This window comes from Aythya marila, assembly GCF_965140915.1.
Source record: "Aythya marila genome assembly, chromosome: 15".
NCBI classification, from domain to species: Eukaryota; Metazoa; Chordata; class Aves; order Anseriformes; family Anatidae; genus Aythya; species Aythya marila.
The window spans coordinates 17,543,110-17,604,057 of NC_139056.1; the positions used below are offsets into that span (position 1 = coordinate 17,543,110).

The 60,948-nt window shown below is 41.8% G+C and overlaps 3 protein-coding genes across 6 annotated transcripts; 2 read left to right on the top strand and 1 right to left on the bottom strand.

Annotated features, from left to right (window-relative positions):
- The first annotated feature begins 23,747 nt into the window (after positions 1 to 23,747).
- KDM8 (lysine demethylase 8) lies at positions 23,748 to 29,795 on the top strand. Of its 2 annotated transcripts, XM_082772262.1 has the most exons (7): positions 23,748 to 24,255; positions 24,352 to 24,518; positions 26,025 to 26,157; positions 26,592 to 26,633; positions 27,429 to 27,578; positions 29,188 to 29,280; positions 29,367 to 29,795. In XM_082772262.1, the coding sequence occupies exons 1-7, from the start codon at positions 23,788 to 23,790 to the stop codon at positions 29,529 to 29,531; spliced, it is 1,218 nt and encodes a 405-aa protein (XP_082628388.1). In that variant the 5' UTR covers positions 23,748 to 23,787; the 3' UTR covers positions 29,532 to 29,795. The 2 variants fall into 2 exon arrangements, with proteins under 2 accessions (XP_082628388.1, XP_082628389.1); XM_082772263.1 differs by lacking the exon at positions 26,592 to 26,633.
- Positions 29,796 to 30,698: 903 nt separating this feature from the next.
- NSMCE1 (NSE1 homolog, SMC5-SMC6 complex component) lies at positions 30,699 to 38,774 on the bottom strand. 2 transcript variants are annotated; one of them, XM_082772265.1, is made up of 8 exons: positions 38,504 to 38,774; positions 37,938 to 38,081; positions 36,262 to 36,383; positions 34,889 to 34,966; positions 33,375 to 33,521; positions 32,322 to 32,438; positions 31,385 to 31,505; positions 30,699 to 30,932 (listed from the first exon to the last, which is right to left on the bottom strand). In XM_082772265.1, exons 2-8 carry the CDS (start codon positions 38,053 to 38,055, stop codon positions 30,868 to 30,870), a joined length of 768 nt encoding a protein of 255 aa, XP_082628391.1. In that variant the 5' UTR covers positions 38,056 to 38,081; positions 38,504 to 38,774; the 3' UTR covers positions 30,699 to 30,867. The 2 variants fall into 2 exon arrangements, with proteins under 2 accessions (XP_082628391.1, XP_082628390.1); XM_082772264.1 differs by having other exon boundaries at positions 38,424 to 38,564.
- Positions 38,775 to 38,892: 118 nt separating this feature from the next.
- On the top strand, positions 38,893 to 53,698 carry IL4R (interleukin 4 receptor). 2 transcript variants are annotated; one of them, XM_082772487.1, is made up of 10 exons: positions 38,893 to 39,173; positions 42,834 to 42,947; positions 46,094 to 46,229; positions 47,127 to 47,278; positions 48,314 to 48,468; positions 48,865 to 49,021; positions 49,813 to 49,912; positions 50,517 to 50,586; positions 50,724 to 50,800; positions 50,917 to 53,698. In XM_082772487.1, exons 2-10 carry the CDS (start codon positions 42,875 to 42,877, stop codon positions 53,120 to 53,122), a joined length of 3,126 nt encoding a protein of 1,041 aa, XP_082628613.1. In that variant the 5' UTR covers positions 38,893 to 39,173; positions 42,834 to 42,874; the 3' UTR covers positions 53,123 to 53,698. The 2 variants fall into 2 exon arrangements, with proteins under 2 accessions (XP_082628613.1, XP_082628614.1); XM_082772488.1 differs by lacking the exon at positions 47,127 to 47,278.
- Positions 53,699 to 60,948: the final 7,250 nt, after the last annotated feature.

Consider the following 60,948-nt stretch of genomic DNA (forward strand, 5'->3'; position numbering starts at 1 on the left):
CCCACCTGTTGCCTTCTTAATTGAAGAGAGAGCTCTAGCCTTATGCTGTCTCCCAGGAGGGCAGTGAACCAGCAGGAAGGCAAGACACAGAAAGGCAGAGAATTCTCCCCAGCCTCAGTCCCTACACCGAACTAGGACATGAAGTTCTGTTGCTGTGCTCACCTGCATCAGACTTTCTCAAGATGGCAGATAAGGTCGACATTTCTATTCAAATTGCTAATTTGGGCAGAATTAATATACTGAGAAGCATCATTTTGCAATTTCAGTGTGAAGATTATTTTTTTCATTTAGAAATATCCCTTGGTATTGTGGCTTTAATTACCCTCTGTGTGCCTTGTGTTTGTATTGCCTTATTATTTATTCTGAGTTCACAGGTGATATTCACACTGTTCTTGTCATTGATAACTTTGTTTCAGCCTGAGCATTCCCATGGTTGTAATCTTTTGCAGAAGGAAGGTCAGGTTCTGTGAAGGAGAAAGAAGCATGGCGGTGAGCATGACAGACAGCCACCCTGGGCACCACAGCCAGTAGGTGTTGGCTCCCCTGAGCCTGGGCAGGGGGTTCCCTGCACCCCTGCTGAGGGCAGCATGCGTGCACCTTGCATCAAGACACACAGGCAGACTATTGCACTGTGTGAACTGGACAGACTGCCAGGGAAGCACTAAGAGACCTCCACTGGCAATCAGGATTTCTGGCTTTCTTTCTCAAGCTTTCCAGCAGGCCCTCCTTCTGCCTCCTTGAATTTTATGGTTGGGACAAAGGTGAGATCCCATGAGGCTTACCTGGGCTTAACCCATGATGGTAATAAATCAGGCCTTATCAGAATATTATGTAGATGAAACTGACAACTCATGGCTGCCTTTTTTTGCCTTTTTTTTTTTTTTTTTCCTATTTATCAGGTAGTTCAATTTTAGGGCTTTCAAAGCATATGGATTTAACAAATATCAGTACTTCAGGGCACATGGGCAGACAAATTACTTTCTCCAGTTCAGAAGATGAATCTGAAGAGGCTGGGTCACTAAACTGTTGCAACAAATGTTCCATTCCAGACCTGTGTTTAAACAGGCTGGCAGCTGTTGTGGAGGTTGCTGGTTTGATTTGTTTGCTGCTGAGAGATTCATTTTCCTTTTTTATTTTTCTGCCTTTCATGAAGGAAGTCCAGAGACACATTACAGCTTAGAACACCCCATTAGCAACAGCTGTTCCACTTGCTGCTTTGGTCTAAAAGCAAACAGGACACTCAGTCTGTGGGAGCAGGTGGCTGAGCTGTGAGCACTACAGTATTTGCCATCCCTCCTCCTGAGGCAGCATTTTAGATGACAAAAAGAAATTTGGAAGAGCTGAGAATAGCAAGTGCTCTGATTTTGACATACAACCCTTCTCCTTCCCCTCTCCCCAGATTATCCATCTCTAATACAAAGATCTGTTCTTGTTGTTTGACAATGGAGCAGTTCTGAATGTTAATCAATTCTCCTTTCAACCATTAAGCTGCCCTTGAACCCAGAAGTCCTGTAGAATGAGAACAGACCTGAGGGTGCTATCCAGCTTGCATTCCCTGAGCCCCCCTGGAAGACAATTCTACAGCAGCACTGTGTGCATCCCAGTTTGCCCTTTGCACATGTGTATTGAATTGAAGTGCATCTACATGAGAATATTACTGCTGAAGCACTCCCCAGTTGTGGAGACACAACAGAGCCTCATAGCTGGCATCGAATGGGTTACACCCTTCTCACCACAGACATCTTCCCTTCACCCCAGCCTGTAAACTTGAGGCTATCTTCACATCTTCCATAAAAAGATTGACTTTTCCTTCACAGCTTTACCACGCTTATCCTTCTTCTCTCCTGTCCCTCTCCTGAGCAGATGAGCTGCCCATGGACTGGCTACTAGCAGTGCTCAGTTCACCGTGACAGTAACCTGGAGCTTTGCTCATCTGGCCAGGATTGTACAGCAGCTCAGCTTCGCATATATCAAGTTCAACTAGGTGATCTTGGAGGTCTCTTCCAATCTAAATGATTCTGTGATTCTGTGAAGTTTTGGCAGCCAGTTCTAGAGGACAGTGTTGAAGAGATGGAAACTGAGTAGCCAGCAGCTGTTGTACCACCAGCTGCTGAGTAAGTGGGTTTTGATGAAGTTCACCTGATTAGCTTTGGGTGCACAAACAGGAACTGTGTATGCAGCACTGAGCACATACAGCCATATGGGTTAGCACTTCATATCCCTGTCACCAGCACCCATTTGTCCTCCAGCTAGCAGAGGACATGAAAACTGCCCACCATGCTCTGTCAAAGTAATGTTTAAAATGGAATTCTAACAATATCTTTTCCCTTCAAACAAGCTACAAATTAACAGTCAGCAGCATTTGAAAAATGGCCCTAAGCCCTGTCTGCATTGGGAGTTTGTTCCCAGTGCAATGTGCCATATTATGACAACAATATATTCTTCAAGTGAATGAAAACTAATGAATAACTAACCTCCTGACAGTCTTGCTATTACTGAGTGCTTAGGAGTTGGGTAAAACTGACAGAGCAAGATGAATACAGCACTAAGATGAGATGTTACTTTGCATGACTGGTCAGGGGAATCCAGATTTAATGGACATTACAGATGGGTTAATTCTAAAGGCTGAATTTGATTCCAAGCTGTAGCTGCTCTTTGAGCAAGAGCTCATCTTGCAAATAGGAAGGCTTAATTACTTGGACAACTGAGTCACAAGGACTGTAGCCCCATTTATGAAGGAAACAGTGGGGGCATGGTCCTGGGAAGAAAGAACTTGACCTGTTGTCTCCATCTCCCAGGGAGCAGGCAGAGCCCTTCACCCTCCTTGTCAGAGTCCAACAAAACTCAGGCAGATGCCTCATCTACAAATGCAGCCAGAAAGGTTGGACTGTCCCTAGGAGCGATCACCAGAGCACAATGACTCTGTGCTAGCCTGTGTTCACAACACAGGAATCACAAGGCACCGGTGAAATTGTCAGGTATCAGACTGAAGGAGGAAGGGCGGTATGACCCCAGAACCAAATGTAGTGATTTGCCCAGAATGCTGTGGAGCCCAGATGTCTTCATGGGTTTTAAAAGGCTTCAGGTACACTCCCGGAGCATAGGCATAGCACATGATGGTAGGACACAACCACTACTCCGGAACTGTGAGAACAATCTCTGAGGACCACATGCAAATAATCATGTAATCCATGCCCTGCCTGTTATATGCTTTTCACAAGCATCTGCCAATGGTTATGGCCAAGGAGAGGCCCTGAGCTGGCCGACCACCACACTGAGCTTTCTCTGAGATTGCCTCCATAGTGGTGCTAGAGACCTTTCAGCAAAGGATCACCTCTCCTGATCCTCAGCAGAGGACCACCACCTCCTGTGTCTCAGTGAGCTCTTGTCCCTCCCCAGGCTAAGACAAACAAGTGCAAGGCTTGCAGCAGTAAGCAAATAACATACATTCCTGGAGTCATGACATGGCTGCACCTTGTTTCCACCCTCTTTCCCCACAGTTTAAATGCAACCAAAGTCAAATCTCCTCTCTCCTCTGGAGATGTGGAACAGGCCCCAGTCGGTACCTCTTTTTTCAGGTGATGATAACCTCATACTGCATCATCCCAGTAAAACTGTGATCACAGTCGTGTTGGGACATTAGGCACAAACCAGGAGGAGCCAGTTCCTGTAATTACAAAGTTGAACCATATCAGAGGAAAAATAATCAGCTTGCTGGATGCCAGCAAATTAAATATTAATCTAACTATTACGAACACAAAAATGTTTAACTTCAGATATTTTCTGACACGAGTGTCAAAATCAGAGCAGAACTAAGGCTTTGTTCATTTTTCATTATCAGTTTAAATAAAAACACTCAGAAAAAGTGGGCAATGATGTACAGAAGCCACTCAGCACAGATAATTAGAATGTAAGTTTAGGCAGCTAATCACTCCTAGAATATGCTTCTGATCGAGATAACTCGGACTGGCTTGTTTCCGTACTTTGTTAAATCAGCTCAGACAGTCTCTCAGCTTTGCCTGATGGGGATGAAGTTCCCAGAGGCAGCATCTTTAAATAACAAGACGGCTGTCTGGGAGGCTTGAAGGTTCACCCCGCCAGCCTCTACAACAGGAAAGCAAAGCAGGAAGAGGGAGGAACACAGCAGCCACCATGCTGGGAGGTGGGGCAGGGAGAGCCAGCAGGAGCTCTCTTGATGGTGCTCAGACAGGACAAGCTCCACAGGTTGCCCATGTAGCAGCCAGCTGCACAATCCTCATGCCTTGTCATGACCACACAGTGGTTGCACAGGACTCTCACCTGCTGCTGTGCTCCAACTATCACAGCAACCATTTTCCCCACTGAGCCCTAACAGGCTGGAGCAGCAATACTGAGAGAGAGGTCAGGAAATGCAGCCAAGAGGAAATACTTGCACTGAAAGCAAAGGATTCTTCTCCAAGAAAATTCATTTATTTGGACTGTGGGCAGGAGGTAATTTTTTACAACCCTTTCACTGGCTTCTCCCAGTCCCAGCTTCCCATCGGGTGCCAGTGTGACTGCTGCCTGCAGTCACAGCGAGCACACACATCACAGTGGCAAGCAGGACTGGTGAACTCCCACTCAGCATGGGGCAGATGCCATGAATATGGTCCGTGTACTGAGAGATGGTGCAAGGAGCACCTGCATGAGACACAGAGTACACTCAGCTGCAATATGAATAATTTTGCATTCACCAGTATGTTGAAGCAATGTCTGACCATTGTATTTACTCTATCCAGAATGGAAAAAAAAAAAAAAAGAACTCCTCTTTATAGTTCCAGTTTCAATTTTTATGTTCTCAATCACCAATTTACATTGGCTTTTTGCTTGGAACTAGGGCAAGAAATATTTTATAACAGCAATCATGGATATTCTCTCCTCTGCTTAATTATTAATTTTGTTGTAGTAAATAAAGGGTGTTTATGAATTCCATCAATCTCTACAAACCTTTTGCATGTCAGGCACTCCAAGACATTTGTAATGAAGAAACAGCTTTCACTTTTCCTTTATTTAAAGGAATGAAATGATAAATATAGTTCTGTGGATGCTCTTGTGCAGTTCCTTAAATTAGAATGCCTGCCAGCAATTATGCCTGACTTACTAGCTGTATGGTTATAACAACCTAAAAGATAGGAGTGGACTGGAATAAATTGGGACTTTAAGAGCTTATATGCCCTTCAGCAACACAGGTTTTCAGAGGCAGCAGAAGCTCTGTTAGTTACCACAGTGCTCGGTATTCTGTTTTGAAACTACGGTATCTCTCCATGTCAGGAAATGTGCATCAGTTGAACTCTTCAGACATGTCTCTGAACTCTGCTTCTCACAGACTCTGATCACTGTGGTGGTAGAGAGCTGCTTTGGAGGGAAGTGCAGAAATTCCATATTTGTTTCCTTTAGCACATTTTATGTCCAGCCTTTCTTTAGTCATTGTGATGGGCTTGTATTTTGAGGAGTGCTGCATTGCGCTATTTATTGTCCTCAAGACAACTGGCCTCACCATTGCAAATGCATCTCTCTAGAGACAAAAACTAAAGCAGACATTGTTCCTGGGTGTTACTCATCCCAAGACATTTCTTTCATCTACTTATACCCCATATTGCTAAACAGGCATTGACAGGGTTTCTTCTAATCGAGTCTGACCTAGACAAACAGTTGTTCCCCTGAAACAGACACTGGAGAATGTTCACTTCTGCCTTCTAAATAGCTATTCATCTTTTCCCCCCCTCTTGATTTCAGAAAGCCATAATCTTCAGGTGCTTAGCTGTGCTACTTAGGATGCTAAGGGCTCAATGCAAGCAACTGATACAGAAACCAGCAAATGATTTCAGCTGAGCAACATAAACAACTAGAGCTTTTGTCGATATAAAATGAAAATGACCATGCTCTCATTCGGGAAGAAACTGTGGTATTAGAAAACACGGGTTTGACAAGAAAAACTAAAATCTACAGTCTTCGGATTCCAATAGGCCTACACCATATTAATTATTTATCAAGATGTTTTCTTAAAGTAGTGTCTTTGTGCCTTTAATTTTCAATTCCCTTAATGCTATGAGGATCTCTGCTGGCAACTCATCAATTATTAACAGAGTTAAAACAATATTTGTTTTCCCCTGAATACATTTTTGAATGCTGTCCTCATACCAGTTAGGTTTTTCTGAAACTTTAATGAGGGTCTCTGATTTTCTCCAGACTCAGCTGAGGCACAGACTTGGCTGGGTCTTTGATTTGGCTGTCGGAGCATGCATAGCACTGCATCTTTCACACTGTCTCACTGGAGTTGGGGGAGTGATCAAGCTAAACATCTGTGATGAGGGAGGAGATGCAGCAGCATGTCTGTATTTGGGAATTTCATTTGCTGAGTTCAGAGGTTCTATTGTTCTAGGGACTGTTTTGCATTTTCTTATTCTAGCAGGTGTCCCCAGCCTCAGTAAAGAAAGTCTGTGCTTTTCCCACTTTGGAATACTTTTCTCCTAACAAAAAAAAAAACAACAGCATGGTTCCTTTAATCTACAAGAAAGCCATTTCAATTCAGCAAAAGGACATTTGAAATATCACAGTTTTAAGAATTTTATGCTATCTCAGCCACTTTTCTCTCTGCCAGGGCAGATATAAAAAATTAAAATCCCAAATACTGCATCGTGCTTTTTTATGCCCTAATTATAAATACATTTTCACAAGGAGGAGTCAACTTAAGCCTAATATTGTGTGAAATCTTATAATTTCAATAGTCTTCACTTGATGTGGATTGGTAATTGGAGCTGTGGAATCAATTTTTCCCCTACTTGAAACACCCAAATGAGTATAAAATGTGTTGCATTTGTTCCATGCACGTCTATAGTTCTGCACTTTTCTTGGAGTGGGATGATCATTCTGATGTATTTTTTATAACAGAGCAATGTTTCCTCAGACTTTGATGTTCTACGTATGGAGCTATTATAACCATTTGCTATTTAGATGCATGATCTGTGGCTAATCTAGAAAGCTTTGATGCATGCAGTAATTATTACTATTGATGTCATTTGACCATATTTTAAAATATGAACATGTTTTTGTAAGTCCTCCACTCATAAAAAAGGGAGGCAACTTGTTCACCCTAAGGCTGGAGATTTCCTGTTGGTAAAGAGAAAACCTCTGAAACAGTGTAAGATGACATCCTATAACCTTCAGCGAGGCAATGGTGATGATGAATGCAAGGGCTCAGAGGGCAGGAAGGTGATGTAATGTCTGCTTTGGTCTCTGAACACAGAGAACTGCTCCAGGAAATTAAGCCCTGGGGTCTCCAGACGCTGCATTTTGACAATCCACTCTTGACACTTGACCTCAACTCTGCCTTGAGGCATGTTTCAGCTAACTCCCAAATCTAGGACTCTGAGTAGTTTTATCTGTGCAGTGTGTCACTGGTATTCTGGAGCCTGGTGTTCACTCAACCCTTGGTGTTCAGATCTGGCTAAACAAAACACCTGGAATTTCCCTGAAACTCTCCACTGCCCTATCATGAAAGCTGGGGCTGGACAGGTTGTTGCTTGGGTTGTTGTCATGACATTTTTTTATGAGAGCTGCAAAACACTGTGAGTCAAATATCCCTCTTGGACTAGCCAAGACAATGCCTTTCAGATATTGACATTTAATCAGAACTACTTGTCCTATACACATGCACAGGAACATGAGGAGAAAGTGATAGTCCCCAGAGAAGTTTGCTACTTGGGCATAAATCTTGGGGGCAGGTTTAGAACTGGAGGAACAAATGTGCTTGTAAAATTGAAGATGCTGTGATGTGGCTTTGTTATGCTGTAGTGAAGTCAAGGTTGCTCATGAACTTCATCAAAAAGCTAATTTCTATTCTCCTGCAAAGCGTCCTTACTCATTGATTGCTTCTTCAGCTTTGAAACAACAAAAGCCCAAATGTTCAATAGCAGCACCTTGTGATGAACTGGGAACCAGTGAGGAGGAAAAAGCTGCCATTTTTTTATGGCAAAGTAAACAGACCCTGGAGAGTCTTTCTGGTGTTGGAGGCAGAGGGAGAAAGTTGGGGTTCCTCTAAAATTGTCCCTCTATTCAAAGTTTTTTAAAAAGAGATTAATTCAAGAATCAAACAGATTAAGTTCAGAACACAGGTAGTTGTTAATCAAGCCTGGCCTGCATTCTGGACCAGGCCAAGAAACTCTCAGAGATGCACATGAAGATGACACAATCACCTCAACAAAGCTGCACAAGAACCTCTGGGGTATTTAACCATTCATCGGGCAATGTAGCACACTAGAGGGTTGCTTTAATGTAGATTACCAGCTGCCCTTCATGATTTATTTAAAATAAAACAGAAGTAGTGATGGGGGGCATTTCTCATAAAAATATGTTTGTATATCTAGATGGCATGGAATAAAGCTCTCTGATATAAAACTGATAACACATTAACCCTAGGTGTAAATGCCTAGGGTTACCTACATTTCCAAACTAGTATTTCCAAACCAACACTTCATCTAGATTGCTCTGAATTCACAGAAATAAGAAACTCAGCCAGCACAAGGGCACTTCTGTCCCATCCCCTTGTGCTCAGTTCTTCTGCATCTGTCATCAGTTCCTGGATGGAGATGTGGCTGAGCGAGCACCATTGGCTGAGGATAGTACCACTCTGTCAGATTACAATCTGAGCACAGCATTTTTTTCTGGACAGAGCTCTAGCATGCCTGCATTGTCACCCAAGGACTCAGGATTATGGTGACAGGAAAGGAATGATGATATTTCCACAGGAGGGAAAAAAAAAAAAAAAAAAAAGGTTAACCTGCTGTAGAGCACAGTGCTCTTTCCCATGGCACAGGAATTTTTTGGGCTGTGTTTTATCGTTTTATCTGACAACTTGTTCCAAACTCATTTCTCAATGTGAAAACAGACACACAGGACTTCATCGCCAGAAAGAAGTTGCCTTGGATGTTATTGTACCCCCAAACAAGTACAGTTGAAATACATGGCACTTCATTTTTAGGCAGTAATGTCAGCTTTGGCTTTTTAACTCACTATTCAACCTTAACCTGCCACAGGAATCAGTATGAACAAGGCTTGCTCAGCTTCTGTAGCATTCTCTCATTTATTAGCTGCCCAGGTCTTAGCATGCAAAGCACATAGCAGTTGGAACAAATGAACAGTCCTGTCTGAGAGAGAAGCAGCTGAAATATCCATAATGAAATGTTCTGAACTTATTTTCATTTTTTCTGTCTCATACTAAAAATCATTATTATTATTACCAAACATTTGATTTCATTTTTAAAAGTGATTATAGAACTGAGAATAACAGTAATATTGAGTTAGCCTTCTCAAGGTAGGCATCAAAGGTAGAGACTTGTTTAGGTAACTACTGAGCCTGTAGATGGAATGCAGACACCACATAGCTTCTAAGATACAAAATGGGAGTCTGGAAAGGATCCAGATATGACTCAGCTGGAGAGCAGAAAGGAGAAAAAATGAATTTTAGCAGTTGCTGGTCTGGTCACTCTGTCAACAAACCAGTAAAAGAGCCTCAATATTTACCATGAGAACTTCAAATGCTGCATCATTGTTGCATCCTCAACACGCTACTGAGTAGTTTCCCTGTTCTCTGATGTCAGTTCCAAAGAAGAAAGTTCTTATGAACAATTTGATAACACATTGGCTGAATAGGCTTTGCATAAGAACACCAGAACTCCTTATCTCTCGTCAGCCTATAAAGACAGTGGAAAATCTATGGGGAAGTGACCAGGCATCATATGCAGCAAGTTACACTCAGTGCTTAGCAAAGACCAAAAAAAAAATAGCAAAGAATGAAATGCCACGCACAGAGAATTTCGACTATTTTTTCTTACTAAGTTCCTTATTTTTTCTGTACAATCTCTATCACACAGGACAATGACTCCTAGCACAGTCAGATGATGGCCTTCTGTGGCCAAATTCTGTATACATATACAATGTGGGAAACTGTTTTTACCACTGGAAGTTTTTCTTCTGAATCCCAGAACAGAAAAAAGCTGTGGATGCCTTTATAGCAGAGAGATAGGGCTTGGCAACAAAACAACAGTCACTTCAGTACCTTACTGCCTGTGAGAAATTTGGTTCTTGTCCCTACATCACCTCTCCAGAGAGTTCTCCTCATTTTTCCCAGTGAGGCTGGAAAACTTCTCAAGGCTAGGTTCACTACAGCTCTCTCCAAGCAGTTAAGGAATGAAAAAATGGCATACTTTTCTTTACTCAGCCCTCTCTCTCTTCCTGTCCCATATCTTTTTGGATAGCCAACTAGTCAAAGAGTCACATTCTGGGCAACTTCAGGAATAACAAAAAGACCCCAATTCTTTCAGCAAGGAGCCAGAGCTGCTTATCATCTGGATACACTGAAGAAATACCTGTATAGTATATAAATCACCTGTCATTACCCTCCCCAGAAAACTCATTATAATAATAGCCTAATCATTGTGATATCCACTGGTATTACTCACACTAACATTAATCCTGATTAGTTCATCTGGTATTAATGTGGATGTCACAAATACTTCCACAGGATTTTCCAGACTTCTTGCATGCTGTAGCCCATCCTGGTTTCTCCTTTGTGGAAAGAAAAATATTAAAAAAAAAAAAAAAATGCTGCTCATTCATCACTTGTAGACTGTCAGGCACCAAAGTCCCAGGATTTGTTAACTATAAGCTGATCCTTTCCCTTGCATCTCAAAATGTCTTCCTTTTAGTGAAAAGCACTTCATATGCTGTCATTGTACAAGCTCCTTGGTTTAGGGGCTTTGTGTTTTCATTCTGTTATTTTGTGTATATTCCACAGGATGGAGTACAACATCAGTGCTCAATAGTTAATTCTAGAATCATCAAATCCATCTGATATGTGGGGTCAGTCTTTTAAACTGGGGGGAGTATTTGGGGTTTCCTAAATGTTCTCTTTTCTGTCTGTGCATTCCACTGGACAACAGAGAGGGACCAGTCTGTAGACAGGTCACACAGGCACCACTTATTTTCATGTCAGACAGTCCGTGGCAAGGTAGCACAACTGCTGGTGAAACACATATTCTCCCACAGTAACAGGAAGAGGGATAACTCTGTCTGCTCAGTCCAGGCATCTTATCACAGAAACAAGAGTTTTACTACCAATTCCTTCAATGCTCTTCTAGATTTTACTAGCCCTGCCTTAGACATGTCTGGAATATAAAGTATAAATCCATGGGAAGGAACATGAGCTAACCCATGCTGCCCTCTTCAGGAGCTGTCATTAATTCATTTTCAGAGTGCTGCAGCAGCCTGCCAGGTAGAGAATAATTTGGGCTTGGTTTTCATAACCAGGCACATAAAGAACTTCTTTTTAGCAAAGAAGAAAAATGTTACCTCTATGTGAAGAGAAAAAGAGGATTAAGAGCATCTACCCTTAGCAACAAGCTCCTGAAATCACTTTCCCAATGTCACTCCAGTGTGCAAAGTGCAGCAGGGGGTCCCAGAGGCACACTTGGCAGAGGCAGAGCACCCGTTCTCTGGAAGCCGCGTGGTGAGCAGAGCAAAACCACTCGTGTTGCAGAGCCCTGCAGAGGTTTTTAGGTCACTGGGCTGAGTGGCACAAGGTAAAGACAGTGCCCCTCAAAAGGAAGAACTTTTTGTAAGGTACCAAATACTCATATTGGCCCAGGCTCATAGAAGCAAGAATCAGCTTTTCTTCAGGAAGAACATGCACCCAGGAGATGCAAAGGAAGATAAAGGGTAACCGTGGAAGTAGCTACAGCCTTTGTGTGTAACTGGGGGTGGGGTATATAACGGATAGAAGGAGAACAGCAAAAGCAATGCTTCCTGTTTCATCTCTGACAAGGGGTCTTATAAAAAGGGTGGAGAAGGACTCTTTACTCAAGTAGATAATGACAGGACAAGGGGGAGTAGTCAAACTAAAGGAGGATAAATGTAGATTAGACATTAGGAGGAAATTCTTCACTGTAAGGGTAGTAGGGCACTGGAACAGGTTTTGAAGAGAAGTTGTGGATGCTCCATCCCTGGAGGTGTTCAAGCCCAGGCTGGATGGGGTCTTGGCCAACCTGCTCTAGTGGGTGGCATCCCTGTCTATGGCACGGGGGTTGGACTTAGATGATCTTTAAGGTCCCCTCCAACCCAAGCCGTTCTATGATTCTATGATGCAGAGTATACCATTGAATCATTCAGGTTGGAAAAGACCTCTAAGATCATCTAGTCCAACCCTTAACTTTTAATATGGCATATATGGGCATTCCCTGATGGCATACACCATCACACTTAGATCATAGTGAGCTCAATGGTTTGATCACAGTCACAGACTTGAAACACTGGAAGATTCTATTTTGACAGAGGACTTCGTTGTTCAGGAAGCACCAAAGCAAGCTAGTTGGTGCACCCAGTGATAGGAATATGTTTTCTCAGAACTGGAAGGAAGGACATCTCATGCAAAGGAGAGGAAGAAACACCAGGAGCAGATGAACATGCTTGTCTGGGGTTTGTCCTGTCATAAACACTTGAAGTAGGTGTGGAGAGGGGGTGAGTATCAAACAACACACACAACAGAGACATAACAATCAAAATGCAAACATGAATGGATCACATGGAGTGGGAACAAGGGAATATTTTAGCATTACATCAGTATGAGGGGAGACTTGAAAGAAATTCAGAGAATTTCAACTATTTATGTTTCATTAAAGAGATAAGAACTCAGCATAAGTCTGTGTTTGAAAGGTGCAACTCTGTCTGGGAAGATCATAGTCTAGCATGTGCTGCAAAGGACTGACAGTAATGCTGTCTCAGTGAAGGGCTTTAAGCTTCTTCCCATTACACAAGAGAAAAAGCTAGTCCTATCATATCCAAAGCAGATATCTGGAGGCAAACTAAGGCACATTTCAGAGCTAGTGTGCTTATAGTGCAATGATATTTAAATCTTTTACTTCCATCTGCCACCCAGGGACATCTTTGCATTTTGCTTTTATTTATCACCAGTCTATTCTCATTCCAGCCCACAGAGGCTGGGGAACAACATTTCTTTATTTTTCATTCCAGGGGGGTATTACTTATGTTGAACCCATTTGTCCCTAACAGAGATGTAAGATGTAGCTCCCTAGGAATTCAGATGTTATTTAAAGTTCTTTTACAATATCTAATTTGCCTTTTGTTTATATAGGGAGTTATTTCAGCAGGAACCTTGCTGTTGAGAGACACCATGACTTGTTTACAGTGCTGGTCCTGAAGGCAGCCAGGAGCTGCGGGAGTCAGGCAGGCAGCAACATTACAGATTAAAGAAGTAATTACAAGATAGAATATAACACCTTAAAAAAAAAAAAAAAAAAAAAAAAAAAAGAAGACAAGGGAGGAAAAGGAAACATAAACTGGGAAGAATACACTAGTGCTTAGAATAATCACAGTGAGGGGACTGGACTGTGCTCTTGTGCAAGCACTTCTCAGCCAGACATTACCTCTTTTTGGAGCAGTTCTCCATACACATGTTGTGACGTGGTATGTGACTGCTAAATCACCCTGGCAGAAACACACCAGAAACACGCCTGGCCTACACCTTTCCGAAAGCTGTAGGCCAGGACTACAGCTGTTGGTTGCCGGGCTACTTCAGTAAAAAGACTCATCTTGCTGCAGCGTGAGCAAAGGGATGCTAACTCCCAGCAACAGATACAAGAATCCCTGTCCATGCCCAGCCCTGCCCCAGTGCAGAAATACTGTGCAGCCCTGAGCAAGTCTTTTCACTTTCTCTTCTGTCAGAGGTGCTAGTTGATAATGGCACTCCTTGCTCTCTCACAAGAAAGTGATATACTTGTGACTGTTCACAGCTGCTCTGAGCTTGCCTGGTAGGAGAGGAGGGGCTGAAGAAAATCTTGCAGGCATTCCCAGGCCCCCTCATGGCACAGCTTACAGCCAGACGCAGCAAGAAAGGGGGCTTGACTCGGTCAGGGACCAGAGGCTGAGAAACCTCATCCATGTGGAACCTCCTTGGGAGTAAGCCTCCTAGTATTGAGAGTGAGCTCAGATCCCTGTGCATGGCTCCACACTGCCAGACAGACACTCCCTCCACAGCAGCAAAATAACCCACTCTAACTGCTCAGACTTCTGAATAAACATGAAGAAGACATGTCCATGCCTCAGATACAAAGTAGCTGCTAATTATTCCCCCTGCTTTTGGTTTCCTTTGGTCTCACTCTGTGATCATTTAATGGGAAGTAGCTTATGCAATAATTGAATGTTGGAACCAGCAGATCCCTCCACAGCAGGGGATATCTGTTATTTGCCCGTAAAAAGTATTCCAAAGGTTATTGCTATGTAAACTGTGATTAATTAAATTCACAGGAATTATTTCTGAGGCATGTAAGTGGGAAGATTCCTGCTAAGGAAAAGCTGGGAATCTGGCTCCACCCTGGCAGAAACAGCCATGGAGTGAGAGGAAGCCCTGAATTTACCCCCATGATTCTTGTACTACAGAGACCAAAGCATGCAAAGGTATGGGAATGGTGGAGACTGGATTCTGTGTCCCATTAACTCATTGAAATTTCCATCTAGAAGGGACACAGACTGCTGAACATCTGGTTTCCTCAGTGCTAGCAGGGTGTTATCCCCTTGCACAAGCATTAGGAATACTCAACAAAAAGGCACATAGGCTTAGAACAGCATCCACTGCACAGAAGTTTCCATAAGCACTCCCAGTGCCCCAGTGACTTTCTCACAGAGAATTCAGAATGGATCCCAGATGCTGACTGAGCCTCTCCTTCCTCTTTCTTCCTCCACCTTAGTCAGCAAAACATCACCAGATCAGGGGCTTGCTTACTGATCTCCAGTGGAATCTGAAAACCACACAGCAAAGCACTCGCCTCCTGTCTTTAGATTTGGCTTTCAGGGCTGCCAACACAACCTCCACTGCAAGCACAAAACACAACACAGCCTGAGGCTGCAGTAATCTCTGAAGATTCAGAGGTAAATTTTAGAGATAAAGTAACAGTAAAAAATATTGGACCTAAACATCAAACTCTATCATATGTAATTTCTTACCTAAAATGTGTCGAATTTAGAATAATATGGACATATAAGAGTGGCCACATGAGTTCAAACCTTAAGTCCATCAGCCCAATATCCTGGTTTTGGTAACAGACAAGAGAAGAAGAACATTTAGAGAAGAATGTAAGAATTAGAAAAGACCACAGCAATATAACCCCCAGCCTCCAGCAATGTGCATGTAGCTCCCAATCTTCCTGAGACAGAGAGGGGTGGGTCTTTGGTATTTAATGTTAACAAATGGCTTTTTCTTCCACAATTGTGTGCTGTCACTTTTTGAACTCCTGTAAATTTTTAGCACCTACAACATCCTCATGCAAGAAGTTCCACAGCTCCACTATGCACAAGGTGGATAAGAAGCCCCCTTTTCTTTTTGCTTTGAATTTGATATGTGTTATTATGGCTTTCTTCCCATCCCCAGCTCCTTCATAAACAAAGACAGTGAACAATCATTCCTTCCTCCTTCTTCCTATCCCACATGATTTTATAGACGTATATTTCATTTAACTGCATTTTTTTTTCCAAGCCAAAGCTTCCCCCCCAATAAATAAATGAATAAACGAATAGATAAAGTTACAGACCTTTGATCATCTTTGTGACTCTTGTCTAACATTTTCTAGTTCTGCTTTCTGCTTTCTGAAAAGGGAGAACAGTACTTCATAGAGTATTCAAGGTATGCAGCGCCAGGAATTTATGCAAGGACATAATCATGTTACCTGTTTTTCTCCTTCTCTAAGACCACCTGACATGTTATTTACTATTTGATTTATATATCGTTATTTACTATTGGATTACTACTAAGTTCTAGGCCACCACTGCCATATAAGTATTCATTACAATCCTAAGTCTTATCCATTACTTAACAATCACTGCAGTACTCATTACTGTACATGTAATGTACAGTTTTTTAGGGTTGTTTCTCCTTCTATTCATCACTTTATATTTATCTACACTGAATTATATCAGATCAGTCACTCACTATACAGATGGGTTTCCACAGATCTCTGCATTCAGCTCGTATTTTTACTGTCTTCAGTAGCTGAATATTGTCAGCAAACATGCAGTCATTGCTCCCCCTTTTCTCCAGACCGTGTATAAATTTGTTAAACAGCTGAAGCACAGATCCACAGAGGATCCCACTGGTGACCTCCCTTCACCATGAAAACTGAACATTTACTCCTACACTTTTTGAGTTCCTTGTCCATCTGGGGATCTGTTCTTTTATCCCATAGCTGCTTGCTGTATTTAGAAGACTTTGACTAGGGACTTTCTTGAATTCTTTGGGGAAATCGAAGCAGAATATACAAAACATTTTTTTTTTTTTTTCTGTCCTGCATTTGTTGTCTCCTTCAGAGAACTCCAAGGGATTTATGAGACATACCTGTCTCCACAGAAGTCTTGAGTCTTCAGTGCATCACATTTACTCACATGCTACTGACTACACGCTTTCCTAAAAGAACAAGACACTGGACTCTTTCCCCTCTCTCACTCTCTGCCCATGTTGTCTCCAGGTTTTCCCTAATTAGGTTGCAATGACTAATATACATGGAGCCTTCCCATATGCCAGCATTGGCCTATCCAGGGAATATTCAGCCAATTGTTCCCATGAAATCCTGCCTGAAGTCACAATGAGCAGCACAGGCCAGCTGGGAGAGGTGCCTCCATTCCTCTCAGTTCAGGTGCATAGCAGAAAGGTCATAAGCGGTGCAATGAGGAGCTCTATCATATCCTCATGATAATGGTCCTTTCTCTAAGGGCACAGGAAAGCTTCCTGGTTCTAGCGTGCCAATCCACAGTTCTGCCACTGGCAATGAGCTGTTGATCTCTGCCCACTCATGCAGCTCCTAACATCCCACACCACAGGGATTCCTAAAAACAGCTTTAAAGCAAGGTTTCTGTTCCACTCTCAGAATAGCCTTACAGGTACAGACTGAAATAGCATGTGTAACTTGGGAGCCATTTGTCACAAACTTTGTTTAACTTCTTAGAGTGAAGAAGACAGAAGAATATAGGATTAATCACTTTAAATTCTATATAATGACAATCCAGCAAGAGCATTTAAGATCTGAAATATACTTTATAGACAGTAATGGCCATTGTTAAAGTGTAACCTGGCATTTGGATTATCAAAGACAGAGGCTATCAGTTTTAGCTTTTGTATTAAGGTTATTTTTTTTCCCCCATCTTTTGAAAGTGGATCTTTGTGATTTCACAGGGCATTACACTTTATGTGTCTCATTTGCTGCACCCAAAGGATTTCATTCTGCTACATTAAATAATACCTTGGAATGCTGATTAAGCTTTTAACTTTCCAGGACATGCTGTTGCATGTCTATCTCCATCCCAGCAGTTACCTTCTTTGAATGTCTAATTTATGCATACATACATATATGTGTATGATGTAATTCACAAGTCATACTGGTCTTGTCACAACAATCAGGATTCTGTCTCCATCCCTTTGTGCCAAATGCATAGTCATCAGCTCAGCTTCTACTACACTTGGTGGGAAGTGATATACTTGACCTCTGAAGAATACTTAGGTTCTGTATCAGTGCACTACACACAGAGGGAGGAACAGGAAACTTCTTCAGAGTTCATTTTGCCACAGACATCATGCAAATGCATACTGTACTCACATGCAGGTACATGTGGGCATTCTTTCACTCTCATGTTAATCTTTATTTTTATTTTATTTTTATTTTAAGGTAAAGTACAGGTCATTCTAGCTGTATGTTATCAATACCAAAGAAGGACTAGCTCCTGGAGAATCATCCCAATCATATCACTATGACTACCGTTCATTACAAGTGCCATCACAAAACCCACTACCAAATGCATCATGTTTACTTCCTCAGCAACCAAACATTGCTGTCACCAGTGATCTTGCCTCAGGAGTAAGTCTGGTCTCCCATCTTGTCCCAGGCTCCCAATGCCTGCAGCTCCCTGCATGTTTGCCTTCCTGTTATTGTCCCTATTACTTCATTGGCTCAGATCTTCCTGTGGTAAGATTCTTCTTCCAAAGGATCTTGCTACAAAGTAAATTTGGCAAAGTTTAGTACATTGCTCAACCAAAGCTTTCCACTGGGTCTTTCCCAGCCGTACTATTACTTCACAAAGCTGTTAACTGGAACTGATGGTATAGCGTGGTAGGTGACTTGAACCTGCCTTGCAACATACACTGCCAAAAGCAAAGAAAGGGCTAGGTACTGCACAATTGTGCAACCTGGTAGACCACCTTTTTTTAAGCACCATTCTAATCTGCAGTTTTCAAACACAAGCTGTGTGTACAACAAAGCTAGGTCACTCACTGAGAAATGCAGCCCACATCAAGGATGATGCATATTACATTTCTTTTTAACTCACTGTGGAGAGAATTTCCAGGACAGGGGAATCTGAACAGCACTTTCATGGCTTTTTAAAACACAAAGGGATACCGAGTGCACGCTGCTTCTGTCATCTTCACCACAGTGACCCAGAAGGTTCTCTTCCCCAGTGGTTTCAGCCTGCTTGAACAAGAGAGGTGCTCACAAATGGAGGACACGCCTTCCCAGAGCATGTATGAAAACACACCCTTAACTTTCTATTAATTCTCCTCACTGTGACAAGTAGCTGCTAATCTGAGCACAATGGCAGTGTGAGCTGATTTTGCAGCATGCCAAGCACTCCAGCTCTGGCCAGACTCTGCGTAATCTGTGAGGAGCTTTGCTACCACCCACACCATATGCAGTTGCTCAAGAAAAGTCAAAAACAAAATTCCATTTTGTGTAAAGCACATCTTGGAACTAGTCAGGAAGAGGCAGCAGAGCAGTAAGCATTTCTGTCACTGCAGCAAGCATCCATCTACAATCTGACAGCATGGAGAAAGAAAAAAGTATACGCAGTTTGAGAAAAATGCTAGAGAGCAATGCTAAGAAAAAGCCTCCTGTTTCTTGCTGAGCACCCACAGCGTCACAACAGAGTGGAGTTTCATTTCTTCTGCTGCGATTCACACCAAATAACATCAACCTACATACAAAACAAAGAGGTGCTGGGCATTACAGGCAAAAAAAGAAAAGTCTGAGCTTGATGTGTTTCTCTTCAGCATTTTCTCACAACCTCCAATATTATTGTGACGCACAACACCAGAGAATATAATTGCTGTAGTGATTACTTACAGCCATTACATTAAGCTTTAAAATGCTCCTTTCAAATTGAACAATGTTTTTTCAAAGTCAACAGCTGGCTCACAGCTTGAAAGCAACAGTTAAGATAAATTAAATAAAAAGGGTAATAAAATCACAGACTAAATTTAATTTCTGAAGCACATGCAAACTCTAGCAAAGGCTTTAAAATATCTTTTAAAAACATCCAGAGAAACAAAAGTCAACACAACCAATAATTATACAGTGCTCATTAATAAGAATGTGATGTATGAACACATATTATTGTGTACACTTCTAAATATACTTAAAAGAGAGTACAAAAACAAATTCATGCAGCATTTATAGCCCCAGTCTAGGTGACAAATCAAACAAAAGTTTCAAATGAGTTTAGTAATTCTTGGGGGCAAGAAAAAAAGTGTTTATGTGTATATTCCCCTCATTGTATGTATGCATATATAACATGTGGTTTATAAAAATGATTTTCCCACCCTTAGGATAAAAAGGTGATCTGGTATATGCTCAAGATCAGTACAATGCCAGGAGCCTTTATCAACTCTTGAAATGAATTACTGGAATGATATGCAAGATTTGAATTTATAGAGAGCACAACTACACTTAAGTGCCAAGACACTTTTCTCTGGCCTGGTTTTCTGTTTGCCATTGCAACTCATAATTCAAATGGCCTCTGCTCTGCTGGCTGACAAAGAAGTGACAAAACGAAACATCCATTTGGATGAGGCAGGGAATCTTAAAGGAGTCATGCGCTGAGCTTCTTTCACACTTCTGTCAAAAAAGCTTTCCGCTTACCACACCTTTCCAAACAGGCTGACTAGCAAGCTCTCTTTGCTTCCATCCTTCATACTTTTTTACCGTTATTCAGCTGTTCAGTACTTTACATCCTATCACACTTCAAAAAGAAAATGACACAAGAATCAAGAATAAATATTCCACTTTCTTTATCACAACTTTTTTTTTTTTTTTTTTTCCTTATCAGAAAGGGTATTTTTTCCCCAGTGCTCAAAAGATAGAAGAAATATCCTAAATCAGTTTTCCTTGTACCTCTTACAGTGGACAGCCAGATTTGGTGTCACAGTTTTACAACACACCTATAAGAGACCTGCCTGAAACAGGCAGGTATGTTCTCTGAGCTATACACCATGTTCCTTCCTTCCTTGTGGTTCATTCCTTGCAAGTAGCAACAGGAACTAAGACAGAAAGAAGAGATTGCCCAACTACTTTCCACAACAGGTGATGACATTGGTGGACAAAGGAAGGGCAACAAATGTCATCTGCCTTGATTTATGTAAAGTTTTTAATAGGGTTTCACACAATCTTCTTGTCCCCTGGAGCACTGCATTCAGCTCTCAGGGCTCCCAGCATAAGAAAGACATGGACCTATTGGAACAGGTCCACAAGAGGTCACAAGGGATGATCAAAGGGCTGGAGCACCACTCCTATGAAGAAAGACTGAGAAAGATGAGGATGTTCCGCCTGCAGAAGAGAAGGCTCCAGGGAGACATTGCAGCCTTTCAGTACTTAAAGGGGGCTTACAGAAAAGACAGAGGACAACTTTTTACATGGGCAGATAGTGATAGGACAAGGGTGAAACAGCTTTAAACTAAAAGAGGAGAGATTTAGATTAGACGTTAAGAAGAAATTCTTTACTCAGAGGGTGGTAAGGCACTGGAAGAGGCTGCCCGGAGAAGCTGTGGATGCCCCATCCCTGGCAGTGCCCAAGGCCAGGCTGGATGGGGCTTTGGATGACCTGGCCTAGTGGGAGGTATCCCTGCCCATGGCAGAGGGGTGGAAACAGAGGGTCTGTAAGGTCCCTTCCAACCCAACCCATTCTGTGATTCTACTTACTCTGGAAATCATTGGTACTACCTGTGTAGTAAAAAACACATTAAGCACACATCCAAAAGAATTAGTTGAATATGTAAAAGAGGATGTATCTCATTAATCATAAGTAGACATCTCTGTGAAGACAGATTACACCAAATATTTTGCTACACTTAATGCGCAAGCAAGCAAGCACTCAGAACAAGAAGATGTGTTGGTTTATATTAAGTATGTCATTCACCTCACCTACACCTTGCCATATGAGGAAGAACTTCTTTACAGTTCAGGTAACAGAGCACTGGAACAGGCTGCCCAGAGAGGTTGTGGCGTCTCCTCCTTTGGAGATATTTAAAACCCACCAGGATGCAATCCTGTGTAACATGCTCTAGGTGACCCTGCTTGAGCAGGGGGTTGATCTCTGAGATGATCTCTGAGATGATCTCTGGAGGTCCCTTCCAACCTCAACCATTCTGTGATTGTGATATATTTATCTGCCTAAAAGGCAAGAAGGTCATCTAAGGTAGTCTTTTAGCTTCCTTCTATAGACTGAGGAGAGAAGCAGACACTCACATAGAGCAATTTACTTCACTTGCTTGTCCACCCTAACTACCCCATTTCAGGTTGGGAAGAATCCCTCTCTAAAGACATCTCTCTCTCATTACTCAAGAGAGCCTAGAAGAACAGCTTAGACTGGACACCTCATGGAATAAAATTATCCCCCTCCCCCATCACACACACACACACCTAGGGTCCCCTAGGGTCCAGCTGAGACAACAGGAGGAGTACCTACTGACATAAAGAATTTTGTAAAAATTTCTTGTAAACATTTTTTGTTTCATTTAACATTGAAGAAGCTGTCAGAATATGTTTGCAAATATGAAGGAGATTCAAACTGATATAAGCAAAAAGAGAAATAATTGAATTTTAAAAATAGTCTAACTTACACAATTTCCATTCAGCAAAGGTAATTAAGGCTACATATGTAAGCAATACTAATAGTGAATATGTCTCATTTGCTTCTTAGCACTGCCACGTATGTCCCAGATGGATGTTACATAAGATTTTTGGAAAAAGAAGCATTTTCCAATAATTTCTGAAAGTAGAACTTGGTGTGCTTTTATAGCCTGCTCCAGAAAGAACATTGTGTGTCCTACACATACTGCAATGAAATGCACTCCAAAGTGCCAAGCAAAATGCCACCTTATCTCACTTAAAGCTATTCCATCTAGTAATATCAGAGAAATTATGACAATATGTTGTTCTACATGAAAGTACATGACAGCGCTATTTGTGAGACCTGGCAGCTGCCACTCTGAGCAGAGCAGATGGCAGTGATAAAAACACAATGCAGGGAACAGGTTGATAAAGACATATCCATCATTACACTTTTGCTTTACAGTTATGCTTGACTCCAAGATACAATCAAAATGCGTGGCTTTGTCACTCTTGAGCAGGAAGAATTTGCTTATCTGTGGAAAATAATTCTTGTGCAACAGTTAATTCTCTATGTATTATTAATCAATATTATTCATCTCCTATCCAAAGGAGCAGGTAGAGGCAGCCAGGAAGACATCCAAAATCTGTAAGTCTTATGAGTTTATTATTTTGTTCTTTCGGAGGAAGAGACAACCATTCATCCTCTGTAATGGAAAATCAGTGTCAGTCATGATAACAAACAGTGCCATGGCAATTATCAGTTTACACTCTCACCAGAGGACCACAGGGCACATTTATTTATTCATTTATTTATTTATTTATTTATTTATGGGGGGGGCATCTGGGGGGAGGCTAGGAAGAGCATTAAACGAATGTAGTTCTCATGGAAGGTACCAGCCCCAACAATCCTACTCACAACCTGTTTACCCTAAAACACACATGGCAGAGCAGCAGCAGCACCAGCCTTTCCTCCACTTCATCCCTGCGCCCACTGCTAACACTGACAGGCATCCTCTGCTGGGATGGGCAATGAAGGCTTACACCACTCAGGCCCTTCACGAGTGCATCTTCCCCGCTTAGACTCTTGCAGGGGATTACATATCCACCATCTCACACAAGCATCAAAATCACAGACATCGGTCACCATGGGCACAGCGCTAGTAGCCCTGACATGGCAGGTTGTGGTGCCTGCAGCAGCCCAGCAGTTTGTACGCTTGTGCCTGCCACCAGACACAAACCCACCTGAAAACCCTTCTCTTGCTGCAGAATGAACGAGCTACAGGTGCCAGCTCTGCCTAGATCAACTGCTGGAAATAGATTCAGAGAAAAATGGCTCTGAGCAATGTTCACTAATGTTAATGAATAAATATTGTTAGCTCCTGTTAACTCCATTAAAACATTTGTATATATAAGGATTTCTTTTTAAGTGGGCAAACTAATAAAACCAACTAGAATTTTAAGACACTCCACAAAGAAAACTAGATTGGATATGTATATTAATACAAATAGCTGCACCAATCAATCACACGATTACTAAACTCCAGTAGGTTTGCAGGTGAAGGGCCCAAGTGACAACTACACTGCGTGTTGGCGATTATTACAGCGTTCACAGAGACCTGGGCCGTAGGGGACACCTGCGCTACGAGGACACCCGGACAGCCGGCTCCCCCCCGCGTGCCCGGCGGGACGCACCCGCTCGCGGCTCCCGGGGCCGGCCCCGCCCGGGCCCAGCCGGCGCTGCCCGCCCCGCGCCCCGCCCGCGGTCGCCGGGACGCGGCTCCGCCCGCTCCGCAGCGCCGGGACGCGCCCGCGCTCCCCCGGCGGCGGCGCGGCCATGGCGGCGGCGGGCGCGCTGTGGGCGGAGGCGCGGGCGCTGCTGCCCGGTGCCGAGGAAGAGCTGTCCCTGGCGCTGAGCGGCGAGGTGGACGACTGCGTCCCGCCCCTGCTGCGGCGGGCCCGCGGGCTGCTCTACGGGGCGCCGGGCCCGCCGTGCGGGGCGGCGGCGGCGGAGCTGCGGCGCCTGGGCGACGTCCTGCGCGACTACGCCTGGGAGAAGCTGAACGCGGGGCCGTGGCGGGAGGTCGGCAAGGCCTGGCGGCAGGTCTACGCCTACGGCTGCCTCTTCGGCGCGCTGGCCGAGGTCGCCGCCTGCCGCCCGCTGGCGCCCGCCGTTCGCCTGTGCGACATGGGGCTGCTGATGGGCGCCTCCGTGCTGGACAACGCCCTCGCCCGCCTCGTCCGCCTCCTGCAGGCGCGGCTGCCCCGCGGGAAGCGGCGCGCCGCGGCCGTGGGCAGCGCCAAGGTACGGCGGCCCGGGGCTCCCCGAGGCCCCGCTCCGGGCGCGGTGGGCGGCGGAGGGAGCCGCGGGGACAGCCTGACGAGGGCGTTTCTGTTGCAGAGGGCCCGGGTTGACCCCTCTCCGGCGCCCGTGGTGCAGCCAGAAGAAGCGCTTCCACACGTTCGCTGCCCTTCGCTAGAGCACTTCAGAGACAACTATCTAATTCCGCAAAAGCCTGTTGTCTTGGAGGGAATTATTGACCACTGGCCGTGTATGAAGAAGTGGAGGTGAGAAATCAGTGTTTCTTCCCCGTGCTTATAAGGACGAGGATCATTTTGTGCATCAGATGTCTTGGCGCGCCATGTAGCGGTAGACACCTCTACAGAAGACAAGCACCGAGAGGACTGATTTTTGTTGGGTGTATCTTCCTGCTGCAGTTCTGTCTTTGCTCAGTAAATGTTTTTCTATAGATGCTAGAAGTAAAGTGAATCAAATCAGTTTAGAACATCGTGTTGTAAGTGCTCCCGTGTGCCAGGGAAATCAGGTGCTGGCAGAGACTGCATTGGAACCCAGCTCTTCCTTTCAGGGTCTGGTGCAGGAGAGAACCCTGGCAAATTCCCTGCACGTTGTTGTACGTAACTGGAAACTAGAGGTGAGTATGAACCACTAACTATATCAGTGAATTTACTCTCATTTTAAGATCAGATGCTGGTGATACTTACATCCCAGAGTTTGCTGATAAATAGTGCAATAGGAATTTAATTTCAGAGAGGCATGAATAAAGCATAACTGTCTCTTTCATTCACAAGTGCGAGTAGTGATGTTTGCTCAGTAGCACTTTTGAGTGTTCAACTTCAGACAGCTGAATTTAGGAGTGAGTAATAACATTGTGCCATTAGTTTAATGTAGGCAATGGTGCCAACATTTCCAGTCATGAGAACCAAATATTTGTGAGCTAAAGCTTGTGATTCCTCTTAAAGGAAAAAAAAAATAGTCAGGCTTAGTTTGAAGAATTGCTTATATCCTTCCATTCCACAGCCAAGGGTAAAATCTGTGTTAATTTAATGATTTAATGTAGATTGTTGTTACATATTTTATATATAACATTATGTGTGTGTATGTATATATATAATACAACTGGTTATCTATATTTTATATGTGTATGTATTATGTATGTAATTTTGTTATTTCTTAGGTATTTTTGTCTTTTTTTTTTTTTTTTTTTCAGCCAAGGTACTCTTCTGCCTATCTTCAGATACTTAAAATAATGAACTTCTTAGTATAATTAATATCATGGTCAATGAAGAGATGTGTATCACCCTTCAAAGGAATTCCTCTGACTTTAGCCAGGGTGGATATTACTGGCACCTGTATACAGAATCTGGCACTGGTAGACAGTTGATCTAGGATTAATAGTAACAAGAAACAGTATTTTATTTAGCAAACTTGGTTGCAGGCAACAAAAAGATTAGCCATCAGTAGCCAAGAGACTAACTGCTTAAATCTCCCTAACTGTTAAGGAAACAATAATTAACTGATGTAAACAAGGTTTTAAAAACAAACAGGCAGTATATTATTTCTGTGTATTACACAGATGATGTTAGCCACTTGGTTTCTTGCTGCTTGGGTTGTTTACTGCTAACCTTTGTCTCTCATTTGTTGGTTTAAGAGAGGAAAAACTCATGGTAGTGGTTTTATTACCCTGAAAGATTTATTTCGACTGATTGTCCTCACATTCAAAAATGGTAACAAGAGAAATATAAAAGAGTGATGGAACTTTTTTTTCATTTCAGCGTGGACTATATTTGTCAAGTTGCTGGGTGTCGCACAGTCCCTGTAGAATTGGGTTCCCGATACACAGATGAGGAATGGTCTCAGAAGCTCATGACTGTCAATGACTTCATCAACCAGTATATTGTGAATGAGGTCTGTTACTCTAATTTTCTTTCATTTCCAAAAGCATCAGTGTGTACTGGTATAGAATATTTGCCTAGTTGGAGCTTATTAGAATAAACACGCTTGGAGGTGGTCCTGAAGGTGGGGTTAGGCGATAAGCATAGCACTGAATTAAAAGGTTTGACATTTGTGAGATCTGAAGCTACAAATAGTTACTGCAACGACCGTGGTTGTGGGGATGCGTCTACACTCTTACAATTTCAGTATAGATGTAAGTTGGTATTTCAGAAGACCCCTTATGCTAGTGAACTATTGAAGCAATTCTAGTACTCTTACTCTGAAATAGTACATTGTAAATACATGTTCTTACTTACAAGTAAATTTTTACCTATAAGTACATTAATGACCAAGAAGTCTTACCCTGTATGTCACTATGCATTTTTCTTTCTCTGCTGTAATTTCAGAACAGTGTAGGATACCTTGCTCAGCACCAGCTTTTTGATCAGGTAAAACTGCATAAATGTTTTTCCTCTCTGCAGTCAAGTGTTCCCTTTGTGTGTCAAATCATCCCTGAGACTGTCATTTCTACTAGATGGAAGGGCATATGAGGAATTGACAATAAGTCTGAAGTTTATATTCCAACTGTTTTGAAGGAAGGATTTTGTTCCAAAGGGAGGATTTTGTTCCACCTGAATGAAAGGAGTGGAAACAAAAGCCTTTCAGAGGTGAAGGTGTTTGATTTTAGGGCTGTTTCGGTACAATGTAGCACTTATTTACAGGGATATTACCTGGAAAGCAACATTTTCCCAAAGAATAGGCAAGTTAGGGAGGAGGTTTGGACAGGAAACCGACTTCAGTGGCGATATGTTCATCAAATCTGCGATGTCATTTTAGCTAAGCAGAGATTAGGTTGGTGGGAGATAGGAAAAGGAATCATACAGAGAATCAAGCTTAGTGTATAAAAGATAAGCTGCTCTTTTTCCTTGAATAGCAAACCTGCTTATTCTTGTAGTTCTGTCATTCCCTGAGTTTCTCTGGCTTCTGCTGAAGCAAATGGGGTCTCTGAAGTATAAGAAACCCCTTTCCTTTTTTCTTCCACCTCCTTTCAACAGAATCTGGTAGGACAGAAAGCGTGAGGACATGTCCTGCAGATTCCCAGCAGCCCAGCTATTTCTCTGCCACCATTGCAGAACAAGCAGGTCAATTGTTTTCTTTGTGTCAAGCCCTGTTACTCTATGAATTTTACACCTTTTGCAAGTTAGTACATACCTTTTTTAATGTTCATTTCTTTATGGGAGTAGATCCCAGAACTGAAAGAGGATATCAGTATCCCTGACTACTGCTGCCTGGGGGAAGGAGAAGAAGATGACATCACCATTAATGCTTGGTTTGGCCCGGAAGGAACTATCTCGCCTCTTCATCAGGATCCCCAGCAAAATTTTTTAGCCCAGGTCTGTACTCTGCTTACTCTATGCAAGCCGTCAATGCTATAGCTAGAAAAAATGTGTATGGTGTGTATTAGAGACAAGGACAGCAGACAAGTTGATGGATAACTGAAAGATAGTGAATAGGCAGATACTATTTCGCTATTCTCTTGCATTGATGCAACAACACTGATGCAACTTAATGTCATCATTAACTACAACCAGTCATTGAGATTAACCATCACTTACCCTCATTCTACAGGTGAATGGAAATGACAATGCACAAATGCACCTTGAATATTGTTTTCAGTTTTGGGCCACTTACTACAAGAAGGAAATGGCCTCAAGTTGCACCAGGGGAGATTTAGGTTAGATATCAGGAAGAATTTATTCACAGAAAGGGTGGTTAGGCATCGGAACAGGCTGCCCGGGGAAGCGGCAGAGTCCCCATCCCTGGGGGTATTTGAGACATGTGGACGTGGCACTAAGGGACAGACAGGGTTTAGTGGTAGACATGGTAGTGTTAGGTTGATGGCTGGACTTGTTGATCTTAAGGGTCTTTTCCAGCCTAAATGATTGTATGATTCAATAACAAGAAGTGGCTTTTCCAAGGCCACACAAGGAATTTGGAACCAAATTGGGAAAAACCTTGATCCTGTTACAGTGTCCAAAGGACTTTGGTTTTCCTGAACAGCAGGATGGTGGGTAGACTTAGGTGCATCCACTTCATGTTACCCCATGAGATTATCTATTTGTGCATGCATTGAGAGTTAGGTGAAGTAGTATTTACAGTAACTAACATTTTACATAGTTCCATGCATTAGTAAAAATACCACCTAATGCTTGGTTCCTTAGAGAGCTAACTAATATCCATATTAATATAGAAAAATACCTTAAGGAAGGGTGCAAAGGAACTGGAGTTAAGCTCATTTCAGTGGTGCCCAGTGATGGGATGAAAACCAATGGGCACACACTGAAATGCAGGAGGCTCCATCAGAACATCAGGAAACACTTCTTTACTGTGTGGGTAACTGAGCACTGTCAGAGGTTGCCAGAAAGGTGTGGAGTCTCCATCCTTTGAGATGTTCAGCTGCCTGCTCATGCCCCTGAGCAAGCTGCTCTAGCTGGCCCACTTGAACAGTGGGGTTAGACCAGATGACCTCCAGAGGTCCCTTCCCACCTCATCCAGCCTGTGAGTCCGTGAACTAATTTAACGATGATACATAAATAATAACTAAAGGAGTACATGGAAGCTTAACATTCACTGCCAGGCTGTATCTCTGTCTGCTGATGTATTCTCAGTTCTTCTGACAATTGCTTCCTGGCTGTAGGGCTCAAATAACATTGCATAAATTGGGTGCCTTGACCACTGAACTTAGAAGTAATTTGGTTATAGGTGTTTGCTGGTATTTTGAATTTCATCTGCTCCAATGGAGCAGGTACTTGGATTCCCATACTCCGATGTAACTTTTTATTATAATAGCATCTCTACTAGTAACAAAAATAACTTATCTTTTATTTAGTGTTAAATGCCAACTGTAGCCAACAGTATGGTATGCTAGTTAATTGAACATGTCACTTTCCAAAAATAGGTAGGTTCATGGCAGATAGAAAACATTCATTTTAATATGTGCAGGTATTTGGAAGAAAGTATGTCTGTCTTTATTCACCACAAGATTCAGAAAACCTTTACCCACATGAAGGACAAATTCTTCACAATACTAGCCAGGTAAATAGTTGTTGTATTTTTAGTGTCAGTAATGTTACTTTATCAAATCATATTTAACACATTCTATTGTTGTTTGTTTTTAATAGGTTGATGTAGAAGATCCGGACTTAAATAAGTTTCCCAATTTTAGAAAGGCTGCATGTCAGTCCTGCATTCTGATGCCTGGACAGGTTCTGTTCATTCCAGTTAAATACTGGCACTACATACGATCTCTTGATATTAGCTTCTCTGTCAGTTTCTGGTGGTCATAACTTTGAAGCATGCATGAAGTTTGTTAGTATTGTAATAGCAATTAAAAGTCAGGAAAAGTAGCATCTAGCATGCTTCCCAAGTGAATTCTATTTAAACATGAGAATATTTTTTCACTATCCAGAGGCCAGAGCTGGATTAAAAAATAAAAATCCTTGTTTCAGTATGATGAAAGAATCTGGATGGGTAAATGTGGGTAAACAGCAGTTGCTTCAATCACTTTATTTTTGTGGATGTTTTCAATATAACTTTCTTGTAAGGAGCAACTGTTGGTTCATTATTGTGTATGTGTGTGTGTATCTGAAACACATCTGTGTATCAACAGTGCTATGACTGCTTTTCAAACTGGAACATCAGGTTAGTGTTATCTTCTACTTGTATTTAAAAATAGTAAAAAATGGAGTAAAAGTGACAGCCCAAAAGTTCAATATATCTGGAAAAAAAAAGTAACATGAAGCAAGATACCAGTCTCCTAGGTGGAAGAAGGTAAGTGTCAGGGACTAGGAAGGTAACTAAGTGTAGTTAATCCTTAGTTTAATAGCAATTAAATAAACTGAAGCTTAATCATACTTTGATAGTCAGCTGAACTGCAGACATTCTGCAGTGGAAGTCTTTGAGTCCCTTTCATTTCTACCAAGGTAAGATGTATTAACGCTCTGCTCTGGCACCTGGCAGTAACATTGTCTTTTCTTTAAGTCGCTTTTTAAAGAAAAATGAATCTTTACAGAAAACTGGAGAGAGTGAAGTCCTAGTTCTTAAATAAATAAACATTCAAGATTCTTTTAATACTTCACAGATAAAAGCTGAAATTGCCCCAAGTGTCCTGTACTACTCCTTCCCACTAGTTTTGACTGCGGGAATATTCCATCTCTTCCTGACCATAGCAGTCTGCAACCTGGTTCTGTAACATGTACTCCCTTCTGTCAAAAGAAAGGACAAAAACCAAGCCAACAGTGCCAGCTGAGAGTTCAGACTCTAGCCTTACATCAGACACAGGCATGGTAGCTGACACAGGTTTTAATAGTTCACAGGCATAGATCAGCTTTCAAGACTGAGCAAAAACATTTACAGTTTTCATTCCCATACATGCACTGAGAGTCCCAACCCAAGAATATGGAGACTTGTGTACACACAACCACCCTCAAGAAAGTTGTCTGGGCATAACTGTGTAGGAGAAGAAATCAATGATTGTTTTATTGTAAGCCTTTTAAAACTTCAGAAAAAAAAGTACACTTAACAGTGTACTGTTACTAATGAATACAATATAGTCTGGCTATTCTGCCACAGAATGGAGAAAAAAAATTAATTGAAAGTAATTTTTATTAACATTGTCTAATGCTAAGAATGAAGTTCTTTTCTGCTATCTCTTTTTGATGATGACTGGGACTCTATCCGACTCATATCTGTAAAGAAAGAAAAAAAGCAAAGTTAATGACAGAGAAAAAAAAAAGGGATGATACAGTATGACTTACAGATTTTAAAAATGCTTTATATATTTCTGTGCTCCTGTTCAGAAATGCCCAATTTCCCTGGTTAAATGGAGAAATCCTTAAAGAGTTTCCTATCTTCTTAGAAACTCGGTATTTCCAAATGTTTTTGTGCTGTTCCTATTCATCCCTCAAAACTTTAATGTTATGATAAATGTATTCACAGGATCTGCTAGTGACCATAAGATAGAATTTTTGCAGGTTCAGTGTTGCACAAGGATGGTTAATTCTCAAATATACAACTGAAGCCAGAAACAACTGATAATCAACTACAATTGTAAATAATACTGGCAGTGCCATTGAATACCACAATTCATTCTTAAGTATTATTACACTTTTTTTTTTTTTTAAAATATATTGCTTGGTACCTGGAATCTCATGAGGCCAGAAATCGTTACAATGAGGACATCGTGGTTCAGTTTGAGCTTTGAAGTACTTTGCAACACAAGGTAAATGCATTGCAATTCCACAGGTTTCACATACTTGGCTCTGAAATCAGAAGTGTTACTAGAAAACCTTTCTAATCTATCCTTCAGTTCAACATAAAGTTGTCCCAATACACATAGGCAATGCTTTATTCCTGAGAATGGTTCATACATTACAGTTAGAAGACATCGGAAATCAAGGCTGGTAAAGGATAAAGAGTTTTTCTCCTAGAAACTAAGAAATGCTGTTTTCCTATATGGATATAACTTAGCTTGCAAGCCCAACAACAAGCTGCAATAAAGGAGAGCAATTAGGATGGAAAAAGTAGTATTATGGAAGCATGTTAGCTGGAAGATAAGATTCAGTGGTAAGGAGCAAGAAAATTTGGTAGTTTTGGAATAGGAGTTCAGGTTTTAACTTCTCACGCAAAACCAAACTGGAAACTTGCTATGTATCAACACATAGTCCTTTAGTAGTGCTATATATAAATACATGTTCACTCTGAGCCTAAATCCCCAAACCAAAGATGAATGGTTGTCATACAGAAGATTACCATTTGTAAGGTCCAAAGATAAGACAGCTAGCACTTAACTGTTATGCCTGTTTAAGGATAAGGGTTCATCTCAAGCCTGCTGGCTTTGGAAAGTAAGACAGGACAATAGTGTTGTTGGTTGGGTGAGTTCCCATCCTCCAAGTTTATACATTTTTTTCCAAAGACAAGATAAAAATATCTACATTGAAACATATATACATGTGCAATGTTTCCAGATTACAACACCAGTATTTTCAGGGTCTGGCTAATACTTGAGAAAGTATCACAAACTTTTGCTGTGACACAAGCCCATCAAGAGATGCCTGCTGCGGTAATCAAACTGTTACCTGGATGGCAAGGCTATGACAAATGTTACACTTTCTTGCTGTATCTTGGTAGATGCTGAGGATGTATTGTTCCATCTCCATTATGCAGCGAGTATGCAGAGTATATTCCCCATTTCTCTAAGGAAACAAATGATGAAGTTAGCACTATCTTTTAGTTCCTTTTTCCTTTTCAGATCTTCCTCACCACCTGCGAGGAAGCATTTGATAGCCAAGTTTTTTCTGCCATCATGAAACAAACATTCTTACATTGATAAAATGCAAAGCTGAAACACTTTTGATGAGGCAGAATTAATTTAAGAGAATTGTAAGAAAAAATCTCACACCTTTAACGTAGTCCCTGAAAGGTACAGAGGAGCATACATGTTCTTCTTAAAGGCATATGGTTTGGGAAACTTTCATTTGAACATTAGCAGAACTTGTACTGTTTTTCTACACATCTAGACATTTACTACTTGAGGTGTCTGAAAATCTCTCTAACATAAGAAAACGTGGCAGCAATTCGGAGATCTATGATGTGATAAATCCAGGAGAAAAGGGATTGAGGTCTTACTTTTCATGGCAAGCAATTGTCGTGTCCACATGGTAAAACTAATCTCAATTTCTCCAATTTTTCCAAAAATGCGTTTCTGATACAGGAGATTTCAATGTGCTTGGCCTCACTGCTTTTCAAAGAATTCTAAATGTAACTGACAGTTCTGATCAACCTAAAAAGTTTTTCCCCAGCTTCTGTTCCAAATTTTAAGTATATCATGCTGCTGTGTAAAAAGGATGCCTTTTATGTTCTAAGGCAGAGCTGAGCACAGATACCTGCACTAGCTCAGGTACAAGAAACTGAAACCTCGTTGTCCCGTGTAGACCTACCGGAGGACTTTTTGCTTGTAAATGTACAAGCTTTTCTGCAAAAATCATTGACTAGAGTACCAATAAGCACAGGCTTAACAAAGCCATTTTTGCTATCATTTAACAAACAGCTACAGTTTCAGCCATCAATCCATGAGAAAATAACAGCTGGACCTATTAAAATACAAACGCTTTAAAAGAGAAAGCAGTTACCTCAGAGAGCCACTTATCCTCCACAAAAATTTTCAGCACTTGTTCTGCTTCCTTCTTCTTCATTTTCTTTGTCTTAAGTTGGTCAGCTAAGTTTAAAATATCTGTAGAACAGGCAAAGCCATTTTCTGATAAAATGATTAGGTCCATCTGTCAAAAGAAACATTTTCAATCATTAAAAAAACATGCAATTAGATAGACACACCTTATAATAACATGCAGCTTTTTCAGCACCCATACAAACCATCCATATGTATGGGTGCTGATAAATACTGCAGTATATGGCTGGAATGAGAACTGCAGAACGAGGGCCAAAGGCTAAAGCCATCATTGTTACCGTGACAATTTTAATCTTTGCCAAGAAAGCATTTCCACAGTAGAACTGTTCAGTGCTGCCTAAATGAAGCCGCAACCCTTCAGCATTCTCAGAAGTGACAGATCTGTTTCTTCTTATATGACCTCTGCCAATGTTCTTTTGAAGAAAAGTCTTTCACTACTAAAGTAAGATGGTGCGCTCTGGATTCATTTAACACTGCTGAACCTATCTGGCACACAGAGGTTATAGCAGTATTATCAAATTTCAGAGATTCTCTCATTGGGAATATTCCTGCTACACGTTATCACAGAGCAGAATGCAGAGATTATATGCTAGTAGTAACATGCACCATGACAACACCATCTCTGCGTTGCCGACATGGCTGTATAGGTTCTACCCCAATAAAGAGGGTGGGAAGACTCTACATACTACCAGTTTAGATGACACTTCAGCAGCTGTCACAGAACAATCAATACACCTCTTTCTAGTTTGTACAAAACAGTGTTAGAGTGCAAAATCAAGGAAAGTCTAATGGCTGGAGAAATTATGTCTTCCAAGTGCTAGAAAATTCACTAAAACATGCAAGATACAAAGCTATGATCACAACTCATTAATGTTTGTTGATATGAAACTAGACATTGCATGTTCTGGCATCTCAGCCCAGTAGATCTATTTGGAACTTTAGAAATTTCTCAAATGTATGTTTTCTTATTTGACGATCAGCATTCTGAGTAGTTTAATAAACAGAATAAATTGGCAACAGCAGTAACGACACAATCATTTCCATTCAAACCAGCAAAGGAATAATGTTTTTGTAATAACATTAAAATGTACAGTGTATTACTAAACTACTGAAGACAGTGAAAAATTCAGCAATCACAACTGAAACATCTAGGAGAAAGTTGCTGAGGAAGGATGTTTGTCTAACTAAAAGAAGATATACCAAGTCATAACTCCAAGGAGCACTCCCCCATTCACAACTACATTTTATCAGTAAGTGATTTTCATTCAACAGGCAATCATTACTTGCATATATTCCCATCTCTCACACCACACGTCCTATTTGATTTGAGATAAAATTAATTATTAAAGTTGTGCAGGATGGAAACTAATTCTTGAAAGACATCTCAAATTTTCATTCATTTTAACAGAGTACCTTCCCAGATAATGTGATTTACTAACAAGTAACTGACATACTTACAGTTTTTCTAAACAATTCTAATTCATTTTCTGCATAGTCAGATGCCATTTTAGTAATTTCAGTTTCTGCCAGATTCACCTACAAAAAAAAATACACTGAATTCAAAGCGCCCATGTGTTCCTACACCATAAATTGTAAAAAATCTCCCAGGGTAAAGAATACATCATCTTGAAATTAAATGAATGTCATTTCTTAAGTGAAATAAATGTCATTTCTTTAAGTGGCACAAAGATGGTACCCGACTCCTTTCTTTAAAACCCCTGACCTTTCCAGCCACACGTTCTCCAAAGCTGCCTCTGCCTAGTCCAAATTCTTAAACAATCCTACTTCCCACCCTCCATAGCCTGGAACAAAGGGAGGTAGACAAGTGCAAAGAATTTAAGGCCAAATTTTAAGCTTGTATTAAGCTAACAGAAAAAAAATGACGAATTCTGACAGAAGACGCAAAGGAATACAGTAGAACTATATTCCACCAGCGTAATTGTGCTGCTGGACAGTAGCAGTAAATATTTTGTGATACACACTTGTTTCATTATGAAGAACAATAACTGATACTTAATATTCCTATTGTACACCCTACTGCTATTTATTACTAGCTCAACTTAATTCGCAAAATGACACACAAAGGTTAAAAGCAGAATCTAGTATTAGAAGACCTCTATGGTCTTTTGAAATCACTATATAACCTTCCTTCTTTGGCATTTGCATTACAGAGCATCCAGTGAAATTTTTTAGCCTATTCTTTAGCACTCCTTTATACTATTTTTTTTTAATTTTGAGAAAAAAACCACACTCGTATTGGAGAGCTCCCCATGTTTTCTAGTTTAAAAATTCCTCTCAAGAAAAAGTCTCCTGTGAAAAAGAAATCTTACTTCAGCACTTAAGTAATGTTTATGCTAAATAAATCAGACACTGCTATGGTCCTTTCTGCCATGTTCTGTTCCCACACACCTACACTCTTGGCAGTTTATCTTCACACTTCCACATTCTACAAGTAGCTTCTACAGCAGCTGTCAGCATAACAGTGGAATAGCCCCACAAAAACAAAACAAGACACTGCTAAGATTAAGTCTCAACATGCTGGCAGATGCAGCCTTCAGTTCTAACTAACTGATTTTTCTAAATAGCACTTGTATTATATACTGTAAGGATCTTAAGTAATTCAGTCTTCTTAACATCCAAAGATGGCACTTAGATTCAGTTAGGTTTTTTGCCCAGTTTACAATCAGAAGGCATGCATACCTTTTATTGGCACATTATTCAAAAGTTAATTTTAAAGCAGACACAGGAGACTGTACTGTTCCATGGGGTTCTGTGTATGCCCTCGTTATGAGAAGCCAAAAACACAAGATGGCAGCACATCACATACTTACTAAGGCATAATGGGCTCTCCCATCACCTTCAGACATTCCTTTCCGGATCTGCATAAACAAAGGCTGCAGCCGGATATTAATTGTAGTGATAAAATCATCCAGTTTATCATGTGCATAGTAGACTGAAAATAAGTAAGAAAAAAAACACAGAGAAAAAAAAAAAAAACACATCAGGCAGACCTTTTTATGTGTTACCTACTGAAACATTTTTCTTACGTGTAATTAATTGCTAAGTTATTGAGGCAGAATTCAAACATCTCTAGCATTTATGATAAATTCTTTTACAGAAGTACGGTGGCTTGGTTCTCACAAACACAGGAGTATACCTTCAAAGGCCAACCATGTTGTCCTACTGTTCCATTTTTTCAGTTGAAAATTTGAACAAGTGTTGAAATAAGCTCTTTTGGCTTCAGAGTTTGAATACCTATGGACTCTGACTCATTTTAACTAAGGAAAATACATAAATTGTGCCATCACCCAGAAAGGACTCCACTTCTGGCAACAAGGCAAGATGGAGTTCACAACAGGTTGTGCACATCAGTCCCTACAGTCTCCTAACAGAGAAGAATCGATAGCACTTGTGCTGCTGAAATTATTGTCGCTTAGACATCTTGAAATGACCAAAAGCCCCAAGTAACATTTCAGAAGACTTTTAAAATAAAAGTCTCAAATACTAGAGAGCTAGCAAATAACTTCAGAGCATATCAGATCTCAAAATGTGTAATGGAAACTACATTTGCTGGAGTTTTCTGCCTTTTAATAGTAATTGGTTAAAACCACTACTTTGAACTGCATTTTGATCTTTCCTTTTAAATGGCTCTTTTTAATGGCTCTTTTTCCTTTTAAATGGCTCTTCTTACATTCTTTGTCCTTTTCAATTTTGTTCATAAACAATGATGAAAATACAGGAATTTTATTATTTTAATTATTTTCTGGGAAAATGTGATTGAGATATCTAAAACCAACTAATCAATTAGTGCTAAAAACATCACTCATTTCAGCTTTATTTCAGTTTGTGCCCACCACATTCTCAAAATTAGAGGTGAAACAGATCTCTGATCTGTGAGCAGATATCTGAAAAAAAGCATGAGCTGATTACACATTTCTGTACCACTGAAGTCTCAACATGAATTTCAAACAAATTAGACAGTACACAACAAAACTTTTGTTCCACATGCCATAAAATTGAGCTTGTTATTGCATGTATTAGAATTAACCAGTTTACAAAATAATTAGTCATGTGACAGATTTACTTGAGATGGATTAACAGCATACACTTCATATTATATTCCAAAGCAAATCTTTCCAAACAAGTATGAAGGAGAACATTCTGGAAACTTCACGGCTATGAATGTCAAAATATATTTAAAAATATGTATTTACACAGTCTAAAAAAAAAAAAACTTTGATAAAATAAAAAGCGTTCTTACACTTTTCATCAGAAGTGTGTATAAGTCTGATGGGATTAAAACTTAGTTTGCATAGTGCTGTGTTGTTGGGTTTTGTTTTGTTCTTTTAACTTTAGGAAAGAAAGAGAATATGTTGTTGAAGATTTTGTTGGTTTTGTTTTCTAACTTTTTTTAGGTGGTGTATGGTATTCAGAAATCTAAATATTTGTAAATCACAAATGAAGAAAAAAAAATCTCCATCTCTCCACTTTTTCTCCAGAGACACACCTTTATGGATTTCACAGCAGCACCTGTGTAACTTCCTAGCCTCTGATCCTTCCATTATCCCATGTGACATCAGGACCTGCAAGAACCGTCGATGAGCATCAGACATCTGAGCTGCCATAGCAGCATTCCACCAGGCTTCGTATGCTGCAAGACACAGACACTGAAATTAATGCATATATTTCCACAAATTACAAATAATACACCCCAAGCATAAATAAGGTTTCAGTTCAACTCTCTACCATTGTATCAGGGCAAAGAAGCTGATGGCTCAGCTTGTTCTTCACACACAGTGCCTAACTACAACAGCCTATGAGAACGCTGCCAAAGCCCAATGAATTCTGCCTAACACTTTGAGCTACCAAATAAAACGACGCAGGCACTGCGCTGTCATCCCCAGGCCAACTCGGCAGCGTTACGCGCTACAGTCGGCAGCGCATCTTGCACAGCTTTGTATCGGATGCGTTTGCTCGCTACTCATCCAAGCACCTTGTCTAGTTAGAGCGCAACCTGCTTACGACAGGAAACCCTCCTCTGCACGTGCCGAAAAACACCAGAAGTAAAATAACCTCGGGAAATTCCTCGCCCGCGCAGCCAAAGAAAGACAAAAGCTTCCAGAAACCGCCAATCCCGAAGAGCAAATAACCGCCCAGCCCGGGACACGCCGCTCCGGGCCGGGACTCGGGTCCCCCGCGTCGCCCCCGGGGGCGGCTCTGGGCTCTCCAACGGCCGCCCGAAGGCGCCGCCGCCTCCGCCTGCCACCGACCCGCTTGGCGGCGGCCGCCCCGGGCTGTGCGCGAGCGGGCGGAGGCGCGCGCCGTCGCGTGGTGACGCGTGCTGACGTATGGTGACGCGTGGTGACGCGTGGCGGGGGCACGCTTCCCGCGGCTCCGGCGGAGGAGGGGCGGGGCGGCAGGGGGAGGGCGGGGCGGGGCTTCGCCGCCCGGCGCCGTGGGGCGCGGCCGCGCCCCCGCCCTCCCGAAGTCCCCGGCCGCGCCGCTCGGTGTCGCGGCCGCCTGGAGGCCGGCCCGGCCCGGCCCGGCTCTGCCTGCTCGCGGGGCTGCCGCGTGTGCTCGCCGCCCGCGCCCGGCGGGGGCAGTGGGAGGCTGCGGAGGCGAGCGCAGCCAGCGGGACGGGACGGGACGCGACGCGACGCGGCCGCAGGGGAGGGCTCCGGGCCGGCAGAGTGACAGCCGGGCGCGGGGAGCGCCGCGCCGCCCCGGCCGTGCGCCGGACCAGGCAAGTACAGCGGCGGGCCCGGCCGCGGCGGGAGCTGGCCGCCTGCGGTTCGCCTCGAGCGGCCGCTCGGTCCCTGCTGCCGGGCCGGCCGGTGCCGAGCGGCCGCCGGGCTGCGAGGGGCGCGGCAGGAAGCAGCGGGCGCGCCGCCGCCGGACGAGCCCTGGGCCCGCGGGCCTCGCGGGAGCCTCGCGGGAGCCGGCCGGGCCCGCGGGGTGCGGCCCGGGGCGGGGGGGTGGGAGGGAATCGGCCGCTTCCTCCCTGGGCCCGGCCGGAAAGCCGCTACGGTTCGTGTGTCGTTAAAACCGGCATTGGCAGGAATACTTCTTACTGAGACTGCTTAATTCAAACACTTCTGAAGCAACTGATTTTCAGGATAAAACCGGTAAAATTCCTAGAAGACTCCTTTCTGCTGGAAGACCTGCTACAGGAGGCCCAAGGGCTCTTACTGTAGCAGAAACCTCAGTAGCCGGGACACGTTTACTTCGATCTGAGAATCTGTCCCAGTAAGCTTGCTCTGAGCCGATGGTGAGCTGCTCCTGAATCTCAGGTTTCATTCTTTAAAATCTATTCCCAGCACATACGGATTCTCAGAGAGAACTTAATAGCAATTCACGATGAAGACTCGGAACCAGAGTCAGAGATGTAGGACTGGGAGCGAGCAATTCTCATTAGGTGCTTTTGTCTCTGGTGTTTTTGTCAAGGTGTCCGTTCTCAGTGATCCCTGTAGTTTCTGTCTGTTACAAATGGGAAAATATCTGAAGTTGCTTGCAAACTATGATTTGTAGCTCATCAAGTCATGAGAAAGTACTGCATTCGTTACAGGCTGAAATGACGTGTTGTTGTGCCCTTTGCTGTCTTTTGTCATCTCGAGCTCTCTAAAGAGAGCCTAGTCTAACTGTTCATCTACACCTCCTCCTCAATGCAGCATACTGGACTCCAACTTCCAAGTTCTTTTGAAAATCCACTTTGAGGCACCTACTCTTTTTCAATACACATGTTCTTTATGTGGTTGCCTCTAACAGTCTTACTGAGTGTCAAAGAGTAGGTATTGTGAGTTATGTTCCTGCAGGTCTTACATTTTGTATCATCACTTGGAGAAAGAAATAATTAAAAGCAGCAGTAATGAGAAATGATTCCCCAACTTCTTTTCAAATTTCGATACAAAATCAGTTGATGAACTTCTGCTTTGCTTTTGCTTTGTTTTTTAATGCTTATCTCATTTTAGTTTGCAGTTGTAGCCAATGCTTTAAATCAGAAAGAACAAGTTGAGCTGGACTTCAATTTAATTTTTAAAAAGTCCAGTTTTAAAACAGGGAGTTGTCCTTTACCTCTACAATAGCAGCAAAGGTGAATTAAGCAGTCTGAGGTAGAAATGACTATCATCTATGTTCTGGGCATGAGTTACACTTTGAACATAACTGTTTTGCAAATTATGCCTGTAGATGAAGTAGGACCCTAATTTATTTAGAAGTCCATTACAGGTGTTACAATTTTTCTTGATACTAAATGGAATCTTTTCAATCACATTATTTCTTCCCGATAGACAGGAATGAGCAACGATCTGAGCATGTAACTTGGGCCAATAAACAGGGCTGCTTCCAGCCCTGATAAAGATTTCTTTCATAGTTTTTAGGAAAGTCACTTCTGTCATTTACACTTTATTTCCTCGTACATATTGAGATTGCTAGGTTTGCTGTGAACTTAGTATTCTCTGTGTGTTGTATATTCCTCATTAATGTTTATCATCAGATATAAAGAAAAACTTAAGAGCCAGCAGACATGAAAGCTGTTGTCATTTTTTTCATCTTCTCTTATGTTTAGATTATAGTCCACAACTCTTGTCTTTTTAAAACAAACAAATAAAAGGTTTGTTGTTTCATTAGAACTATGGATTAACTCAATTTTTTTATCAGCACATGCAGAACATTTTTCCTATGAGGGAGATATTTTTTTCTCTGTCATCCGCTGATTCACATGCGCTTATGCGATACAGGATTCTTTGCCAAAGTTTTATGAGTTTCTTGGAACTCCAGTCATGGGACACTATTACCTAACAATGGACCGAAAAGCAAATACTTCCTCTCTTGTGAACACCAGGAAAAAAAAGGGGAAAGAGTGTTGTGTGCTGGAGCGGTTTGCCCTTTTTCTCTGAGCAGCAGAAAAAGCATTTATGTTCTACTGTGCTCAGCCATGTTTTGTCTATTTCCAAATGTGTACAGCTTAGCTCTTGAGTGTTCATGAGAAATGCATTTTTAAAGTATGTCCTGTATTTCTCGATAAGTAGTAACTACTGCAGATAAGATCACAAAGAAGTTTCCATTCTGGTCTTTGATTTTCACTCAGAGTTCGCATCCCTTTACCTCTGAGATTGACATCTTCCATGTTTAATCTTTGGAAGCTTATTTTAAAGTATGGCTAATCATGCATGTGAGAATGGAAATAGTGTCAGGGGACATGCCTTTTTCTGATGAGCACTGCGAGTTGGGATATGAGTTAATTATCTTGGAGCTGAATCTGACATGCTGAAGTCATGATTTACTATACTAGAAGCGGTAGTGTTGTTAAGAACGTTGAAGAAATTAAGATTCTTTTGCTACAGTTCTCATCAGTTTTATTAATAAATAAATCTATATAAATCAAAGGTCTGTTGTTCTTTCTGTAAAAAAAAAAAAAAGTGATATTTCTGTCCCTTACTCAGCTAGAAGGTCGAGCTCTTGCCTATCTTGTGTTCATTCTAATTGGCAACAAATATGCAGTAGCTGAGCTTGAGAATCTTGCTAGTTGCGAGAATCTTGCTTCTTGCTTTGAGACGAGTTGTTTGAGGGAATATGGCTTTGGTAGCATGCCTTTGAGGCTACACAATCTTATGTATACAGTGCTCATACGCATACTTCCACAAGGTTATTAAACTTTTCCAAAGCTAATTACTTAACAAGGTTATACCACAGCAGAGTTTCTGATCTGTTGCCAATTCCTTGTGTCTTGTGTGCTGGTGAAACTCAAATCTGTTATAAGTGTCAAGGGCTGTCCTACTACTGTAGCTGAATTAAAGCTCAACTTCACTATGCTCCAAGAATTCTAATATATAAAAGCTGCATAACTTTCCTTCTCTGAAGTTGTGCTCATGGTCTTATATGATGATATATGTTTTACAGCTTCTAATTATTCACTGTTTTAACGAATCTGCATTCTGTTGAAGCAAAACTTAGAGGTCTTTGCTCAGAACTTTTTCTCTAACTAACTACGGTACTGGAGATAGGACTTGAGGAAATTGTATTACAATTAATAGATCAGACACACCTTGCTCTTCAATTCTTCCAGTTATCTGAGAGGAATCACAGGGCTCCAGAGGCATGCTGATACTTTGGTCTAGGGCTTACTCTTTAAATATGTTGCATACTAGAAATGTTCCTTTTCTAGTAGCTGAAATAAGTAGGCCCACTGCTGAAGTCAATCTAGTATCCTCTGTAATTAAAATTTTACAAAGAAGTCATCTAGCTCATTTGTGTTGTTCTTACTCTGCTACACATCTTGTTGAACAGCCTTTAAAGGGATTGGGCACTCCAGGAGATCTGAATCCTAACATCTAGCAGGACAAACTGCATCCTTACACTACTTGGGACACTGATGTGAGCTTTTAATAATGTCTTTTGTTGGCAGAATTTCAGCACGGCGTGACCTTCTGAGCCTGGCTAGTGTCAATGATGGCAAGACTTCTACGTGCTGTACTGCATACCCTGTGGATCCTTTTGTTTTCGTATGCAACAAGTGAAGGTATATTTATTAATGTTTTAAGTTACTTTATTAAAGTTTTTTCCAACATCTTTTTCTCATGACTAGGAATAACTAGCAGGCAACACTATTGCGATTAATTAACTAATACAAAATATGTCTTAGATCTCTTCATTTATTGGCCTTTTCCATGTGGGCAAGAAGAAAAAAAGAATTTGCAAGAAGGAGAAACCGAGGTTTGAAAAGACACCTCTGTACTTGCACATTGTCTAATCTATACTGGGCACCATGCTGCAAATAGGATGCTCAACAATAAACCAGTAACATCTCTGTAGAAATCTCATAAGAGTAGAAAACGTTAGTCTCAAATTTGTTCATTTTTATAGCTGCCACTGTGTGCCATGTGGACTAACCAGTAATAGACCTGCAGGAAGCTATGCTCATGAACAAGAACAGGAGCCTGTAGATCTACTGTCAAAAGGCATCTGCCAGTATGTGTTCTCCAAAGTGTGCAAAAATGCTGAATCAGAAAACTGAGTTGGCTAGATTTGAATGGATTTGGAAGGCATTTGCTTTCAGACAGTATGTATACTGATTTCTGCCTGTACACGGGGCCAGATGACTTCCGTCTGATCTTCCGTCACTACGCCTTTCATTTGGTCTGGCAAGATGTTTAGCTGCATCATGTTTTAGTGCTGCTTCTTAGATGATGGTTATATGATACAGTTCAACTCGAAGGATCTGAACGTGCATTTTGCTGGTATCTTTTAAAGATATTTCATTATAAAAAGAAGTTAGAAATATAAAATCATATTTTCTGACAATGCATCTTCATTCTCTGAAAAATGCATCTTACATCTAGCTTTTAAGTTATTCCACAGTAGTCTATGGGGGGGAAGGTTACGGTTTGGTTTTGGTTGGCTGTTCTTAAAAACCAAAATAGTAAAATAATAATAATAATAATAATAGACCGTCAAAAAAAAAAAAAAAAAAAAGATTTCTTAGCCATATGGCCCTAGTATACTGCAGGGAATCTTGTAATTTTGATTAATAAGAAGAGTAAAGGTTTGCAGGAGCATAATTTCTATGTCATCTGATTTAGGTAATCCCAGTTTTTCTGTAAATTATCAAGGTTTAATTTTACATCTTTTTTTCCACTAGGTAACTACATGTTTCAAGTTTCTTTATTATGTTACTCTAGTTGAGGATTAAAAAAGAAATCCAGCATTTCAATTCCCTTTTCTAACTACATGAACTGAAAACAAATTCTTTACTGTATGGGGTTTCAAAACAAAATTCTCGAATGTATGAGGTTTAAAAAAAAAAACTAATGTATTGTATCAGGGTTGAAAAAAGGGAAAAGATCACAGGAAAAGAATACAGAAAATAAGTCAGAGTCCTAGAAAGACATGAGGATGCTGAAAGGCAAGATAAAATTGCTAGCTTAACAGCAGGAACAGCTTCATTTAATTCCAGTACTCTTGAAATCGTAAGATGATTAATACATTGGAAATTAATGAAATTCATCTTTTAAAAGCCCATCATGAAGTGAACAATAAAAATAAAAAGGACAGCAACATATAAACAACAGTAACAAGGTAAACAGGTAATGGTTCTATTAAAATAAATGAGCACTGTGTCTCTCATGATATTATAGAAGTTTAATCTTTAACTTGTTGATATTCTGATGATTTGGGGTTGTTTGGTTTTTGTTTCGTTTTTGAAGAACCATGGACCATTCAGAACAAAAGGGAACTAAACGTGGTGCTGCCATCCAGAAAGGATATGAGTGATAGTTCTTACCTACAAGATAATTATCTAGCCATAGTAACTAAAGAAAAACATTTTCTAAATATTTGAATGATGATGAAACCATGAGCTGCAGTCAGTTCTAGGTTTGCAACCAGTCAGTATAGTAGGCAATTTAGGTTATGATTTTCACCAAACTTTAGAATGGTTCCTTGGTGTTGCCATACATCCTCATTTTCATAAGTGAGCTTCACTAAGATTATTGAGCTTACTCCAGTGATCCAGGACTGCTTGTTAATGAAGTTTTATGGGAGGCCTTCTAGGAAGGCAAATGAAAGTGATATATGGGTTTGAATGAGGATAAAAAGTCACCCATTAGCAGTACTAAACAATTAAGTGTTTGAGTCAAGTTTTTACTGAAGTACTGCGTGGTCTGGTGGTAGATACAGTGGTATGTAATGTATCACTATACCCACTAATAGAGAGTTGGCCATCATGTATGTTGCATTTGCAGATACTGTACTAAATCAGAGTGTGCAGAATTTGCATGAGAAAATTCAGGACAACAGAAAATTAGAAGTGTAAGAATAAGAATGAAATTAGGTATTTATGAGAACAAAAACTTTCAGAGGAATAATCTGGAACAGATTATTCCCACTGGAACCCACTGGGAAGAAGTCATCTTTGAAACTGCAGTGGCTGAAGAACATTACAGGATGTGAATTGTTGTCAACTAATCTTGAATTTGCAATGTAAATGACAAGAATGGAGAGTTGGTGATGTGCCAGGCTGTATAAGCAAAATTATTTACATACCATAGAGAAATGAAATCATGTCTCTATGTGTCCTTTATATAACTGCCACAAGAAAACTTCTAGCAGCATCCCTAAAGAAACTCAGAAAAATAACAGTTGATAGAATTATAAAAATCAACCAAAGCCATTCTGAATTTTTATAGGGAATTTTGATGTACAGCAGGAAAGAAGGAATTAGATCTGCAATGGGGAACTGTTCCAGGGAGACAGAGGGTATGCACTTGGGAAGCTTAAAACAGTTGTGGATAAAGCACAAATTCAGGTGTGTAGGCAGTGGTTTTGGTCTAAATCTGTTAATTATCTGCATTTTTGGCTTTTGAACCTTTTGTGTATAAAAGATAGGCTGATGCTCTTTTATGATAAAAATTTGGTGGTTTAGAGTTTGCATAATTAAAACTTGGCATTCATTAGAACCTCGCTCTCAAAGACGTTGTCTCCAGAAAGGTGGAGATACTTGGTAACATGCATCTCTTTCCATTTTACACAGAACATGAAAAAATTGCTTACTTCCTTTATAGGGGCTTTATGCTTCTGTTTAGAGGGAGAACTAATGTTTATGCTTAGTTCAACTTATTCCTTGGATTTTCTTGCTTCTTATTGTGTGCTACTTCTCCCTACTTACAGCTACAGGACACATACAAGAATTTGGATGCTTTAGTGACTTTGCAAAAGAGCTCGTTTGTGACTGGAAGGTGCCTGCACAGACAAACTGCTCCAAAGAATACCTGCTCTACTACATGGAGGAAATTTTATCTTCCCAGTGAGTGTTTAATAGGGTTTACCTTCTTTACCGTTGGAACATTAAATACCCTACAGCCGCTATCAGCTTTGATTTCTTTACTCTGCTATGAGTGCCTGCAACTAAATATAGTCAGGACTATCCTCCTTGCAAGGAGGGAAATGTTTTGTTGCAATTAACAGTGTGCTCTGTTCAGTGGGCTAGTCTTTGACAGACCTCTGTGTTCTTGGTACAGAGGGTTGGTCAAGTACTGCTTGTAGGAGTTGTAGTGCTCTCATAAGTTTACTAAACCTTCACTTCATGAGAAACTTTAAATGATTTACCAGGCTGTAGCCTGTGTAAAATGAAGTCTCCCTTGGAACATCAGTGAATATTTCTGTATACAGTGTAACTTGGTATTCATGAACACACCGTTTGCACTGCTCTACAGCCAAGGCAGTATTCTTGTCATCTTCTACAGAGGAACATACATCAGGGCTTTCCTAGTCCTCTCCATAGAGGGGAGCAGTATGATTTCTCCATTGAGACTTCCCAATACCTTGATTTGCACTGCAATAAAACTGTTCCTGTACTAGCAGAGCATCAGTCCACTCCTTTGGAGGTTAAAGCGTAGTGAAGGTTGCTTTTAGTGCTAATTTTTCTGCTCGGGATCAGTTCTTAGCTTTTCATTAGTGCAATACCAATAGGTAGCCAAGAGGTATCTGGGTAGCCAAGAGGTATTTGGTCATCTGGAAGCTGTGTGGAGGGGTAAATTTTTGTTTTGGATTTGTTTGGACAGAGTGCTTCTGGGAACTGAATTTGAGCTTGCTTGTTTCAGATTTGATTGGCTCTACACATTGATAAGCTTGATTCCACATTTTGAAGAAATACTGTGCCACACTGCATAAACAATCATATCATTTTCTGCCTGTTTTTCAGAAACGTGTGTGTCCCTGAGAATGGAAAAGAGAGTTTCACATGCACTTGTACAATATATCCCGATTATTTTGTATCAGGCCTCACCTATGTTCTAGCTTTACAGTTCAATGGGACTGATATGTGGAATTACAGTGTTAGACCAGCCCTGGTTGGTAAGACATTGTTTATTTTGTCACCAGGATATCTCGTTTCAGGCTTTGCAATCTTAGCTAACTCCTCATTAATGACACCGGAATGGTTTTTCCTTATTAGATGTTAAGTGTCATGCTGGCTTGAATTAAAACTCCATTTGGTGTAGATACCTGATCCTGGACAAGATTCTAAAGGAAACAATATAAGTAATGGGGCAAGCAGAATGATTATTCCTCTCAGCTGCCAGCCATCCACAGTTTGTGGACTTAACAGTGTATTTTGTGCATTTCACTAGTGGCTGTAGAATTCAGGGATGAAGAGGACACTAGACTATCCCTACTCAAATTCTTCCATTCTCTGTCATCCTCTAATTTTTCATGCTAGTTGAATCATGCCCATGAACAGAGCTTTTTGCAGTAATTGTTGGATTACAACAAACCATGGTAAAAGGTGAATGACTGCTCTTTCACGTGACAGAGCATAAATACAGTTTATCTCTGTCAGCACCTGGTTTGTTTAAACCAGTGTGTGTTCATAACACTGTCATCTCAAACACTCAGAAGTCTTCCACGTACCTTGGGTGGGCATTGATCTACAGCAGTGAGCTGGTTCCTTTCCTATCCAATGTCACTGCTGCTCCTCAGCAGAATAAGCAGGAACCTGCATCTAAGACTCAGGTAGCCAGGACAGTCTGGCTGCAAAGTGGTCCTAAGCTCTCTGCCTACCCTACAGCACAGCGTGTTGTTGTGAGGGTACAAGTTGTTATAATTTCTGCAGGTTGAAAGCTGCATCCAGTGCACCAAAAATAGGACTTGAAGTTTGTTCAGCCAGCTTGAATATTCAATGCCTGTTAACAAAGACCATGCAGTTGCTCTGTCTTGGCTTCTATATCCTTGCACTATAGTCTAGTGAAAAGTTCTAAAATGGAAAGACTGAGATTCTGGTCTCTGGTGAATATCTTTATCTCTGCTTCTTTCCGTCAGTGCTGTCTCATTGCCTTGTTCTCCTTGTGTGTTTTTTTTTTTTCTTTTTTCTTTTTTTTTTTTAATATACAGTTAAGCCAAGGGCCCCCAGAAATCTTGCCATTGAGAAAGCTGAAAATGGTAATTTCAATCTGAGCTGGGAGGAGAGCTACACCCCTCAATCCATGCTCTCTGGACAGCCAGTCATCTTTGAAATAAAATATTGGAGCAAACAGCACCCAGGAGAGGTAAGAGAAAGCCAGTCTCTTCATTTTCTATCTCTGGAGCTTCAAGGGTTAAAAAGTCTTTTTTTAAAAGAAGTCTTGAAGGACTTTGAAACCATGTCATGACTAATGGTGTAAGGGTCAGAAAAGGAATGTTCCTGAGCACACTTGCTACTGATCACATTCCCTAAAGGTGGTTCAAACTGAACTTTAAGGGACTGAAATTCTTCTGACTAGTACCCCAAAGTGTCTGGTGATTACATTAGACAGGGAAGAGATTTAAAATACAGTACTTCTGTTACCCAAACTTAATTTTCTTTTTAGACATCAGGAAAACTTATGATGCAATTGGTATCTAACTACTTCCACTAACCCTTCTTCCCATAAAGAAATCAGTGAACTTCCTTACTTTCTTTTCAGGTTTCTATAAAATCAATTAACTACCAGGCAAAAAGCTTTGAAATTATTGCAAGCTCCTTGCAGAGAGGCTATGATTACATTGCAAGTGTACGGTGCAAGTATACAGACTACCCAGCCTACTGGAGTGACTGGAGTGACAGAGTTGAATTTCACTGTGGTAGGTATTGTAGCAAATAGCAGCTTGATAAAAGGATAGTACAGTTTTATAAACCCTGTTGTATATATGCCACTGCCTTTTAATTACCAGAGGAGAGTTACAGAATTATTATCTTCATCCGTTTGAATATATTGTGGATCAATCTGTAAAGGCTTCCAAGGAGACTCAATGCAAAAAAGCGGCTCTTGGGGAAACTGAGGAAGAGAAGACCAAGTTGGATCCTTCAGTCTTGTGGAAAAGAAGGCTGAAAGGGAATGTATTTGTTCTCTTTGCATATTTCATGAAGTAGGCAGCAGGAAAGAAGTCATGTTTAAACTAAAAAGCAATGTTTACACAAGTGGGTATAAATGAACAACAGATACTTAGGAAATTAAGCAATACTTTAACCATTAGAGGGCTGACTTTTTAAAAGAAAAAAAAACAAACAACAAACTGAAGAACAGTGAGGGTAAGAAGCATAGCTGCACTACAGCAGAGATGATAATGCCATTCCAGAAACGATGTGGCAGGTTTGTCTCAGAGAGCTGACAAATGGTTTCACAATTCATGTGGTCTCCCAGTTCCTTAATCACCAACAGTAACTGACTGAAGTACATGCATTGACCTTTCAGACATGACACATACTATTGCCACTGGTAGCTGCATATGTTCTGTTTATCTGCTATGGGTTAATTTTACATCCTCTAAAGTAGCATTGCTTTAATATGCAAAAGAAGAACACCAGAATTCATGTTGTCAGTACTTATGTTTATATGCACATATAGACGTAAATATATATTTTTATTTAACAGATTATCAAGTAACATCTGAAGACATTCTGCAGATGGCTGTTCCTATATCTTGCATCCTGATCATGGCAGTAGCTGTAACTTGTTATTTCTGTTTTACCAAGTATGTATCAATGTTCACAGGTTTTATAGACCAGCAGTTTGCACAGATATCAGTATTGCCATTGCTTAGTTGAATGTCTAGTAGTACAGGAATCTAATGACTTACTTTTCCTCAGCACGTTTATCTCAGACTCTATGAGCAAACATAAATCAGTTGTACTGTCATTTTGTGAAAAGAAAATTGAATATTTTCTACTAATCTTACTAGAATGGCTTGTTAGAGTATCCAAAACAGGTTGCATTTATAGGTCTGTCAGTTTCACACTCAGTCTTTGCTGCAGTTCCAGTAATGATGGTTAAATATCACTGGAAAAAAATGAAAAGAAATACTGATAATGTGAAAGTCGGATCCTATCTGTCTCACACAGCATTTTAAACGTAATTAGAAAAACATATGACTGTGGTTGTGCAGAGCAGTCACGCACAGAGCATAAACATCTTTGTACTAGGTTAATGAAAAAGCAGCATTTGGAGATATACGGAACAAGCACTTCCTGTTTCTGCAGTGCAGATGGCTAAGAGGGAGAGAAGAACAGAAGAGAGAAGTGTACACTGATCAAACCAAGATTTAGTTAAAGCAAACAATTTTAATTCTTGCCTTGCAGAGTGAAGAAAGAATGGTGGGATCAAATCCCAAATCCAGCAAAGAGCCATCTGGTCGTAAAAAATGTCAAGGTAACTTACGGGCTTTGCAAAAAATACCTTTTCCTGATCACCAGAAATAGAATACGTAATAAATGCTCTTGGCTGGCTTGTACCTGAAATACGAAATACAGTTCTTGTGTTCTAAAACTCATTTCTGTTCTTATTAGCTTTCAGTCTTGTGCTACATCGATGAAATTAAGTTCCCTTTCCATGACATAAAGCAGAGTCATATGGAAAAACAAATGTAAGTAACATTAACCAGAAGGGGGAGGGGGAGGGACACACCTCCACTTTACGGCATGAAATGTTTTCCTATTACATAAACATTAACTGTCCTTTCCTTTTGATTTCCAAAAATAGAATTTGCAAAACCTGTCTGTCTCAAAGTTTGTCAAGCCAAAATTTCAAGGGAAAAGATAACATCAGAAACGCTGAGAAATCTTGCAGTTGCCGTAACAAGACTGGAGAATGGTTTCCAAAAGGCAGTAGTGCAGTTTTAACCCCTGAGACAATTCTCATTGAAGAGTCTATAGAAATCTGTGAATGTTTAACAGACATTGAAGCTGAGAGCCAGGAAGAAACTCATGACCAGATCACCATGTTTGAGTCTTGTGAGACCAGTGTCAGTGCTTTCAGGGAGCACAACGAACACAACGATGCACTAGCTAACATGTTCATTGAGCTCTTGGAAGATGAAAACAACATGAAAGATGATAAACACCCAGATGTCATCACAAGTGAAAATAAAACCTTTGAGAAACTTGAGTCAAAAAATGAGTCTCAGCGAAGTCCTACAGAAAGCACAGCCCAGAGTCAGCAGACATACGGTATTTTTCATAGAGTTTCCCCTTTCACCAGAGCCTCTCAAGATGAGTACAATTGCAGTATAACCAGCAAGAAGTCAGTAGAATCAGAAGAATCCTTTGAATCTGGCTATCAGAGCTCCAGCACAAATTCTGCTTCTCTGGATGCAAGAGATTCTCCCCATATGCTTCATCAAAGCCTTTTTCCGTGCAGTTCTGAAAGTCAGCGTAAGTCATCTGTCCTGATGGAGGAATCTCCAAATAAACTAGCCTTTGTGACCAACAAAGACAGAATAAGCAACCCTGCATACAAGAGCTTTGACACCCTTGTGTCTCCACCTGGGGAGCCAAGTAATTCTGCATACAAGAGCTTTAACACCCTTGTGTCTCTACCTGGGGAGCCAAGTAATTCTGCATACAAGAGCTTTGACACCCTTGTGTCTCCACCTGGGGAGCCAAGTAGCTCTGCATACAAGAGCTTTGACACCCTTGTGTCTCCACCTGGGGAGCCAAGTAGCTCTGCATACAAGAGCTTTGATACTCTTGTGCCCACATTCAGGGAGCCAACTAGCTCTGCATACAAGAGCTTTGATACCGTAATGTCTCAGTCTATGGCAAACAGTAGCTTGACCATGCATTTTGAAAATGTGTGTTCCTCACTGCCTTTGACCCAACTTTCAGAGACACAAGAGCTTTGCTGCAGAGATCAAGTTTATCGACCCCCTAGCAATCAGTCATGTTATACCAACTGCAGATCTCCCTGCAATGAGCTTGATTTTCAAAACACCTGTTCAGAACATACTGATTCTCCATCTTTCTCCACACGTGCAAATGATGGAGTTTCAGCTTTCCTACCAGAGGAGGAAATACATAAGCAAGTAGCGTATCAAAATGTTCAAAAGACAGCCAACATGCTTTCTTGCCCTGTTGGACCTCAACCGTCTGGTTATCAACCTTTTGATACTGCAGTTAAATGTAATGGTACATACTTTGACAATGACAGTGAAATGATTTCTAAGTCATTGTATGAGCCCTTCATTCATGTGTTGTACAACAACCTGAGAGAAACACCGCCAGATACCATAATCCATGAATCTGACCAGAAGATAGATGACCATGTATGTTTGATTGTACAGGGCAATTGTACAGATTGTGGCATTGTCCCAGGTGTAACCTCTAGTGAGAATATCACACACAGTAGTGTGTGCTCTAACGAGCTGCCAAGTGATAGCAAAGATGAAAATGCCAGCAGAGGTAAACAGCTGTTGCATTTGTTAGAGGTGAACTGTCAAGATTTTAACAACAGAGAAAGAACTCTAAAGGGAACAAGCTTTAATGGCTATAACTGTAATGGTAAAGGAATGCAAGAGGACAGCAGTAACAAGCTAAATACTGTCCTGTGCCCCACACATAACCATTTGAGGAAGTTTGGAAATGAAAGGGAAAAAAAACAGGTAGGAAGCAGAAGGTGTGGCTCAACAGCTAATTTGTCAGAAGAATCACTAGGCAGCATTGAGCTGAATTTAAAATCTGCAGAGCCACTGGGGCTCTTGGTCTCAGACAAGCTGTCAGCTCCTCTTTGTATGGATAACCACTGCCCTTCTGATTGTCTCACTGTTCACACTGAGGGTTGTAGACTGGCACCTGCAGTTAAAAAAAGACCAGCAGAATTATTGAGGGAAAACATCCGGAAGAATGAGAAAAGAATTAAACTTTTACATGCTCTTGCCCAAGAGGACAACTGTTACATGAAGGTAGCCTAGTCATATTTGCCAAGAGAACCACACCAGCCTTTGGAAATAAACTGTGTGGCAAATTGAAATGGTGCTTATTTGACCAATTTTGCCTAAAGTGAGGGCTACTACAGTACAAATGTGGATTCACTGGGTTGTAACACATACTTGCTGCAAAGGTGGCAGCTGGTATGTGAGGCGGGCCATTGGGGGACAGCAGGGGCTAGCACCTAATGTAGCTACAGCTCTGTCAGGAAAGCACAGAGCTGAAGTTTATCTGGCTATGATCATTCCTTAAAAGTGAGCAGGAGCTGCATAAACTATGAGTTCTTATTTGGCGCAGCTCCTGGGGTTGGTTACTGCTATGGGTCTGTATGTTGTTTGGGAAGCACAAAAGATGATATGGAAGTTGCTGACCTGGAAGTGGGAAGTACGTGCAAGTCAAAGGGGAAGTGACTGCCTTGCATTGGTGGAATTGCATACCTTCCGTTATTTGTTTATTGGAGGGGGTGCAGGGGGTGTTTCTGTGTTCCTGGCACCAGCATGTGGTATATGTTTTTATACTTCTTTAATCAAGATCTGAAATAAAGATTACTGTCATTTGGGCTTAAGAAATTGTTATTGATGATCAGCCTCTTACTTTAGAAGTAAGCAGTTGTTTCATACTTACACAGCTGTAAATGGAATGAGGCATCTCTAACCTGTTTTCCCAGAAAGTTTATCCAGTTTACAATCAGACTCCCTAAGTTCGTGGAGTGTTTTTTCAGCTTCTTGGTTTTGTCCAGTCAGAATGGAACTTATGCTTGCAGCTATAAAATAGCATATACTTCTTCTTAGATAATAGTTCCAGAAGTTTTGCTCATGACTGAACTTTTCTAGGGCGTTATCATGTAGTTTGGTATTGTAAATTCTTCACTAGTATGTTGGCAGTGGCACAAAACAGTTAAGTAATTTTATGTGTATAAACATACATACATATGTTCTCGTTATTTAGAAACCCCTATTAGTATTAACATTCATGAACAAAGATGGAAAGAGTAGTGCTAAGAGTGGATTTGTGGATGCTGCACAGAAACTCATTTGACGTGTCTTGTAAAACTTTCATCCTGCAACTCTTCTGATGTTTCAGGTTGGCCTAGCAGTAGAGGTATTCATGCATCAATTTTACAACGGAAAAAAATGGTACGTAAGCCCTGGAAGGAGGGTTGCAGTGAAGTGCCTGTATTCAGATGCAATATTAACTCTTGTGTAGGCACTGATTTATAGCCCACTATGGTGCTGATGAACATGTTAATATTGTTTTTAATTGAAAATACATGGTTGACTTTTATTTCCACATGGATGAGATTTAATCCTCAGAAATACTCTTAGAATCGTAGGATCATTGAATCATTAAGGTTGGAAAAGACCTCTTAAGTCCAACCATTAACCTAGCACCTAACGTAAACTCTTCCTGGAGGCAGGCAGTGCTGAAGTGGAACGGCTGTGGGGCAGAAAGATGAAGAGGCATGCCAGGACCCTTCAAACAAACCCTTGCTGAAATGGTGGAACAGGAACATGCACAGAGGTCATGAGCTGTCTCATGAGAGTGCTGACTCACTTCCCTATGTCCTAATGAAGTCAAGTTTAAGTAAAAATCCACAGCTACTTACTATGGCTACTCAGCATGGGTTACTCACTATTTGCGGTAGTAGCACAGGGCTTTTAGGGGAGGCACAGGGGCACAAGTGGTATTTTCTTCCCCTTCTGCCCCTGCACTCTCCCCTGTGCTCTGGAGGGAATTGTCCTGGAAGGCCTGCATTTGGCTGTAGCAGCCAGGAGAGCTCTGCTCGGGCAAGGATTGGAAAGCTGTTTGCTGTAGTAGTTCCTCTGCGGAGCCCCAGCTTCACTCTGCTTTTCCCTGGCCTTTTTTTCCCCCCCCCCCTACATAGTAACCTTCCCCCCCCCCCTCATCTACTTGTTTCTGTTGGATGACTTTCTGTGCTAGGGTGTTCTACCTGTGCTTTTCCCTTCAGTATTACTCTGGTGAAATCAAACTGCAGCTCTTTAAGAAGAGGGAGCCCTACTCCTGTGCCTTTGCAGAACCCAGAACTTGTGTTAAACATCAGGGCTGTCTGGGCTGCTGGCCTGCTAATCCCCCTATCATATGTCAGGCACAGTGCATGCATGACTGAAGTGTGATCTAAGTCAGTGTTCCATCTCCCACTTCCTCCACTTTTGCAATCTAGAGCAATTGCTAGGCTATATAACAGGTATGTTTCAAATGACAAGTTTCTGACTTAACTGGGAGTGTGCAAGAGTTCTGACTTTCGGCAGGCTTCCAGGACTGCCAGTGTGATGTATTGGCCTGAGTCACACATCTGAGGGACTAGTCTGTGTTTGCAAAAGCAGCTTATCCTCCCAGGAGAGGAGCTTCAAACCTAGAAGCTGGGGCCCTCCAGGCCTTTTTAGCTAGTAGGGGGTCCCTACCAGTTCAGAGAATTACCTCTCGCAGTAAGTGTATTTTCTTTTTTTTTTTTGTTCCCAGTTTGTTTTGAAAGACTGCAATGCAAATGGAGACTTGTGCTGAGTTTTAGCCTAGTTATAAAGCCATTTATTACTTACTCGTAGTCATTCCCCCTTCATACATATCATCCTTACCTGGCTGCCTACCGCCTACCAAGTATTAGTAACCTGACTCATCATTGTCATGAATGAGTGAAACAGGTTCCTTAGAAAAGCAGGTGTATTCCCAGTTCAGGAGAAACTAGTTCTGGTTAACTGTTTTACTTTTGCAGAGAATGTCACAGGCTTTCTTTGTTTGTTTTGTTTGTTGATTTTGTTTTCTAAATGTGAAGTTTAACAAGAGCAAGTGCTGTATTCTGCACTTGGGAAGGGACAACCCTGGCTCTACAAATGGACTGGGAGATGAGATGCTGGAGAGCAGCCCCGCAGAGAGGGATCTGGGGGTTTTGGTCGACAGCAAGCTGAACATGAGCCAGCAGTGTGCCCTGGCAGCCAGGAGGGCCAACCGTATCCTGGGGTGTATCAAGCACGGCATTGCCAGACCATTGAGGGAAGTGATTGTCCTGCTCTGCTCTGAACTGGTGCAGCTTCAACTCGAGTACTGTGTGCAGTTTTGTACACCACAATATAAGAAAGATTAAAAATAAATAAGTAAATAAACTGTTAGAGAGCCTCCAAAGGAGAGCTGTGAAAATGGTAAAGAGTGTGGAGGACAAGACGTATGAGGAACGGCTGAAGTCACTTGGATTGTTCAGCCTGGAGAAGAGGATACTGAGGGGAGACCACATAACAGTCTACAGCTTCCTCACAAGGGGAGCGGAGGGTCAGGTACTGATCACTTCACTCTGGTGACCAGCGATAGGACCCAAGAGAAGGGCTAGAAGCTGCGACAGGGGTGGTTTGGGCTGGATATCAGGAAAAGGTTCTTCACTGAGAGGGTGGTCAGGCACCGGAACAGGCTCCCCAGGGAAGTGATCACGACACTGAGCCTGCCAGAGTTCAAAAAGCATTTGGACAACTCTCTGACAGTCTGATTTTTTGGGTGATCTTTTGGGGACACAGGAGTTGGACTTGGTTCTTGTGGTTCCCTTCCAACTCGAGATATTCTGTGATTCTTATCAATGCTCTTTAGAAATACGCACCTATATTGAAAAGGTGTTGACAAATTCCTATCAATCACAAATTTTGTCATTGCCCTTGGAAAACTAACCATAACCCCAAGAGAAGGGTGAGAGAAACATGGAGGTAGGGGGGTAAGCAGACCTGTGAAACAAGTTCCTGGGGGTAGAGGTAAGTTAACCAGGGCTGGGGGGTGTCCTCAGCTTTTTTTAATAACTTGTGTCTGCATCTTGTTATGGAATGTATGTTGTTCAAACAGGTTGCAAGGATGTCTAAGTGCTCATCCATCATAAGCTACTGTGGTGGACCAGACCCAGTACAGCTACAAACATTATCTAAGAAAACAAGTTCTGTTAGGTGTTGCTTTCCAGCAGCATAGTCAAAAACCAAAGGACTAGAGAACCAGATGTGTGACTTCCCCTACCCTGCTCTGTAATGTTTATCTCTGACTGTGAAATTATGTGAGAAAGCTCTTTAGTGAATAGAGACTGAGAAGACAGTTTGCTTTCTCCTAGCCATGTCTTTTTTTTGTGGGAAACTCCTTAGCATGATTTTTGCAGTTTGTACATCCAATGTGTGTAAATTTGCATGCAGATGCCTTCACACAGAGTAGGTGTTTTTCTCAGAGGAACTGTGCCTGTGCAGTGCACATGCATGTGTACACATGCACACAAATATTTCCCACCCTCTGCAGACTGGTAAGAACAAATTCTGGCCTGGGCTCCCATATGGTGATGTATCATGATCACGTTAACCACAATTTTATTTTTTTTTCACCACACTACTATTCCTGAGGCAGTCATGCTATGCTGTCAGATTTTCATCGGATCTTGCAGCCACTGCACAGAGCCTTCAAAGCCCCCCTGCCTAAACTGTGGTGATACGGTTGGAAGTGAAGCAGTAGCTCAGCAGGAATTTGCTGACAACCTGAGGAATGAGACAAATGTACTGGTCTGGTTTTCAGCTACAGCACTATAATCCTTACTTGGCTCTCAAAGAAGATTGCTCCAAGCAAAAGAAAACAGCATAGCAAAGAAGAGGGCACCTCTAAGGTACCTCACTAACATACTAATCAAAATTATAGTTTACCAGATTGCTGTACCTCAGTGTGTTTTCACAGAACTCCCATCAGCACCACTAATTTGCTAAGTCCTGACTACTGTCTGTCCTTTGACAAGCTGAGGAAGCAGTGTTGAGAGGAACTTGACATCTCTGTGCTGTACTCTTGCCACAGGTGCTTTGCTCTCTTTGTCTCTTGTGCTGTCCCATTTACATCCTGTCCATTTTCAGGCTTTCTACAGCATGGAATTTCCATGCACCCTTATTTCCACCCTTTACAGAACCATTGCAAGATGAAAGAAAAGAAAAACTGACCACAGTCCTGGAATGAACAGAGCAGGAGAACTGACTGCTGTGGCACTTGTAACTGCATAGTGAGGAGGAGCAGATGGTTTTTGTTTTGTCTTGTGCTTAGCCAGAACATTTTCTGTATAACTGAACACGTACACATTATGTGTTCTGAGAGCAGAGGGGCAATTGTAACAGCAAGAGTTGGAATAGTACCAATATAACCTGTGACATGTCTTTGGTAGGGGGGTGGCCGTGTTAGACCTCTCCTGGTCCATGAATTGCGGTAGGTGCCCTAAGGAGCTCCTATCTTGGTTGCTGGTTCTGTGACGGATCAGCCGCTCCCATGGTCCTATATGTGCTTGTACTGCACTGTATTAAGAGCAGGGCACTCAAAGCAGTGTGGTGTTTGTCCTCTGCTTGAAGGTGACTGAGTCAGTGACTAACATATCACGGGGACTTTCCTACTTGCTGCTGTTTCCCCAGCTCTTAGACATGGGGGAATTTGCCATAAGCTGAAGAGTTTGAGGTTGGCTGCTTCTCTCCAGCTCAACCACTGCTGGTTTCACTTGCAGTAAACCACCCACACAGCAACAAAAATTATAACAGAGTGCGGAAGTACTGGACTGCCTTTTGGGGAAAGAATTTCCACACCTGGCTCAGGGTTTTAATCAGTCCCATTTTTTTGTCCTAGTGCTGTACATGATTGCTGTGAAAACCAGCTCTGCACTGGCTGTGGTTTGCCCTGAAGATAGTATTCTTGGTCCATGGTGAGCAGCCAGCAGAGGTCTCAAGGAGATGGCTCTAGCAGGTTTATGTTGTGTTGCATTCACTAACCAATAAACGCAACTGACAGACTCTCGGCTTGAAAGTTATACAGGGCAGTTCATTTCTGGGGATTCTGCTCTCCCACTGCTTAGCAGAAGTGCTCCAAGAATACCTAGGCTTCCCTAATGCTCCTATACCATGGCCTCATTCTGAGCTGCGGTGGGTCTTCACAATAGACCTTGCTGTCCTGAAGCAGCAGGAAGCTTCCCACTTCTGGTCAGATGACCTCTGCTGTTATTATTTGTCTCAAAAAACCTCCATCTGTGTTCTCCAGTGTGAAGGGCCAACACATTCACCTGCTGTCCATGTTGTCTGTATTTAGCATGCTGTCTGCCATTGCTTCAACTTCTTGCTGCTCCTAACACATCACTTTCCAGCTTCTGCACATGCACAGTGACCGGGTAAGCAATGTGGAAACTGGGCTGTTCAGGGTTACTCTTTGCTGATCACAGAACAGCAACTAGGGGAGCCAAGCAGCTTCCCTATTTGAGCAAGAGCTTCACACCACAGCCAAAGCCACAGTAGAGCATGGAATCCCCCAGTCCCTACATTTTGTAGGAACAGTGTTCAGATTCCTCTTCTTGCTGAGCATTGTAAAAGTTTACCAGTGCTGATTTGGATGCAGATGTACTGATGTGACATGATTTCATTGCATTAGTCCCTAGGACTAATGGAATGAAACTAGGACTCTAGAGGAGCCAATAACCCTGTGTTTTGGCCTTTTTAGCCTCAAATAAAATAGCTGCTACCTTCTGCCACCTTACAGTGAACTCTTACCAGCTTCAGAGCAAAACCACAGCTTCCAGCAATAGGGACAGTCCCAGGATGGTTTCAAGAAGTCTTTTAGCTTCCCTGTGCAGAAATGTATTTTGAATTTTTGGAAACATTGGTTGCTTTGGAAGAGTCTGTTTCCATGAAAACCTTGCTTATCTCTAGTGTTGTTAATATGCCTCAATGTATTGCAAGGTGCTTCTCATAAACTCTGCTTGTTTGTCCATCCTGCATACCTATTCCACTTTTTCTCCTAAGGACATAGTATGTCCCTGCCAGTGATGTGAGGAGCAGCCAGTTGTGGTAGGACTGCATGGTCTGTGGGTTTGGGAGTGAGCCAGCAACACTACTGGACTCTGTACATGCCATGCGATCATCTGTAGCTTGTTACTTGCCACATGGAGGCAGCATGCAGCACAAGCCATTAGCTTTTGCTTTGAAAGTGTTTCCACACTCGCAAGTTGAAAGTAGCTAGTGTGTTTATCACCCTATTAGAGATATCAAAAGCTGTGCAAGGTACACGGGATTGCTGTACCCAGCCCAGGGCGTGGAAGGCCTGCTGCAAAAACTTGTGGCCAGGCAGTGTGGGTGAGGCACCCTGATTCTTGACAGCTCTGATAAAACAAAGATTCAAGAGGCTCAGGTGGGGCTCTTGCCATGAAAAGCTATATGCCAGCAGCAAGCTGTGATGTTGGTGCATCACAGGAAGCAAACAGGATATGCTGATGGATGATGTCCCTAAATGGGTCAGTTTCTGCTAACCTGCATGAAAGGAACAGGGAGCTCTGCCCGCACTGGTGACTCAGGGGAACACTGTGAGAGCATGTGGACTTCCTGACCTCATGCAGGGTCAATGTCATTTGTAAGCACAAACACAGAGTATGGCCTGAAGTGACTCAGGACCAGCCTGAGACTGGCTGTGATAGGAGACGGAGGAGAGGCTGGGATACATCAGCTGAACAGACATGAAAAGGCTGATGCTCAGTTTGTGAAGCTGCAGGAGCCCAGCTGTGGGATGTAGCTCTGATAAACATTTTTGGGGAGGGGCTGTCTTGTGGGGTATCCAGAGGGATCCACGATCTCTGAGGAAGGTGGTGTGCAAGATATCTCAGAGGGAACATACTTTACTGTAGGTTGAATGTATACCAGTCAGGATCCAGTGTAGTAAAGTGAGAAGAGGGTTCTGGGCACGTCCTTCATTGTGCAGATGAGGGTGATGGGTCTGAGGCTGAGCAGAGCTGTAGGTTTCTGTTCCAGATGGTCCGAGTGAGTTCACAGGCGCAGTC

Excerpts from the sequence above, each read along its gene's own strand:
- KDM8 (XM_082772262.1), top strand. The coding sequence starts at position 23,788 with ATGGCGGCGGCGGGCGCGCTGTGGGCGGAGGCGCGGGCGCTGCTGCCC. Across the intron at positions 24,519-26,024 it reads CCGTGTATGAAGAAGTGGAG|CGTGGACTATATTTGTCAAG; the intron begins GTGAGAAATCAG and ends TTTTCATTTCAG. Across the intron at positions 27,579-29,187 it reads AGCAAAATTTTTTAGCCCAG|GTATTTGGAAGAAAGTATGT; the intron begins GTCTGTACTCTG and ends TAATATGTGCAG.
- NSMCE1 (XM_082772265.1), bottom strand. The coding sequence starts at position 38,055 with ATGGCAGCTCAGATGTCTGATGCTCATCGACGGTTCTTGCAGGTCCTG. Across the intron at positions 36,384-37,937 it reads CTGCTGTGAAATCCATAAAG|TCTACTATGCACATGATAAA; the intron begins GTGTGTCTCTGG and ends ACTTATTTTCAG. Across the intron at positions 31,506-32,321 it reads GTCATAGCCTTGCCATCCAG|AGCCAAGTATGTGAAACCTG; the intron begins GTAACAGTTTGA and ends TTCTGATTTCAG.
- IL4R (XM_082772487.1), top strand. The coding sequence starts at position 42,875 with ATGATGGCAAGACTTCTACGTGCTGTACTGCATACCCTGTGGATCCTT. Across the intron at positions 48,469-48,864 it reads GCAAACAGCACCCAGGAGAG|GTTTCTATAAAATCAATTAA; the intron begins GTAAGAGAAAGC and ends CTTTCTTTTCAG. Across the intron at positions 49,022-49,812 it reads CAGAGTTGAATTTCACTGTG|ATTATCAAGTAACATCTGAA; the intron begins GTAGGTATTGTA and ends TTTATTTAACAG.